The 72,089-nt window shown below is 48.1% G+C and overlaps 2 protein-coding genes across 2 annotated transcripts; one reads left to right on the top strand and one right to left on the bottom strand.

The window, feature by feature from the left end:
- The first annotated feature begins 44,693 nt into the window (after positions 1-44,693).
- On the top strand, positions 44,694-50,375 carry LOC125944974 (uncharacterized). The gene is made up of 2 exons (XM_049666462.1): positions 44,694-45,026; positions 48,987-50,375. The coding sequence occupies exons 1-2, from the start codon at positions 44,694-44,696 to the stop codon at positions 50,373-50,375; spliced, it is 1,722 nt and encodes a 573-aa protein (XP_049522419.1).
- A 1,265-nt stretch (positions 50,376-51,640) lies between these two features.
- LOC119448167 (uncharacterized) lies at positions 51,641-69,635 on the bottom strand. The gene is made up of 7 exons (XM_049666461.1): positions 69,603-69,635; positions 68,568-68,661; positions 66,926-67,157; positions 65,129-66,107; positions 63,264-63,547; positions 59,287-59,436; positions 51,641-51,659 (listed from the first exon to the last, which is right to left on the bottom strand). The coding sequence occupies exons 1-7, from the start codon at positions 69,633-69,635 to the stop codon at positions 51,641-51,643; spliced, it is 1,791 nt and encodes a 596-aa protein (XP_049522418.1).
- Positions 69,636-72,089: the final 2,454 nt, after the last annotated feature.

The raw sequence follows: 72,089 nt of genomic DNA, 5'->3' as shown, positions 1-72,089 counted from the left end.
GTTTTTCTTATCTAATTGGCTGACAAAAGGCGAGGAGCACGCTCTAGTGGAGAGGGCTTCGATGGGGCCGAGCCAGCACAGTGAAAATAGATAACCGTATGAAGAGGGTGGTGCCGGCTTCTCCGATTGGTCCGCTTCGCCTTACTTAGCCTGCGGTGGCTGGTCGAAAATCGCGGCGGCGTGCAACGGAAGGATAAGAATGCCGCTAAAACGGATCCTCATGCAGCAAGGAAGAGTTGGCAGAGCGATGTCGTATGCATGCCGAAAGAGCTCGATAACGTTTTACTGCTAAGCACCAAATAATAGACGGTGATCACAGCTCAGAACTTGATACCCGGCCCATTCTTGGCCTTGATCTAACCAAAGCCTTCGACAATGTTCATCACGAAGCCATCCTAACCCAGCTAAACAAACTAGAACTTGGCTCCAGAGCATACAATTATATAAAAGACTTTCTTACAGACAGGACAGCCACAATCACCGTCGGTGGGGTAACCTCGGAGAGCATTTCGCTCGGGAATCGAGGGACACCCCAGGGCTCGGTCTGATTCTGATGAGACCGCTGATGAGACCGCTGATTCTGATGAGACCGCTGATTCCCGAGCATTTCGCTCGGGAATCGAGGGACACCCCAGGGCTCGGTCCTGTCTCGCTACCTTTTCAATATGGCCATGCTAGGATTGCCAAGCAAGTTAGATAAAATCCCTAAACTACAGCATAGCTTATATGCAGACGACGTGACACTCTGGGTAACCGGAGGGAGTGACGGAGAAATCCAAGAAACCTTGCAAAGAAACCTTGCAAAGTTGTGACGGAATACGTAACACGTAAAGGACTCTCCTGCTCCCCGCAAAAGTCAGAGTTACTTCTGTATAGACCCACGTGTAGAGGCAGAAAACTGTCACCACACCCCCTCAAATCATGTTTAAAGCTAACGACCAGGACATCCCAATAGTACCGAGCATCAGGATCCTTGGACTCAGAATACAGGCCAATGGACACAACAACGAAGTGATAAAGGCACTGGACTCGCACGTACACCAAACAAGACTGATTTCGCGCATCGCCAACAGACACCACGGCATGAAAGAAATTCATTTACTCAGATTGGTACAGGCTTTTGTCATAAGCAGAATAGTGTACGTTACCCCATTCCTGCAACTAAAGAATGATGAACGCTCCAAAATAAACCTCATGATCAAGAGAGCATACAAGCAGGCTCTACACCTACCAATTACGACCGCAAACGAAAAGTTTGAGGCTCTAGGAGTACATAATACTCTTGACGAGCTCAAGGAAGCCCAAAGAACTGCCCAACTGGAGAGACTCTCGCGTTCTCCGACGGGGCAAGACATTCTCCAATCACTCGGAATTACATGCAACACCCAATTCGGACCAAAGCGGGACATTCCCACAGAGTGAAGAAAACACATACACGTCCCACCATTACCTAATAACACTCACCCTCTGCACAACCAAGAGCGCAGGCAGGAAAGAGCCAAATCCTTACAAAAACGCTTTGCAAACTCTCAGGACGTGGCCTATGTAGACGCTGCCGAGTATCGTGACCGAGACGCTATGACAGCGGCTGTACTATATCAGCAATATCAAATCATCGCTGCAAGCTCAGTTATTACAACCTCGCCGGAGGTCGGGGAGGAAGTCGCAATCGCCTTGGCGTGCGTTTCCTCCGCAGCCAAATTCATAGTCAACGACTCTAAGACAGCTATACGAAATTTCGCGAAAGGGCATTTCGCCTGAAGCCCTCAAAATTCTGGCCAGGGTACTCGAGATCCGGCGCAGATGGACGCAACTCGTTTGGGCACCGGTGCACTCCGGTCTTCCGGGAAACGAAGCTGCTCACAGTGCGGCGCGAGAACTAGCCATCCGCGGCCGCACGACAACCTCTTGTGATGAGCAGTTCGAATCCTTCCGCCTTTCAGGCAGGGACCGGATGGTATCCTACACGGAAATTCTACAATTACCCTGCCGCTCACAAAAATTTAGATAAAAAGCAATCAGTTACCTGGCGCCTTTTACAGACGCACACTTTCCCAAACCCGGTGACGTACAGTAACCTATATCCTGGGCAATATACAGCAGATTGCAAATTATGCGCAGGTAGAGCCGATCTTCATCACATCATGTGGGCATGTCCCCTGATAAGGACGAGAAAACCCACTAGCTTATTGCCTCCCCTTCCCATCACTACCCTAGCGCAGTGGGAGACTGCACTGCTCAGCTCAGACCTGGATCTCCAACTCCGGGTCGTCCAGATGGCCGAAGACGCCGCCAAAGGGCAAGGCATGGCCGCCGCCTGAGGGAGAAGAGGACGGACTCTCCCACTCCCCTCCTGCCTAAACTCCATCTTGGACAAATTAAAGTTTATACTACTACTGCCACGCAAAAAGGTTTATCATGCGCAAATAAACACATGCTCAACGGTATACGTGCGAGTATGCGAGGGCCTGAGCGATCGGCGGGCAGCCATCTTCTATTCCTTTCAGAACGGGGTAGTCTGTGGCTACTCAGAAAAATTTTTAGTTTTGTTCGGCGTATTAATGCATTTTTTTTTCGCGTACACGTCACTTTGACGTGGTGAGTTTTCGCAGTTTTGTGAGGTCGCGTGACAGACAGGCGAAGTGGGCGTAGCCAGAAAACATTGGACCAATAGCAGAGGGCTAATGGTGAAAAGGCGTCGAATCAGGAATGATTATTTTTCTTTTGTGCGGTTTAATCATGCATAATCAGTTATATTATGCACACGTTATATCAGATGGGGAGCTATCGCGGTTTTCGTGATGTCGCGTGACGGCGAAGTTGGAAGTGGCCCGAAAATGTTTTGACCAATCGTGGAGGCTGATTGGAGAAATTGGAATCAAAACAGTTTGGAATCATTTTACGTTACAGCGCCCCAAATGTGACTGTCTCAAAGCGGTAAAAACACAAGCTAGCAAGTTCTGCTGGCGGAATATAGTGCAGTCTGCTCAATCAAGTGGAACTTGACCACGTTGTGAAGCTCCGTTACTGTGCTCTTATTACTCTTTCCTGGTCCAATTTTGTGAACACGTGAACAAAATGTATGTCAGGCATATAAACAAGATATACGTCACGTACTCGTTTCTAATAGGACGAAGAAATGCGCGGAGAACTTGACTCGCAACAAGTGGTCACAAAAAGCAGCTATACGTATCAGGATCCTCCGTGACGCTTCATGGAACACGCATCACACACCATTTTATTGGATTGCTCCTTTTCGAAACCGTTTCATTGTTGAGCGGTGGTTACCTAGAGCACGTGCCTTCGTTCTATTCCGCGGTCACTCACGATTCCGCTTCGCTTCACTGAACTTGCCTGCCGCATACGTGCAGACGCCTCGGCACCGCTTTCTAGATAGCCATCGCCTTTGTGCATGTTCTGACAGGAAGATTGTAATTGTTCTGTACGGCAGATTTCATGGTTGTAGCATTTTTAGGACAGTTAAAATCATCCTCCGCAGACTGCAGTTATCAATAAGACTGAAAAGGAATTAAAAAAAAAAGAGAAACAAAAGAAGAAATAAACAAGAAAGCGATGATGGCTATGATGGCGTGGTAGCTTTTCACATATGGTCTTATATACTGTGTACACCGCCGAGCTCTTTAACGATGGTACGCTGTATGGCTGCACTGGATACATCGAATAAATAGAAGAAAGTTCTACATGGCCCGAAAAAATAAAATGAGCTGGGTTTCACGCGTGTATAAGCGTGTGGTTTCTAGTAACATCTGCTTAGTAACGTCTGTGTGGTTTCTAGGTCAACCACGGTCCACCGATCTCCGATGATATGGTTAAAAGCTTGCGACAAAAAGTGCGACCTATAAAAGTATCACTGCGATGTCAATAAGTTACGGCTCAAACGCTCTGTACTATTAAGATAACACTTTAACGAGAATCCCGGAAGAAGTTGCCTATAACAACCAGGCAAGTGAATCCCGGAAGAAGTTGCCTATACAGTCACCCAAGTGACCACGGCATATAAGGAGAGAAAAAAAAAGAGCACGAATCTGATAACTTTGACCTGCTTTACTGTCTCAGGGTTTTGAAACACGGCAGAAAATATGCAGCTAGCTATAAAATATCGATGATATGTAATCCTGCAAGTTGAAGAACCCGGTGAGCTAAGAGCGTTCCAAGTGTGCCGCGCACGTGAGCCAGAACTTGTCACTGAAATCATAAGCACGTACGCGTCGTAATGCCACCGGTCGGGATGTGCACGCACGCGATGCGACACCTTTACGCGCGTTAGCCGCCTTCCTTCCCAGCTTTCCATTGTCAGTCCGCCGAGCTTCTTCGCTCCCTCGTATCTTAACTATCAAAGCGTCGCTCACTGCGCGCAACAAAAAGACACTTCCGGGGAGACGTGTACGTTCCCCCGTAGACGCAACGTTACTAAATAAGCCTGCATACGTTGCGTTCTGCTAGTTTCCTCTTCCTACTCCTGGACCGCGAACCAAAGTAGAAGCAAAAAAAAAAAAAAAAAAAAACCAGAGAATGTCGGGACTCGGCCATAAACGCAACGCCCCCCTCGGAGTCAGCAAACGCATAATACCGGACTGGAAAGAATGCGCCGGGACATTTATAGCCTTAGCGACGAACGCGTACACGAATCTGTGCACTTATATACCGCTATGCTGCGGCAGAGGGGCGCGGACGCGCGCGGAAGGCAATTGCCTTTTAACTCACGGCGGCCGACGGCACGGTATACGTTCGCACGGCCGCAGATGCACGAGGGAGGAGATAGTGCCGTAGTCGCTGTTGCCGACTGCGAACGCTCGCGGGCGACCTATTCCGGGATGCACGCATGAACAAGTGCCGCAGAGCTATAGCACTCAGTGGTGGCCGGGGCTACTATTTCTAATATCCTCCGGGAAGATGCGAATCTTCGGTGCACTCGCCTCTCTGTCAGCACTTTGCGAAATCGGACGCTGCCGCGTCCGTCGGTTGGCTTTCTGGTGTTGTAAAAATCGTGGGTGCCTTTGCCCCAGCGATACACACACACACACACACACACACACGTTGAGTGGCTGGTTGCCGGCGTGTGTGTGTGTGTGTGTGTGTGTGTGTGTGTGTGTGTGTGTGTGTGTGTGTGTGTGCGTGTGCGTGTGTGTGTGTGTGTGTGTGTGTGTGTGTGTGTGTGTGTGTGTGTGTGTGTGTGTGTGTGTGTGTGTGTGTGTGTGTGTGTGTGTCTGCCCGTGTGTTAGCGTTTTATGATATACATAAACGAGGAACCGGGAACAAGGCTTCGCCCGCCCCGGGCACAGATCGATCAAACGTGCCCACTCTATTGACACAGCCGCTTTCGTTTCTTTCGACGCGGCGCTTCCTGGCTAGATAGCAAGCACATACGAGCAGACGGGGAGTAGACGAAGAGTGATCGCTCCTTCTGTATAATACCGCGCATCCCTTGTGCAGAGGTAAATTCGGGTCTCTGACCGTGGGTGCGAAGAGAGCAGGGAACGATAGGTTTGTCAACGCTGATCTATTTTGTTGCACTTATAGTCCGACAACAAACGAACCTCTTAACGACAACAAATATGACTTGAGAGAGACGATAATTCCTCCAGCGTCTTGCGTTGTGCCTTCCAGTTTCCCCGCTGTCAAAGTTGCGCTAATCTAGGAAGCCTTGTTTCAGTGCGAGTGCATAATTTAAGCCTCTCTAAGAGCAGGGGAACGTCGTGCAGATCATGAAGTGGTTATCGACCTAGTGCTCTGTACGCTGCTTCTGCCATGAGCCTGTTTGCAAGCCAGTGTACGGCTCAGAGAGACAGCTACGGTACGCTGGACTCTACCAGGAAATGTGTGCGCCAGAATAAAGATTGTAGATGCATTAATTACCCGAGATATGCAGACAGGTCGGCATACACGTGTCGCTAAGCGAACTCCAGCTCTGCGGAGCCGGGCACGATAGGTGATAAAGCAGGGCCTGTAGTGATAGTGGGTGGAGATAAAAGGGCGTAATAGCCACATTTGATGCCGTGCTCGAGGACGATATACAAAGTGGGTTACGCTTGCACCATAAGAAAGTAAGAAAAAAAAAAAGAAAGAAAACGAAACGTGATTAAGGACGTGTTCTAGTGCACCACGTTTTGCTGTTCAGGTTAACACGCCCCCACCTAACCCTGTAGCAAAAAGGAGATTGCACGACGCTGCCGTGACGGACGTAGGAATAAGGAAATAAATAGTACACATGCACACACACGGAAACAGATACTGAGGACCACTTAGGGAACTGTTCCCATTAGTTCTTATCAATGCAAAGTGCCACTGTCTCATTCGAGCTGGCAACAAATTACTAGAAGGCAAAATTGCTAGGAAACTGTCTTCTACGCACTACCCGGCTGTTTGGCTCGATTCAATCTGAAACACTTAGCAATCGCGTACGCACTTTACACGCACTTCCGATGGACCTTATGGCCAAGTGCTGTTCTGCTCTCACTCTTTCATGTCTGTACGTAGTGCATTTGCTCCGGGAAAGGTTGCTGTCTTTATCCCACATTTGCAGCCGCTTCAGTCGTATAATGCTGGACAGGTTCATCATAATAATAACGAGCACTTCCTTCCGTCACTAGAGAAAGAAAGGAGAGAGGCAGGGAGGTTAACCAGAATGGGAAATTCGATTTGCTAGTCTACACTGCAGGACGGAGTAAGGGGAAGTAGAAAGATGAGAGTTAGATGGAGAGCCCAGGAACACGATGACAGCCGGTCACGATCACCCACACTATCACAGCACATGATTATGTGCAGCACAATGAACACCAATTCAAGCTAAAGCAGTTTGTGCTGGTCTGTTGTCCTTAAAATCTGTGGCAGTGCCTTTGTCGATCGCCATACTCGTATGCTGAGATAGCTTATTAGGTCAATTGGCATTCCAAAAAAGTTCGGTCTGAAAATGGTCTGCGATCAAAGCGAGATATCGCAGTCGTGATCGATCGTCTCTGTAAGCTGTAGCGAGGGCAGTCACATAGAACGTGTTGAAGGGTATCCTCGCAACCACAGTATATAGTCACGCGTAGGAGCATTTGGAAAGAGACAGTTTGAGCGCGTGGCCGTGCCATGTGAAACGTGCGGCGAGTTCCGAATAAATATACCAGCACGGAATGTAGTATAGAAGCATATGATACACGTACATACATGCACACCATCTCAAGGCAAACCGAAGGTGGATCGTGGTGTAAGGCTCCCGATCTTTTTTTTTTTTTCTTTTTTTCTAACTACTTCTGCATACCACAAAGATCGGAGAGTGTCTTTTCATCAAATTGTGACATAACGGAACAAATAAGCCTGCACTTTTTCGAAGTAGGTATGCCACACCAAGCGACTGTTTGCTCAAGTTTGTCATCTTTGTTCTTCTTACTGCATTCCGTTTTGAAGATGATACCGACAAGCGTATACGCTTCCTTCGCGTGCGAGCGCTACGTGGTACGCCTGCCAAGTGACCACGGCCGACGGTCGAAGCAGGGCGCCGTGCTGTTTCGTGCAGTAAGATGAACACCGCGAACTCTAAATTAAGGATGGTTAATTGCGGGAGTATAGTTATTAGTCTGTCGCACGCTTGCTGGGATCGACCTTTTTCCGACTGGTATAAAATGCGCACAAGTCTGACGCACCAAGCGGTGTACCGTGCAAAGGTCGAAGTTACGGCACGGCTGATGACGTTGGTTACTGCAGTCGGATTTGGCAGGGTGAACTGAGCCGACAATCGTTCCATCTCAGCATTACTGACGCGGACGTACACGACCGACTGACCAAGTTACCAGCCAACTTGGCGTCTCAAAGGAGTGCGAGCATTAGGTGCACGGCTCTTCTGATCAGAACGCGACATGCGGAAGCTCGCATAGGGAAGGCCCTTAGGTCTAGTTCTAGCCAGCGCTGACTTTTCTGTGTCCTCGTGTCGGTGTTGTTGTGCAAGCAGCAAAAGAAATTATGCGAACAGGAGCAACTATGTCGAGATTAATGTTTAAGGGCTGAAACGAAGAGACACAGATACTCCTAAAAAAAAAAAAAAACGCACAGGACGGTGAGCTATACTCGGAAATTTGCACTATTTCCAAACAGCAACTGCTTGAAGAACGCTGACGTCGAAAACGAAAGAAAGAAGAAAAGAAAATTGGCAGACTTCAGTAAGAGGCGTACGTAAATTCCCTCTTGACATTTTGTTCCCAGAACGGAATGTGCCTGCACTTAACTACGCATTGAACTGAAATGCGCTGTTCTGATTACGCTTATCTGCCGCGAGCCGAACCTGCTGAAAAGCTAATGCGCATAGCGCGCGACCTCCTCTGAATGCATTCCTAAGTATATGATACGCAGAGCACGATCGTAATGCGTCAACTCCTCGGTAAGATTTTCGTTATTCCAACTTTGCCCGTTCCCTTCCTTGGAAGTCGGTGCGAGTGCCGAAAAGTCCTATCTCGCCCTCGACTGCACGCAACTGCTCCGCGGCAAATGCGGAGGTATAAGCGCACACTCCCCGGCGCCCCATCGAAGAGCGACACCTGGGAGTTCAAGGTCGCCGCGCTGCGGGCGCATTAATTGACCTCCCTCCCTCGAACCGCTTTTCGACGTCCCTTCCCCCATCCGTTGGCACATCCTGCGTCGCTCCTTTCCGCGCTTTTAGCCAGCGGTTAGATAAGGAGAAAGAAAATAGAAATAAAGTAGAGAGACACTGCCGGAAAAGCTCCTTGCTCTGCGGTCTCAACTATACCAACAGAAAACTGCGCATTCTGGGTCAATCGGGCGACCGCCGGATTTCTAGAAGCCCGGGCAAGGGCGACGGTGCATGGAGTGGCCTTTCTGTGCGTACAAACTTCTTTCGTCGGCACCAACCCCCCCCCCCCCCCCCCCCCCCCCCACCCCTCCCGTGATCCCTCACCTGGCATTAACTGTCGAGATAGCCCTTGCGTCGCGTTTGTCTCTCATCTGTACTGCACGGGCCAGAAGCATTCAAGCGCACTGACGATCCAACGACGGGAGCCGTCTTTCAGCGAAACGCCGCCCTGTGCCGGCCGTCGCTGTTAGTCTCGTCTTTGTGGCGAGCTCAGAACAAATGGGGAAAGAAAGAAAGAAAGAGAGAAAGAAAGAAAGAGAGAAAGAAAGAAAGAAAGAAAGAAAGAAAGAAAGAAAGAAAGAAAGAAAGAAAGAAAGAAAGAAAGAAAGAAAGAAGGAAGGTTAGAGGCAACGTTCTATCGTACTATGACACTTGACATATACGATAGAAGAACTATGACAAGAATTTCAACCGTGCATTCAGAGTTCATGCTAGCTATTACATCCGCAATCGCGTTATCTACTGCACTGTCTTGAACTTTAATGCACAACTTGTTGCAGAGGCGGTAAGATGAGCTGGGAACACACTTACGGTTCTTACGCACTGCACGACTTGTACTTATTAATACTTACTTCTTTTATATAATGCGAACCCTAGCGCAATTCCAAAAAGAATAATGGGAAGTGCTGCGGCCATTCCACTTTCAAGTGGATTGATTAAAAGCCAAGGTCATAATGGTCAACGCCGTGGAGAGAGAGACGGAGAGAGAATAATATACAAAATTTGACATCTATGCAATTTGCAGTGACTATGCAGCATAGTTGGTTGATTGTTGGTTGTTCCTTGTGGAAAAGGCGCAACCTATATATGTATACTAGGGGGGATCGCCCGGGAATCGTATGGTTGGAGGGGCTAAGAATATGACACATTATTTGAGGAAAACAAGTTGAAAGGAAAATAATACCTGGAAACCTTGAAGTTAAGATTTAGTTGATACAGACATGCTGTGTATAATAAATAAACGTTACAGTTAAGAAAAAGGAAAAAAAAAACACGAGAAAGGAGAAAATTTAGCGTGTAATTCTTGTCTCGCTCAGGAAATTGAAAATGGCTTTACAAACGTTCCCGTGTTCATACAAACCAAAGTGGTAGCACCGGAAGAAAGGAACACCGGAAGAAGTCAAGTTGGGGCCTAGCTTTCGAGAGAGATCACCGAAAAGTCTCTTGCTTTGAAACGCAGCATAGGCAGCGATCACCCGAAGAAGAAAAAAGACAATAATCGTGATGATAATGTTATTCGAAAATGGCACAAACCAACGGACCAAGAATCGGGTGGTTATCAAGATAAGACAATGATAAATTGCCATACAAATAATAAATGACATAAAGCAATGCGTGATACAGTAGTCAGCCTTGCACAAAGAACATCAACTAAAAAGAATTAAAGAAATACAACAGTAACATGCAGATCCAACTCAATTTTGCGATCTAAATGACGCGAACCTTGCTTGAGCTAGCGAGGTACCAGCAGTAGCGGATGACATGAGGAAAGCAAGCCCCATCGCCTATAGCTGTTAGCTGCCTTTGTAATGTTTTTAACGAGCACGAAGACGATATATGATGCTTGTCTAGGGGGGGAAATGGTAATGAAAGATGTACGCACAAATAAGTACGACATATATCTAGCTACGTTCAAAAATGCTCTATGTCTTGTGTTCAAGTGGCACATGCCCCGCCTGCGCGATTGGCCAACAATGGGTACACATGCACCCAGTGGCACACACCGAATAGCTAAAAAAATACATTGAATATAATATGCTATTCTATTAAGAGGCCGGTGCGCCTTAGGGATACCTATGAACCTCCGAGTTCCGTAAAGATGGCCCAATGTGTGATTGAGTAACTAGGACATAACAATACATCCTGGGGCACCCTCCAATTATTCTTTGGCTTCTTATGCCTCCGACATGATGACGATATAATTTCTTGCTCCTGGTGGAAAATTCAAATTGGTGCAGTTTTCGGCGTCAACAGCCATCCAGTGTAGCAAGCAAAAATATTTGCGGTGCGTTTCTTTCGTTTTCAGCCGCCAGAGCCCTTAAAGGTCAAGAGAAGGACAGCAAGGAGCTATCTTCCCCCATTTTTCTACCTTTCCCATCATATGCTGATATACACAATTGCCAGTTCCCCGACACAAATATAGGACGCCAAGCTCGCCCGCCGTGCGCCAACAAGTTGCAATCAAGGCACGATCGCTCATACTCGTCTCTCGTAAGTGTACGTTTCTGAACGGCGTTAAAAAGGGCCCGGAGATGTTCCCGCCAAAATGACCCCGGCGTATTCATCTGCGCAGACGCGCGTGCGCACATGAGCTGCAAGTCCGGAAGTCCGGCGTGGGAACAATAGCGAAGCACAGCTGTTTTTCCGACGACGAGCTTCTAAATGACACCGTGCTGCACGATACGAGAAAAACAAGAAAGAAGAATGTGGCCCTCACGCGTGCGTTCTCATACTCCGGCGTCCAACACTATACGCGCGCAAGCGGGGACACCGCAAAAGGAGTGTTGGCGAGATTGGGCTCTCTATGCGTATGGCGGAAGCGGACAAGTGTACACTCCGCGTCTCGTCGCGGTCATGTAGGCGCCCCACCAATTGACCTCAGCTCTCTTTAGAGACCGTCTCACTCGAGGTTCGCGGGGTCTGCCTTATTTAGTATGAAAACGTTCTAGTTATGTTCACACAGCTCCCCTGCTGCTGTATTATATTTCCTGGTAAAAAGAAAAAGAACGAAAGAAGATTAGTTCCTCATTTAGCGGCTATAACTGTTAACAATGAGCTGTTAGTTGGAGCATTTTCTCTGTTTTGAAAGCGGTAGTGCGAACTTTAATGGACATCCCAGTGACATGATATACTGTATATGCTTCTGCGACGATGCTTCTTGGTTGTCCTCCATTTCTCGTCTAGTTTTCTTCCGGATGTCTGACCATCTACTTAATGGTTGAAAGGCTAACCCCCAACGCCGTGTACTATACAGCACAGTTTCGAAAGCGTTGTTATCAGGTGGTCGGGACTGTGCATGAAACTTGACATGCAACGAGAGCGCCACTGGCTATTTGCGCAGTCGTTTTTCATTTCAGGTTCAGAGGCGCATCGTTGTCCGCCATTAACAGACGTAAATGTAATACGATTAAGGAATCAAGCAGTATTTTTTGATCGTTTTTTTTTTTGACAGACGGAGCTTTTAAAGCGCATCCCACATTTCACTGCGTCCGTCGTATATGTCCTATACGTCAGTCCCGCACGTCCTCGGCGTGTACACGGCAGTGATGTAAAATTTTATAAAACTTGTAACGGCGGAACAAAAAAAAAAGATACAGTTTTTTTTTTGTACGGAAGTGTTAGCAAGATTGAAAGAAGTATCGATCATTAGAAATTATCACAGTGAAATGAAAAGAAATAAGTATGAGGGGTCATGCGAGAGCTAGGATATACTGGTTTCAGCAAGATGTTGACATCGTATAATAACCATCCCACTTTTTATTGCTATAGCAATTATATGGACGCCCCAAGGGAGGGGGGGTGGGGGGGTGCGCAGGTGAGCGCGCGTATGCTTCTCTAGCCTAGCTGTGCGCCGCCGCGCCCTAACCTCCGGCGAGGGCAAAGATGCGATCCGAGATGGCATGTGCGCCGGTGGCTGAATGTACGCCAGCGTTGCGACAGCTTGTGTTCGCATTCATCGAGTGAGATCGCTGCTTGTTTGTCTGTGCGCGCGTGACCCGGCCCATGCTTGCTAATTTTAGCGAATGTTTACTGCAATCATATGGCACATAAACTATGAACCTTACTTCGTGCACTTGTGTAATACTTTGCTATCGATATATCAATGCTTCGCCTTTCGGGCGAAACTGCCACTTTTTGTTTGTTCAGATATTTTTTTTATAGATTTCGGAATTCTCATATGCGGGTGATGAAGGAAGCTCGTTTACTCTTAAGAGTGGGCAGGATGATGTGCACTGTACCATCCTAAACCACATGCGTGCTCGCAGCATGTTAAATGTTTGGAGCACTGATTGTGCGAACCAGGACTGCTCGCTGCCTCGTGGTCAACTTGATATTTAGGGGTCGGTATGGCGAGATTGATATCGGACGTCTCGGCTAAATGAGATGCCTCGAATGGTGACAAAATGAGACCCGTAAGTGCACTTACTTCTGTTAACCGCATGCAGTTGCACATTCTAAGATCCCGAAAGCATTCACCTCGGTCGATCCTCTTTGTTGGTATATGAGCCATGTTTCGAGACCGCAACAACAGCGTCTGCCTGATGTCAACGTCTAGTGGACCGAAGAACTTATCTGAAACCTAATCTTCAAGGGCTCGCTCTAAGGTTTCTTCAGTTCTCGATGTGCGTGCATTCAGAATGCAAGCCATCGGAAAACAACAGGATCAGGGCTTCCGCATGTATTGAGAGTCAAGGGAAGCAAGAGACTTTGGTGGAGCATTTCCTTGATAAAATGAGACCAAGAGAAAAATGCATCTTGAACACCCTTGCCAATGACAGACGACAGCAACTGGCAAGATGTTTTCGTTGTTACGCGCGCTTTTTTTTTTAACACGAAAGTGTTTTATTCCGGGGTCCACCAAGACTCCACTGACGTATTTCCGTCACGGAAATACGTCACACGAACATACACGAACATAATACAAAGAAAGAAACCAGAAGAAAAAGTTCCACAAACACGCAAAATTTGGAAATCGAACCCACGACCTCTCGGTCCGCGACGATAGATCGCCGAGCGTTTAACCCATTGCGCCACAAACGCATTTGCAGAGAGCTACACAGACGCGCCTTATATATCTAACACTCCTCCGTGTACCCGCGCTCTTGCTCGGGGCGGTGCCGCCGCCTACGAGCAGAAAAGAGAAGTACTGCATTATGACACTAACGCGCACCGACAGTGAACGCTTCGGTGGTCTCAGCACTACGACGCCTCGATGCCAGCATTCGAAGGGACGCTGGCATCAAGAAGCACTACCAACGCGTTCTCGCAGAAGCACTACTAGGTGGCGTTCACCGTACTCAGCACAGCGGAGCGTGGCCTCCGCAATTAGCTCTGAAAATGTTTCTGAAGTTGATCGCGGAGGCTGCAATTACGACGCGCTGTACGCGCTGATTTGACTCGGTGACGATTCAGTTACGTGCTTTGTCTTGCGCGTTGTATTAGTGTGTCAGTTACGTGCTTCGTCTTTCGCGTTGTGCTAGCGTGTGCAGCGTAGTGCAGCTTCCATATGCACGACGGTTGCTCATGGTCATCGACGTTGGTAGTCGTGATGGAGGAGACGTGCCACCAGGCGTCAGCGTGGGTGCATCAACGCCTAAGGGCGCTTTAGCCACAAAACACCAATAGACATTATATATCAATGTGCAATAAACATTACACTACTTCTGTGAAGACACGTTTCACTTTCGTGTTCTATACCGATTCCTATATAAGAGGGATCAACCACATTTTTTTGCCATCACGGTGTAAGCTAATGGGACAATGCATTAAGGCGCTATTGGTTTGCCGCCAAGGGACACGGAAGAACAGCGTAGCCAGAGAAAGAATGTAATAACACACTGTTTTCTCAGAATGGAAAATGTGCCATGTTGTTGTTGCTTCAGAGCATGGCTCGTACCCACTAGGGGCATTGTCCACACTCATGTTTTATTCTGCCCCGATCGTCTTCTCCTTGGCCGCACCTACTCTTCTTCGTCGTCACCCTTACAAAATACTTTGGGGATATTTGCCAATGTCTCAACTTATATGTATTTTCGCACTCCGCGAGAACAAGGGCTAATTCTGTTATGCGTACTGGTTCAAAGATCAATGAATAGATGAAACAAAGCGTCTGACTCGGCGTTGAAAGCCTGATTTTACTTAATATTGATCTCGCTGGAGGACAGGATGACCACAACTGCCCTTTCAATCATTTTCCCTCTGTAAAGCTTGCTGTGGGCTTGCCCAGCGCTAAACGGTCTACATGGGAACAAAGAGTCATGGGAAACCTCCCTCCATAGCCAGGAAGAACAAGCCCAAAAACAAGCCATCTGTCAAGCCCAGGCCGCCGCCAGAAGCCAACTGATTCCGGCCGACGTCTAGGGGGGAGGTAGACGGTGAAAGGGGGAACTGCGTCTCACGCCGATCACTCATACTCTCTGACGGGTGCAAATAAAGTGCTCTCTCTCTCTCTCTCTCTCTCTCTCTCTCTCTCTCTGTAAAGCTTATATCCGATGTTACACAACGAGCAATGCATGTCGAGCTTGCTGCTGAAACGCACTTTGGAAATATTTCACTTCACGTAGCATTACTTCTCGCAAAATGTATGAAATGATGCGTGACAAGAACGCTCATACTCACAAAGTGATGTCAACGCCAGTTTTACATGATTTACCTCAATGCACCTGGTTCTGTCGAATAATATTTTGCTGTTATATTTCTTCGCTTTTTACGCTGACAAACAACAACAACAACAACAACAACAACAACAACAACAACAACAACAACAACAACAACAACAACAACAACAACAACAACAACAACAACAACAACAACAACAACAACAACAACAACAACAACAACAACAACAACAACAACATTATCATCATCATCATCAACAACAACAACAACAACAACAATTTGCAGCTCTTTTTTGAACTCACATCTCTAATGCAAAGCAGATTTTCAAATCACTCGCACAAGCAGGCTAAAAGAGGTAGTGATTTGAAACTTTCCAGAAACCGAGAGAGAAAGGTAACAAGCAGAGCTTGTGTAGATACTGGTGAGTGCGTTAAAGTGTGCCTGGTAGAATTCTGCAGCCCGTAATTAATTATTGTGTGCAAGAAACTTATTCTGTGCAAGAACAATCAGGCACACTGAAGTGAACATGTAGAAGCCCCAGTGACATTGCGTTCCGCAATACACCGGAGCTTACTTCGCATATGTAATTACAAAGAATCCCCACAGAGTTATTGACGTATCAAAGCGTGACTTTTGAGATAGTAGGTATGCCAAATGCAGATACTAGTGAGGCCTTAAGGATTGTTTGATGAACTCCTAAAGATCGCAAATAATCAACGGTTGGAATACCTTGGATTGCATTTGCAAGTACTTATGGGTCTTTACGGGCTTGCTCTCGATTAACTCTTTTATCTACGCCCATTAACAGTTTGCTTGAATCTGCTAAAATATTGCTTACTTCGGCTTTTTTCTGTGGTGTTACAAGAACACGCTCAGAGGGGCCAACGAGCCCTACACGAGCGCCGAGCAGAAGCGCTAAATCAGCTGCCTTTGCTACAAAAGCGCGCAGACAGTTTCAAATTATACTTCCCCGTCGGTCGTCGCTCCCGACATTACCCTGAGCGGTGGATGGACGGAAAGAAAGTTCTTAAGAGCGTCCGAATGGCGGTGTTCTCGACTCTGTGGTTTTGTGCGCAACAGGTATCTCCCGTGAAATGTATGCGAGCGCAGTAAGGGCTCCACAACTATAATACGTACGAGGAAGAACCACTGACCTGACGTTTCATTGTGGTGCCGGAGCTCACAACAGGCACCAGAAGACGTTGACCATTGTCCATGCCACGCCGGAGTTTCATCGCATACAGTTGCGGACGGCATGCGAAGAAGCAGAGTGCAGTTTACTTCCAGAGAGCACACTGCACTCTCTGGAAGCATATGCATCAAGGTCACAACAGACGTCAGTGCGAGTTGCTCTAAAAGCACTAGTGTTTTTTTTTTTCTTTTTTTTTTAAGCATCGGAACTGTATGAAAGACTGTAGTCGTTGTCAGTTGCCTTCCTCGTGGTTGTGCGGATAGATTCTTTTCATGTCTTCTCTTATTTTCTCCCGCTCTTTTCTGCCCTTTTTCCGTCCCCGTGCAGAGTAGCCTATCGGACGGTTACTCTGGTTAGCTTTTCTGCCTTTCATCTCTCATTCTCTCTCGCTCTATCTCTCTATGCATTAATGCACTTTAAGCTCAGGTATAACAGGGCCGAATTAAGTCTTCAATTCTCAGTCACTACAAATCGAAATGTGCTCATCATGCTACACAAAACCTTCTTGTGCTTCGATGAAATGATGCAAATTCAAGCTAAAAAGGGTTCCTTACTTTTTTGCATAGGAGGATACAAACCAAATTGGAAGTAATATTATGCGCCTGCCTATTTCCGGATACGAGGGTAGGCGACAGTTTTTTTTTTCTATCCATTCCACATCTCTGTTCATTCCTTTCTTTCCAGATATTCTTACTTTTTTTTCTTTTTTAAGTAGCGAGGAGACTGGTTAACGTCTCTATACGAAAATACGGAAATCTCAATTTTCTTGTTTTTTATCTATCTCTCTGTTAAATATTTGAAGCGTGTCTCTGTCAAAACACACAGAAGCCATCGACGCAAACAGTCCAGGCAGGACGTCGGGATGACAGACGCCTCCGAAAAGGCAGCCGGGCGTGCTGCATGCTTTTCAGACTGCATCTGAAGACAGGAAGCCACTGTCACCTCGTTGCTACGCCACTGTGCAGTTGCGAGCTACATCGCAAAGCGCTGCTCGACTCTTTCGTAGTTTCACCTTAGAGAAATATATGGTTTCACTGGAGCACGCACACAAATCGGCTCGCGCTCGCCGCAGTGCACGGTGAAGTGATTCGCGAGTGAAGAGGCGCTGTGTGAGGGCCGGTGGCTTCACGTGACGACGAGACGTAAGGAGGCAGCAGGCGCGTGAGGAATCTCGCAATCCAGGTGACGACACGGCGTGTACACCGACTGCTTGCACGCGTAAGCGCGCTGCACGCTTCCGACGAGCAATCGCGCAAGGAGCGCTCGACATGTTCCGCACGAAGTAACGCGTGCCAACCAGCATTCGCCGGCGGCGCGGAAGCTCTGTCGCGACGCGCGGAGGGAAAAAAAAGAGCACGGAAGCCGGATAAGTGCAAAAACAAGTAAAAAGGTTATGGAAACCAAGAATAAGTAAGAAAAAGAAAAGAAGGAAAAAAAAAAAACTGCAAGCAGGGCAACACGAAACAAGCCTAGAGTTTTGAGGGAGTCGGTTTGACGCGATGCGGTTCGTCCCGGTGATGAGACGACGTGCAACAAGTGTGAGCCGCGCGTCGTTGCAACGAGCGCCGTAGAAGTGCGAGATAGAAAGAAAAAGAAAACGAAGAAGGTCCCTGCGTCTTGCCGAAAAGGATGCTACCGCTGTTGCGGCAGCTTCTGGCGGCACAAAGGAAGCGGGCGACTTCCTGACGCCGGAAGGGCAGCCGGTTCAAGGGGTGACCGCGTAAAGGCAGAGAGAGCCAGTCACCCGCTCGCCGAGCGGCACAGGTAGATGAGGTCGCACGATAGAACGTAAGCCTACGACGCTGGCTTCGTATGTGTGCGGCTGCCGTATACAACCGCTGCTGCTGCTGCTGCTGCTGCTAGATTCGGCCACAACGAGCTGTAATGCCGACGGAAGAAGCCCTCTTCGTTCATACCGGTCGCAGCGCGCCAACACACACGCGCGCGCTCAGCCCGAAGAGGGACACACACCACGTGCTCGGAGGGCAAGTGGCAGCAGCGCAACCGGCTCGATCGAAGTCGTGTATCAAAAAATCGACGCTCGAAGCCTGCGGAACTCGGCCAACTGCCTCACGATCCCTGCTTACAGGCCCTGTGCGGCAACGCGGCAGCCGGTGGCGTTGTCCGGATGTATAGGCCGGACGGGTTCCGCAGGCTTGCGCACACGCGCACACACACGTTCGTCTGGCCGTGAATGAAACGGACAAGCACTTTGGGATAGTAGAAGGAGGGGGAGGGAGGCGGGGGTGATTTGAGAAGGAAAACCGGCAAGAACAGACGCGTTGCCGCAGAGACGGTGATGCCTGTCTTCTGCATCTATAGCTTTCGCGGTCAGCGAGCCGGTCTGCCTATACCGTTTCGAGACGCCTGTTTTCGCTTCGAGAGAACGTCACGAGCCAGCCAGCCACGACGGGGCTTATACCAGACGGCGGCAGCAGTAGGCGCCTATAGTTAACGGCAATGCTGTACGCAGGCGGCATACCAAACTAAGAGGGGAACGTCGCTTGAAACTAAAACGTGATCACCGACTGGTAAAGCGAAATTTCAATAGCGAAGCGCTCGTGTGGTTTTCCCTTCCTCCATCTCGTCTTTCTATTTACGTGCCGCGCACTTGCTCTCAACGGTGAATTGATGGCGGCCTGCTTGCACGAAGAAGCGGGGCCACATGCATATGCTATAGGATTTCGCTCTCTCTGCATACGGGAACGCTGGACAACGGGCAGAACCGTGCATATGACAGGACAAACAGTACCATCCATACAAGCAGCACCAAGTTTAGGTACTCTGGGGCAGTGAAAGTCAATACAACTATTTATTTTTATTTGTTACACATACTGCGGACTCAAGGTACAAGCAGGGCAGGCACAAAAATACAACACAGAAACATAATTATTTACTGACCCGTTAGAAAACAGCAAAAGCGGCGTGTTATAATGCGCGATCTAAACAATTCGAATCATTAATGGTGCGTGGGAAAAAAGAATATTTAATGAGTCAGTTTTGGCAAAATACGGAGTTAGGTTATACTTCCTTCTTGCTTCAAGCGAGGGAATGTTATTGGAGTTCAATAGTTATGATGGCGAGTCAAATGTAGAGAATTTGTTATACAGAAGCCAGTCAGCTTGTCTTTGAATTCGTTCAAGAGTATAAATATTAAATTGAGTGTAATATGGTCCAGACCACGCAGGCATACTACAATTTTGGCCGAATAATTGTGAAACAGGTTATAGTAGTTTGACATTAGAAGGTGCGTTTTTGAGTTTATATATCTAAAAAAAAAAAACACAGCTTGCGAAAGGCGGAAGCGCATATGTTGCTAATATGAAGATTAAGGGATATATTTCTAGTAAGGGTAATGCCTAAGTACTTGTAATTAGCCATTTTTTTGAGCGGTGAAAAGTCTAATTTATGATGCGTCAAAATGGTGCTTTTTCAGAGATATAGGGAGAAATACAATTTTTCTACATTAATGATCATTCCCTAATGTTTGCACCAGTGAGAAATGTTAGTTATAATTGTGTTGAGGTCATACTAGTCGCTAGAACAAGTTGTCTGATGGCGCAAAACGCAATCGTCTGCGAGCGACCTTATTTGAACACATGGGCTGACAATGTGTTCATTTAAATATAATAAAAACAACAAATGACTTAAAACACTGCCCAGTGGAACTTCAGATGTGACCAGAAGACAGTCCGAGTGTTTCCATCCCCTGGCCACAAATTGTTCGTTATTATTCAGGTACGCTGCAATACGAGATATAAAAAGTTCAGGAATGCCGCATTTTCTAAGCTTAAATAGTAATTGATAGTGAGGGACCTCATCAAATGATTTGATAAAATTAAAAAATAAGTCAATTTGACCATTATTATTGAGAACCGAAGCAAATGAAGGTATAACTATAAAACAAGCGGAGTAACCATAGGAGTAACCATAGTAACCATGCTGTAAGTTTGTTAGAATGGAGTTCTGTTCAGGAAATTCATTATAGAAATTTGAAATAATGTGTTCCATCAGTTTACAACAAGTAGACTTTAAAGAAATTGGCCTGTAGTTTTCTAATAAGATTCGATCGCCCTTTTTGAACACTGTCACCACTCAGGCTGTCTTTCAGTCGTCAGGTAACTTTGTAGACATAAGAGAAGGGCGAAATATAGTTACTAGGAACTTTGCAAGAGATCGGCGTAACGCCGCAGAAAGACACTTGGTAAGTCGTCAGAACCACAAGAAGTTTTAGTTTTTAGATTAATAAACATGGATAGTTAATAAAGTTCACATCCCAAGCCCTGAAATCTACGGCATTGGTCGTGCATGAAGTGTTAGGTGAAAATATACTATTAAAAAAGTATTCAAATGCTGAACAATGTGTCTATTTTATTTGTGATTATAATACCATCAGCAGAAATATGCGAAACCGACCTCCCCTTTCCACTGAGATAGTCGAGACGCGTAGTCGAAACCGACTTCCCTTTTCACTGAGATAGTCGAGTCATAACCGCATGAATTCGGGGCCGTTTTGATGAATTTAGGTAGCGTTATTATGAGGTAATAATTCTTTGTCTGAGTGTAGTGCACGCGCAAGGCTTCTTTGTGCTTCAGCTCCAGTTAACGCACAGAATTAGTGATGAACTCTGGCTTTCTCCACGATGTAGTCAAGTTTCGCATGTGTGATAATTTGAGAGAGAAGCGTGTCACATTAAACACGATTTCTTCGTTCTGTTGTCTATTAATGCCGCACGGCCAAGAGCAGTCGCAGGCACCGCAGAGAGCATAAGATGTCATCTGCTGCATGGTGATGATCTGTACCAAGTCGTCCCATATCTTGTAAAGGTGCGGCCTGCATGTGCAAATGAGTATGGGAAATACTGAACTAACGCGGTACGACTAGGGCGCGATATGAGTACCTTGCAGGAGAGTGACCGGTATAGTTCTTAATTTTGATTGCTTAAATATTTCTTTTTCCCGTCTCTTGGAGCCCTTCTCTCCATATGACAAACGTCATTACTGCTTCTTCCCTGCTCCCGTGTAAGACTACAAATTATTCGTCATATGGCACCCCCATTTCGTTGTCCGAAGTTCATTCTGTGATACGCATCATGCGTTCCTCAAGCAGCAGTATCTCGTCTTATAGTCGCTGCATTGTCACCTGAATTGTTACCCTGAACTGTCGTCTCGTTGTCGCTGGTCTCCCGGCACGCGCCAAGCTGATTTTGACGTCTTTTAGCCAGGAGTCTAGCCAGAATATGTTCAGCTAAATAAATAGAATTGGATTGAATTATTGTCGCAGAACGATGCTCTAGCCCGCAAAAGACTTCTTTCGGAGGGAGAGATCCTGGCTTCGATCCCTGGCTCTGCCAGTGTTGTAGAATGATCTTCATTTTTTTTTTTTTTGCTTGATTACCCGGTGGCCCGTGTGCTTGCGTTGTAGCGCACGTTAAAGAACCCCAGGTGGTCAAAATTAATCTGGAGCCCTCCACTACGGCGTGCTACCTAATCAGGGGCGCTATAACGTAAAATTATTCCAAACTGTTTTGATTCCAAACTCATGACGTCAAATTTACGTAACCACTGACGCAAGCATCGGGCGGTGACCCGCAGCGTTGTCTGAACAACGCAATCAAACACTCTCCTCGTTTATAGGAGGTCACCTTTGTTCGCTTTCAAAACCAATAACTTTGCCTATACACTCAGCGGTCTCTCTTATCTAATTGGCTGACAAGAGACGAGGAGCACGCCCTAGGGGAGAGGGTTTCGATGGGGCCGAGCCAGCACAGTGAAAGTAGATAACCGCATGAAGGGGTGGTGCCGGCTTCTCCGATTGGTCCGCTTCGCCTTACTTAGCTTGCGGTGGGTGGTCGAAAATCGCGGCGGCGTGCAACGGAAGGATAAGAATGCCTCTAGAACGGATCCTCAGCAAGGAAGAGCGATGTCGTATACGGGACGAAATGGCTCGATAATGTTTTACTGCCACGCAAACAAAGGTTTATCATGCGCAAATAAGTATAGGTTCACCGGCAGGTGCGAGTAGCGAGGGCCTGAGCTATCGGCGGGCAGTCATCTTCTATTCCTTTTGGAACGGGGCAGTCTCTGGCAATTCAGGAAAATTTTCCGTTTTGTTCGGCACATTAATGCATTTTTTTTCGCGTACACGTCACTTTGACGTAGTGAGTTTTTGCGGGCTTATGAGGTCGCATGACAGACAGGCGAAGTGGGCGTAGCCAGAAAACATTGGACCAATAGCAGAATGATAATGGTGAAAAGGCGTCAAATTAGGAACAGACAGGCAATGAACTTTTATTGAGGTCCTGAGGGACTAGCCGGCGGAGACCCGTTGGGGCCCCCGGCTCGCCGCTGGCTGCTCCCATGTCGGAATCGGGAGGCCAAGCCTCTCCGCTCGTTCACGGGCCCTCTGGACGGCCATGGACTGATTATTTTTCTTTTGTGCTGTGTAATCATGCATAGTCAGTGTGTACATGCTATATCAGATGAGGAGCTATCGCGGTTTTCGTGACGTCGCGTGACAGACAGGCGAAGTTGGGAGTGGCCCGAAAATGTTTTGACCAATCGTGGAGGCTGATTGCAGAAATTGGAATCAAAACAGTTTGGAATCATTTTACGTTATAGCGCCCCAGAACTGGTTTTGGCGCGTAAAACCCCAGAAAGAAGAAATGATTACCCGGTGAACAGCGACAAACGATGTTTGGCAGCCCTTTATAATATTGTCACGTGGTAATGACGGTCGATAACACAGCAGCAAAACTGTGAATGGCGAAACTAACTTTTTATTGGGCGAACCTGTGCCCAGAAAGACAGGCTACACTCAAAGCACAACGATAGCGGCGAACACAGTCGGCGATCGTCGAAAATCTGATCTGCGGATCAAGCGCATCGGCTTTTATAAAACCCGAGTCATTGAAGGTTCCAGAGTATTCGCTGGTGCCCGTGTGTCTTCCAGAAAGTACTACACAATTCGCCGTCGGTGACAACTTCGGTGACACCTGACACCTGACAGCTTCGGTGACCACTGACAACGGATAGAACCATCGATAACATTCGAGAAATTTCCGATAAATGCAGACGCATCCTGCGCTGAGCTATAACGTTTAACATTTGTTAGCCGGTGAAAAGCGGTCACCCGAGAAAGATAAACAAGCACACGTGTCAACATTGAGCAAATCAGCAACCCTGCAAGAGCTTGCTTAAGACTATAGCTTCTTCGCACAGCCTACAAGTACTTTATGCTCTAAATACTGCCACGTTGTCGCGCCTGGGATTTTGTTTAACTCCCTCTGGGTTATAGTGCGATCGAGGAAACCGTCGTAGAAGGTGGTTAATTAGGCGCATAACAGAGCAAGTGGAGGAACATCGCGGCGTGAGCAAAGCACAGCTCAGCCCGTTCTGGTTTTGAAGCGTCGTCTGCCTGGTGTCCACTCAGTGCTAGCAGTATGTTGTCGTTGGCCCTGGAAGGTATTCATTGTCTTATTGGTAGCAAGGATGTTGCGTCAAATCCGAGAGCTTCAATCGATGTGCCAGACAGATAATCGGAAGAGTGATAAGTGAATCGTTTCCTGCTCGTACGTTGCAGCTTTCTTGTAACGGTCAAAACCGAAGAACACTCAATGATAAGCTGTATAAAATAACACGACTTCACAAGCGTTAATGTATGGATATCGGTATAAGGAAGCCATTAGTAACTTGGATGCTGCCTGATTTGCTAAGGAACAGTAATGCAAACCGCAGCAGGACTCGTTCAAAACATACGGGCGTAAACGTATAATTTGACTATACATGAAATAGATTCGTTGAAATCGCGCGGCTAACCTGAAGTTTCAGCAGGTCTCGGAGGGTAAGTAACTCCTGTTTCTGACACAAGGGTGGTTGTCAAGAGAATCCGATTGTTGTATGGAAAAGGTACGCCAATTAAGATGGTGGTCAAGTGAAAAAAAAAACTACATATTCCAAGAACTAAAGCCTTGAGACGAGCTTGCAGAATCATGGTGAACTGTTACGTTGCATATGCGCAATGAATTGCACGTTACTTTCATTAGATGTTAGTTTATACTACGAGAGCCTGGGAGATTATTACGTGGGGAGATGGGAGAGCGATAGTGACCGGTAAAAAACGGTGGCATAATTTCCTCTTGTGTATCCCAAATTATATACGTGGACATTAGGCAGCATGATGCGGCGGAAAGCACAACGCAGTTCAATGGGAAACAGAGCATCGTAAGATAAAATAAAGCAAGACAACGATGCAAGCGTACTGGTTTACCGGCATTCCTGTCAGACAACAGAATGACAGTGCAAGCAAGGGAATCACTGTGGACGATGGACAGCCGATGAACTTAATTTTCATGGTATAGGTTGTTCCACTCGGAGACACCACACTATTTGAAGCCTGGAACAACTGTAGTCAGTGATGTTTATAACGTTAGTCTATGCTATATGTGCGTTGCACGCTGAGTACACGAAATGGAAGCTCGGGCTGAGGCTGTCAAGCAAAACGGCCCGGACCGTGGACAGCGGCTGGGATGCCGGACGTGAACGGGCTTGCCTGCTTCAGTATGCTGCAGTACGTGCGTATGGGGTGAACGGGGTAATGGCAGACGGAAGCGCTCGAAATGACACGCAACTAGCGCCTCTGGGCACAAGAGCGACCTTCCTCGAGGACCGACCGTTCCCGCTTGTCCGGAAAGAAGCCCACGCTCGTTTCGTCCGCAGCTGCGCGGACATCTAACCGGAGACGCGTCGCATTCCGGCGTCCCAGGAGACGGCATGTCTCGGGGGCGAGGACCAGAGAAACGCCGATTGCGTGAAGACGTCGTCTAATGGTGGTCGTCTACAGCTGGAAGTGGGAAAGGTGGAGGTTTGTAGGGGGGAGGGGGGGGGGGGCGGCTGTCTGCTGGAGTATAGTTACTCGTAGTCTCCTCTCCCGCGTCGGGAAGCGAGCACGGCTGAAGGGAGCGGGAGAGGGGGCGGATGCCTCCACGGTGCGGCGGCGACGGCGGACCCCCAAACACGGTGACCCAAATGTGGACCCAATGAGAGGCACCACCGGCAGATCGCCCGCCGGAGGAAACACGCGCCGCACTGGGTCAGGCCCAGAAACCCTGCAGCTGCGGCGACGTCGGCCGGGCTTCTTGCAGCAGCCGTGTGTGTGTCACCCGCACGGCGGAGGAGAGCCTTTTTCACCGGCCGCGGCCGCCCCATACTCGGGACAAGAGAGACGGACGGCCGCGTGGTGCCTTCTTTGCTGGGAGCCTCACGCTCGAAGGTTGCACTCTGTAGGAGGGGGACTCTGCTGTGACTCTGCCGCGTCCTTTTCGACTGTGCTTCACGAACCTCGTCTGCTACGAAACGACCCTCACCGAGGACGAGTGTGCGTGATCACTTGACTCGACATCATGCATCAGGTGAGAATCGCCGCACCTGGTCGGTGAGTTCTGATGAGTGGACACCGCAGCAGGATCTTGAAGCTGGTGGTGTGCGCACATACACGGGATGTTTCGCGTTTCGCGAAGCAATTTTTGAAATCTTCTTTTCAATGAGTAGTTGTTTCTGCTTTCGATGAAGGTACAATACCTGGGTAAACATAAAGTAAGATCCAGTACGCGACAAAAGAAAGCGTAAGTTGACATTGTGGACTGGCAGCAGCATACGTGATGCTGAGTGTGCGCTTTTGTGGCGGGTATTAATTCGATAGAACAGATGCCTCTTCTAATTGCACCATGCGTTTAATGCTGCAGATGAGGCATTAGGGTCTGCTAGAATCCTACGTTATCAGACTGTAAAGGCATGTGCTTCACAAATCAGAATACTTAGCGTTGTGACCTTGTGTGTACATTCCTTTGTCCATGTTTTATTCACGTTGCCAAAAGACGAACTTTAGGAAAAACCGTGTCATCTAAGCGCGGACACTTGTTGATTGGGAAACACAGGCTGCAAAGGTTTACGAGACACACAACAGGAACACGAACCTGAACAAAAAATCTACCCTCACCGAGGAAAATTATGCGTTTCTCAATTGGTCATCAAGCAACGCCGCGCTGCAAGCTCAGAAACGTGTAGTTTTCAAATACAGGCGTATGTTTCTTAAAGCGTAGGATGTGTCCAGCTACAGCTTCCATGCCAACCAAATTATTATTTACGAAGATGTATTCATGTCTTTCTTTTTTTTGTTGTTATCGTGGTCTTAGCAACCAGAAAGACAAGTCATGACAATAATAGTAGAACAAGTCTAAGAGCAGGGTTTATTACGAAAAGCCTATAGCAGTACTTTTAGCATTTGGACGACTCGCTGCAAAAGGGACCCTCGTCGCCATCTGCATCGGTTCTCAGTCTGGACAACAAAGAAGAAAAAGAGTCGACCTAAAACGCTTTCAGCGTGTCAAGCGCGCCACTGCCGAAAACGCATGCCGCAGCCACTCTAACCGAACCTGACAGGCGCTCATTTTGAGCGCGAGCGCGCGCGCGCACTCAGACACACATAACATATATACAAGCGAGCCTCAGCGCCGCACAACTCTCGATTGCGGAGAAAACAAAGAAAAAGCAAGAAAGAACTAAAACGCGGCGTCTCGCCGGTCTAGCGGCCGGAGTAGCGGGATCGAACCGTGACCGGCGGCGGGCGAAGAAGCCATGACCCCCGAACGGCGGCGGCGGCGGCGATTGACGTCGTCCCTTCGTTTCGGTGGCAACAGCCTTGCCCTTGGCACTGGTGTTCCCGAGCGCTTGCTGCTGCTGGCGGCGTGAGAGCAAGCCGCCGCGCCGGATAGAGGTCACGACGCGTGAGAGCCGGATACCGGGGCCGATAGCACACGACGAACGCGTTCGGCTGGCCTGTAGCAGCCGATGCTGCCTTACGCCTGAGCGGTACACATCTATGTGTGTGTTTGTGTGTCGACGTTTCGCTCTTTAGTTCTTGTTTGTTTATTTTTTTTTCGCTGTTGCACTTTGTCTTTGTTGTTCTTTTTTTTTTATTGCTTGCTTCGTCTTCCCTCGGCTGCGTAACGTAGAGCGGCTCCTCTGCTTACCATAATGAACAGGCCCATGAAGGCGGCCGCCGAGACGGAATACAAAGAACCGCAGGAATTGGGATAGGCGCTCGGCACGCGTTACGTCATTAGCGTAAGGAGAAGAGAGGTCTGCGCGTATTAGGATATATAAAGCGAGAAAAACGCGAGGACGTGCTTTTTTGGGAGGGCAACGGGTTGACGTTATCTTCGTGTTCTTTTACTTTGTTTTATTTTACGCGCCCTTATCACTCGAGAGCAACGGCACGGCACCGAATTTACGACTGCGAGGACAGATAGATCGCTGTCGTGCTTGCTCGCTTCGCCTGCTGCTCAAGTCTTATTTGCATTGCACGAGATTGGGACGTGTGGCAAGGCCACTTTGTTGTACGCACGTAGTACGTATAGCGTCATTGATATTGCCGCAATGGAAGGAAAAGAAAAACAAATTTGTCGATGCCGTCTTTGGTTGTTTTCACTGAGCGAGCAAGCCACGATTCGAGTGGTGTTACTCTACAGGCGGAGTCTATGCGAGGCCAGTAACGGTAACTTTTAGATGACAGTGAACCAAGACAGCATGCACTTGCGAGGTGCTGTCTCCGGAAGACACCAAATGCGTCTGTTCCAGTTAAGTCTAACGGTGGCTGTTCACGTGCGCCTAAACGATTAAGGGTCGTCGAACGGCCCTGTTGCCAGCATTCTGGGTACTAAGTTGCCGATATCCGAGTTGACTGCCTTTTTGACTATGGTGACGCAGCTTAACAGCGGTATTTGGTATCAGATTTCCAAGTATATACTGATTCTACATTTGGATTCATACATCGCGATGCAAATAGATCCCACAGAAAGAATTACGTTTTGCACCTTACAGACGCCATTAGGTTGCCGGACGTGTTCGTGTACAGTCTCCGCAAAAAGTTTCGACGTGATTTCTGGCCGACGTGATACCCGGGTCGTGGCTTCAACACGTTTGATAGCGACCGCACCTTTGAATTGGCCGGGTGATAACAGATGTATTCCCGTCTTCGTGCGAGTTGCGGAATGGCACTTAATCCACGTGTATCACGTGGGACTCTATACACTGTCACGACTCCACCTAACTGGGTTTTTTGCTGTTAGACTGAAAGCAGCGGCTGTCATTGATATCCGCGCTATGAAGAAGTGACGGGCGTCGTGTGGGCTGTTCTGAATCGACGGCCCGCGTTACTCCCGCAGTCCCCGCTTCTGATTACAGTATACACTGATATAATTACTAGCATTTAGGGAAGGATAAAAGGCGCGCTATAAGTGGTTATGAGAGCTGTTATATGCGTTGTACTGGGCGCTAAAAGCCGAGCCTTTGAGACACACAGAGATATGTTTTATCTACAGCAAAAGGCAGATAGGTCTATCTGGGCTGGCGCGCTCTAGCCTGCCTCTTCCCCGGCGTATACGCCGGGGAAGAGGGAAGGGGGAGCGAAATCATAGTGACGAATCATAATGAAGCAGACACATCAAAAGCAGGACGCCACCACAGTGCAGACCTCCACAAAAAGGGTTGTCACTCAGGCGTTCTCACTCGTGAACTACTGGAGCACCGTATCTATGAATTGGGTAGCAGGTGCCAGGAAAACACAATGGGTGAGCACGCAAGCTCCCGGCAAACTCGGCATTCCGACCAGATGTCTCTGTCTTCCGTATTGCTTGATTCGATCAAGTACGGTAAGGATGTAAGATGGCTCGATCGCGATCCAGGTGGGGGCCAGTCGTTGGTTGAAAGCGAAGGTGGGTTCGTGTTTGGTTTCGTTCCTTTATTTTTTGTACGGCCCGTCTCAAAGCGCATGTATCGAATGGAGATTAAGCTTATGTCTGCACACTGAGAATCTGCGTATCGAGTAGGATTTAAGAGACATTTTTACAGCGAAGCTGTATACCTCTACCAGCCAAAGAAATTTTCGTGTCGTTGGCGTAAGCAAAAAAACGCCAGGCTAAAAATTGAATACAAGCATACAGCTCAGCACTCGTTTTAAAAGAAAAACCACAAAACAAGCATCGAAACCACATGATGGATGATAAGGCGCGTGTCAACAGTGGGAACACCCTCCGACGCGCTCAGGTAAAGATTAGGTTTGCAGCTGGTTCGAAAGGGGTTGACGTCGTTCAAAACCCTCGTGTGAAGTGCAAACCGTATAATGTATGCTAATGACGTTTGCGAAACATGCGAAGCACGTTCCTTCTCCCGCGTGTGTTTCCCGATAAAGATTACGGTTGCCTAAGCTACTCCGTGTGGAAAAGTACCCAACAGCACAGAAATCACGTAGTGACGTCACCACGGTCTAGCAACTCATTCAATTCATTCCAGGCTATCACGGGTAGACCACGGAAGGTAAGGATGCTAGAAAAACAGCGTGAATATAATGTCATTGTGGAGTAATAAAGGGTGTGGCTAAGTACATTTCACTTGTCTCTGGTTTCACTCTTTGTAGAGCCACGTGTGTGAATTCAAGTGACGTCACAATGGGTAATCGTTGTGGGTGTCGTTTACAGCTTCGCTGTCCAACCACCTTCACAGCGTGGATTGGAGCCTCAGTTTTTTCAAACAGTTCGTCAACTCCCGTACCGTGTCCCCGTGCATCGATTCCCATTGGGGATCACTCGTACGCGGTATATGACAGACAGTGAAAATCTAAAAACTATGAATCGGCATTTGAAGGGATCAACAGAGGACGAACAAAGGAAACATCACCATAGAGCCGATGTTTCATAGGGGGACGTATTTCGTTGGCTCCCGACGAAAAAAAAAACTTTCCTTGCCGAAATATTGGCCCCAGGCTGACACACCGTATTTTGCTGCTTCAAGCATGTATACTATACGATTGAGTGAAACAGGGCACATGCATATAAGGCGCACATTGGTTTATGGTATTGGAATATAAAAGCGTCTTCGCATTGAGGCCTTTGTGATCACTTACAAAGAGGGCAAGATTTTTTTCTTTGTTGTACCGCGGAACTAACCATTTCAAAAAAAAAAAAAAAAAACTCATTGAAGCAACACGTACGTTTAAATCATCATGTTCAGACATGGGCTGCCAGTGGGACTGAAGTGGAGATCGTTCATAGAGAGCTGTGTACAACAAATACTGAGGTAGTTGAGCGTGTTCATGTGCCATTATATGTCGCTGTTGACGTTGGTTGGACGGCTCTGCTTCAGCAGTCAGGCTACAGTGTCAGGCTATAATCAACAACTAACGTACACTGAGCAACAAGAACAACATTGGGGCGGTTGCATGTTCCTAATTAAAAAAATCTTCATTATAAATTCGTAAAGAAAAATAAAATATATAACTTTATCTTGATCGGAGTGAAAAGCTCTAAGGAAAGGCTGAGTGCACTAAATTTAGAAAAACGACCAGGTGCCCGACGTTTGAGATATCGGATGGGAAAATAGAATAGCTTCCTGCGACTATCTGACCGTACTTTGAGGTAGTTCCAGTAGCGAAGATATGTAGGACCTTTAAAGGAAAGGCAGGCTGCTATCGGCGACTATACGCACGATGACTGGGAAGCGGGACATTTGCAAAGGGTGCGTTGGAGGAAGGCCGGTTGCGGAGTTATCCGTCTTCTCTTCAACGGTAGACGAACGCAGTGCGTGCTTCCCTAGGTATGCAAGTAGAAGGCATCAGAAAGCCCACCAAGGGCCCCCGAAATTCTGTGCCCTATCAGCACAGCCTTGGTGTGCGCCCCCACGCAGTCGAGGAAAATGTAAATCCAGGTCAGGCGTTAATTGCGCGAGAATTCGCCCGTCGGCGTTCAGAGGAATCCACGAGCTGTCTGGAGAGTGAAGAAAAAAAGAACAAGATAAAGGCATTGAAAAAAAAAAAAAAAAGATGAGTGAAAATGAGGAGCCAGCTTACAGAAAAGAGAGCCGGATTCGTAGACTTGTTTCTGTTGTATACGCAAGTGCACGGGTCGGCGCGGATCTTTATTAAAAAAAAAAAAAAAAAAAAAAAAAAAAACATTTCTTTCGTCTGGGCGCTTCGACGAACACGTTGTGCGGTCTTTAGCGCGTGTCCGTAGGCGAAGCAGAACCAAAACGGGTAACGCGTCAGGCATATTATACACGCGTGTACTACAGCGCCCCCCCCCCCCCCCAAAAAAAAAAAAAAGTAAAAAAAAAAGCAGGAAACATATGACGCGGATTGCGCTCGTGTTTCACAAAAAATAAGTAAATCCAGTGCTGTTAGCTGTATGCGACCGGCGTGAGTCCGTCAGGGCCCTGATTCACAAAACATTTGTTACGTAAACGCACTGGGAGATGGCAAGCACTCGTGTGACGGCCGGAGTGTTACAGTGAACAAGTGAGCGAGGCGAGGCACTGCACTGGCAAATCATGAACCCTACCAACGTTGTCGTACATAGGAAATGTTTTCCAAACTCTGAACGCAGATGAAGAATTGCAGTCCTCTTCACGCGTATAAAAACGGTTGGTGCTTGGCCGCTAGGTATCGCATATGCTATGTCTTCTATGACCTTCGAATTGAAAAACAAGTCTTAACGCAGCTGTATATACGGTTCCTTTGGCTCCTGCAAGTGGAGGGTACCGTCCTTTTTTTTTTGTTTTTCTCGAGTGAAGTATGTTTATTATTGCAAAAGTCACGAGTGGTTATAGACAGGAGGTATTTGGAGATCGCTGGAAGAGGCCTTCATCCTTCGGTGGATGTAAATAGGCTGATGATGATAGTCATTATACAATGCAGTACGGCTCTTCGACACTGTTTCTGCGCTATGGGGTGATCACACTATGGTCGAACAAGCAATGTTGCCGGAGCCAACGCCTGGCGTGTACAAGAGGATTTGGCTTCGCCAGGGCTCTTTGTCAAGTTTCCTTGTCGGAATGTTGCCTAAAGAGACAATACATGTTCGACCACCGTTGATCTCTTCAAGGCTCTCGTCTTCCCGTGAATTTCGGTCTTGTTGCGAGATATGAGGTGTCGCTTCAGAAATGGTCTTCCAATGCAGTGCCTTCAATAGGAGAGCTGAACAGTACTGAAAGTTCCTGACTGTCATCACGGACTACGATTGAATCTCGTGTGACCCTCAAAAACGTTTCCGACATTGATTTTATAGGCGCCCATTTTATTTTGCGGAGAGGTTATCTAGACTCTATGCGCCGGAGAATGCCCGCTTCAAATGACCATCAATAAACTACGCTAAAAATATAGACGTGAATACATTGACGAAACCCATTGGAAATATAGCGTACCAAAATTTGAACAATATTTTGGACTCGTCAAGAGCAGTGCGGACGCGAACCTAGAAGACCGTGGAGTGGCGCGCAATGGTGGATTGTGGTTTGAAGCTCAGATGGGGTCTTCAACGGCGCCTTTATTCAGAACTGTCAAACACGTCAGTATTAAACTTGGCAGAAAGAAAGTTTTTATGACGAGAAATTATTATGGGGAAGGAGCTTCAATGTTGTAATTGTTTTGAGGGCTTTGTAGGAAATTATTATATTTGTGCTCATTGCCGTTCTTCTAGATGGTCGCTGGGGAATTCAAATGATTGCCGTTTGCCCACTACTAAACGTATCAAGATGAAACTTTGTAGAAATAAAATTTGCGTTGAGAGCCACACTCTAGACAGATATCAAAATTGCACCTGCACCGGGAGCGCCGTAGAAAACTTCAACATTGCCAAATGCGTAGAGGTTTTGACGTTATTTTCGTTCTTAAGTTTCTTTCTCTTATGGCTGGTAAAAAGAACGCCCGACATAAAGTCATGTAGTAGTACAGCTTTTCGAAGCTATCAGAAGCAGCCAACTGCGTTTCGCATAACGCTGACGATGAAGACACATCTAACTAGCAACGGTGCACAGTATTCCGAATTGGCCGAGCAAGCCACAATTGACTGTACAGAAATGTTGCCGTCGTATTTCTATCTCTATGAGCATTTCCGCCCATGCCTTGACGCGCGTTCCTCGCATATTTGTTCCTACTGTGTAACCTTTCTTCGCTTTTTCAGGCTGCCGTCTATCTCAATGCTTTGGTCACAAATGTTATTTCGCCTGGTTTTACACCAGGTTATAAGTATGTCCTTCCTTTTCTTGTAATGTTTCCGTCTGTTTTTCGCTTCCCTTCAAGACACAAACCGAACACTACGCCTCGCACAGCCTCAGTCTTCCTGTAAGCCTTAAGAATAGATGCACTTCCCAAAATATAGATACTGATACACTGAAAGCGTCCGCTAGCACCACTCCGCCCTGTTTTGTTATCAGACACACACGCACACACACAAAATAAGTTAGAAATGGGACGAATGAATGCGCACGGTTATCGTTGAAAACAATGCAAAAGGCGTTCGGGGAAGCAAAGGGGTTTCTCGTCAGATCTGATCAAACGTGGTAACCCACCACGAACGTACAATCTAATCCCAAAGAGATTTCCGCACTGGCGATCGACCCACGGAAACCACTCGGGCCCGTACACACACACACATATAGTGGGAAGCTTGTTAACGAAAGGAAAGCGCCCTTCCGAACGGAGGAAGACCAAAGCTTGCGGCTCGGAAGAGAACACTTTCGGCCCGGTCCTTCGGTTAAGCACGTGCGACGGCTTACACAGGGAAGGAAAACAGCTCGCTAGCGAGCACGCAGCCAAGCGCCGTGCAAGTCTGTGCGCACGGCATGCACGCACGAACGCGGACGTCAGAAAACGGCCGTTTCCTCGACTCTATGCACTGCATACGCGCCTTACGCAGACCCAGCTACGGTCTACATAGCGTGTATCGGATGTGGTCTCCGGTCGCGGAAGCGTCTTGTTTGTCTGGCAGGAGGCGGCCGGCTGCAGAGTGTATGCGGCAGTGCTGGGCGGGCGTGTTGCCGTCTTGGCACGCTCTTACCGTCGATGTGTTTTCGTCTACGTCGCCGGGAACCTTGATCGAGGTCGTCTTCTTCTTCCTCCGCTCTCGATATGCACGATAAAAGCGCGCACGCATGCACGCACGGGAGGGTGCGTGTGTGCGTATACTAATACAACACTGACTATCGCCGGGCGACGACGCCGTTTACGGCCGCGAGAGCACGTGCGCGTGTCTTTCCAGAGCAGTATATACGACTGTCACGAGACCGCAGGGGGCCGCCGGTCAACTCGCGTGGAGACAGATAGGCGGAGACGAGGCGTAGCGCTTCTATACGGTCGCGTGTCGTCGCCTGTGAGGCACTGCGCGACATTGGACAGGTCTCCTGTGCGGTTGAGGAAGCACACGCACAGCCCTATAGTGGCCCATCGCGATGACAGCTATGGCTGGCCGTCCGCCTGCGCTGATTGTTGTTGTTGGTCGCCTGTATATACCCGCGTGGCCCTCCAGAGCAGGCCAGCGCGCGGAATAGATGCCATCCGCGGGACCTTGACAAGGCGGGCGTCCGTAATTGGTTCGCGGCTCTGTTCGGGTGGAAAGTAAATCGTGAGCGCGATGTGTACAGCGCGACCTGCGAACGCGAAACGCTGCAACTGTGTCACTGTATAGTTGCGGTTCACTGAACTCGGAATCAGTGTTATATATACCTAGTAGACTAATTTGCGTGCCGAGACGAATTACAGATGAAGTGTTAGTATTGTAAGCCAGCAACATGGTATGCCCTTGGACTGCTGTTCGCTGATGGCCGCTGTTTCTTCCTATGCTTTCTTCTTTTCACTTTATGCTCTATATTTCAATCTCTCTCGTCTATCGATCAGGTAAGTGTACTACACATTCCATTTTATTTTTTTCATTCTACTTTCCAATTTTTTCTGCGAAGCATTAGCCGTTTAAGACAATGCATAATCTTTCGAACCTTCAAGGAAGCTTGGTGCTATATAGAACATGACTGTCATAGACTATCATGAATTGTTGAGTGGCTATCATACAAATATTACCCCGAGGGCAGCTATACACGAGAAGCTGACTGTTTCTCTACCAATTTCAGTGTACTTAGAACAAGCAGCTTTTCATAATCTGCAGCAACATTATCTGCTTCTTTTACCGACATGCTGTAAAAAAGGGCTCGGTTAAACAACTGTATTTGTTTACATACACAAATCTTGTACACATACGCAGATACTCAGAGTGAGCGAGTATTTGAGACTTAGAATACGAAGTAAATACCGTATAGTCTGCTATTCAATCTGTATTCGATTCGAGTATTCACTATTCTAAGTTGTCGAATATTTGTATATGTTCTAATATACGGGATAACAAACTTTATTGGAGTCTCGAGGGAGACAGGCTGATGTAGATGAGGGCTATTCTGAAGTGTTCTGTTGCAGGACAGCTGCAGAGGCATCAGTCCCTGAACGCATCAGGTACATAATTTCTGCACAATAATTTCTACTCAATAAAATAGCCATGGCTCACCTTTAGGATTTGTACGAATCGGTTGTCTAGATTGAGGCAAATCAAAATTTATTTGTCTAGTCTCACCATGTTTGCATGCATATAAAACTATTGTGGTGTCATAGGCTATACCACCACACTTTCATCATGCAACAGCACACCAATCTTCGTGCATCCCTCATTACTTTATTTTTCATAGTGCAGAATGCAACTTAAGACTTGTTTCTCGTTTAAAAGCTCCCCAGCTGAGCGTACGTTAAGTTTCTAACGGCATTGTAGACGCAGTTGCCAAATAATGCTAATAAGCCTCATTTTGATGAAACGGACTTCAAGCAAACTTTATGCTTGAAATTATTTAGCTCCTGGCGCGGCCTAGGCCCAGGCCTCAATCCGTTGGTCATGCTTTAAATTATTTAGGAATTTTAAAAAATCCATACTCGATACGATATTTGGAGGTCGTTCTTCCCGAGTATTCGTACTTAATTCCACTCGAAATTTTCACTTTAACGAACAACCCCAACAAATATCCGAGGAAGTTAACGGGAGGATGACAGCCGCTGTAGCTTAGTAATGGTAAAGCACTGCGTGCTCGTGCAATGCGGGCTATGTCGGTTTGGCTCCCATCTATACAGCAAGTTTTCTTTTCGCCTACTTTTATTTCTCTTTTATTATTTCTACGTTTCAACTAAAACCAGCCGTAAATTTGCCCAGTGATTTCTCTGGCTTCATTGCCTGTTAGCCTGATCTGGTTGTAACAAACAAAAACAGAATAGAAAAATAAAATAATGTTTAATCCTCATTACTCTTTTCGTTCATTCCGGAAATCCAGATAAGCGTCGTTTCCACATATCCGACGAGGAACGAATATTCGACAATTTCGAATAGTGAGTTCTCGAATCGAATACGAGTCAGATAGAAAAGAGTGTTCGATTCGTACTAGAAATATCGAATATTCGCGGATCCCTAAGTCGACTCAAGAGTAACTGGAGATTGCTCGGAGGCCCACGTCCCGCAGTGGTCTTAACTGGAATGATGATAATCGTGACGTACAGACGGGACAATACAGAAGGAATGGAAAAAGGGAAGACGTACGTGTAATGTATATGCTATATACGCGTGCACGAATAAGCCTATAAAAAACGATTTTAGCGGTCAACGATCTTTTCCAACTGTGATGTCCACGAGGATCCTAGGTATGGCGAGGATACAAAAAAAAAAAAAAAGGACTAGCAGGTGAACAAACGAACATTAAGAAAATAAGAGAACAGGGACGAAAACAACGCCACCGCGCGAATCGCGGCCTGGCGTCATTAGACCCGGCTCCAAGTGCAATGCCTCGGGCAGACGAAAAGCAGCGTTTCGCGCTTTGATGCAACCGAAAGCGACTCAGTTTCGAAAGAAAAAAAAAAGTGGCCAAAGGATAAACAACAACGACAACGACAGCGACAAAAACAACGAAGTGAAGCAGTGAGAGAAAACGAAAATGAAAAGAAAGGGGGCAAAATAGAAAAAAAAAAAAAAAGACACCGCTTTCACAGTTGATGTCTGCTCAAAACCAGCGGGTGCTGTGGAAAAGACCGAGGGGGGTTGAGGAGCCGGGGCGAAAGCATCGGCGACGGCGTTCCACTCGAGTTTAATGCGACGATCTCGTCTTTTTTTTTTTTTTCCTTTTCTTTTTTCGTTGTCTTTTTTTCCATTTCTTCGCGATCGCGATCGCACAACCACGGCGGCGACGAAGCAATTTTCGGACGCTTGACAGCGCGGCAAATCGGTGCCGCGTGGCCGAGCCAGCGGATGGGGGCAGCGACACCTCAGAGCAGTCGCGTGGCGGGAGGAACGGCGGCCTACTTTGCGTCGCTCTTATCTGAGCGAGCAGCGGTGGCCGGCACGCGCATCTTGCAGCTGTTTTTTGTATACCCGCTAGATGATCGTCTATGTTTGTTACAATGTTCGTGCACACGGGTGTCCTTGCTGCTCATATGGAGCGCAGGCAGGCGTGGAAGAAGCCCGCCACGCCCCCTCCTCGAAGCTTAACCTAGTGCAAGCGCCGCTTGAGACGCGGAGAAAGCGGCGTACATCAAAAGGCGTATGCAGTAACCGCGCCAAGTCGGCTTTGCGAAAATGATTGCCAGCCTAAGCAGAGTCGTCACGAAATGCGCGTACTGCGGTGGTTGATGTAGCGCTTCGCGTTGTCAGGTGTGTCCCCAAGCCGGTCCTGGAAAGATGGATACGTAAAAATCAACTGAAGGAAGAGAGAGAGGCGAAAAGAGAAAGTACGGTCACGACGGACCTCCGTTTTGAGTAGTGTTTAGGGAACTTCCTCATGGCGGAAGATGTACTTGGATGTCATTCTGAATGTCGTCAAGCTCCGCCATATTGTCGAATTCGGCATAGTGTCAGTTTCGATTGGACAACGTGGCCGCTACGGCCTCCCTGATTGGCTTAAAGCGCCAGCATGGCGGAGTTAGAATGGTACACCTTGCATTTTCGGATTGAGCTGTCCTGTTTGCTTGTTTCAACAGACTGGAAGTGAGAGTACGCAGCCTGAGCCATGAAAATCGCATTTTAAATATAATTGTGAAGACATATGCCGTTGAAAGCCATGTTAGCTCCAATTTACACGGAGACATGTATACATTGAACGATAGGATTGTTGAAGCTCGGATGCCAGGGCAGCGGCAACCGAATGGAATCGTGGTACTGCATGACGATGTGAATGCTGAGGTCAATGCTCATTGTTGATGCGTATAATATTTATGACGGCCGTGAATAGGAATTTTCAAAGACAGCAACTAGCCTCGACCATTTGGATACGTCGCCACGCCACGCCAGACAGCTCACAACAGTGAAGCTAGGTCGTCGCATTCATGGTATTCTTGATCTTGTGTCGAAATTTCAGCGCGGAAACAAGGCAAGGATGTTCGGACGAGGTCACATTACGAGCATTGACTATAAACGTATAGGGAACCGCACGCTACTTCACTTCCGGGTGAAAACACTTGCTTCCGAAATGAGTCAGCGATTATTCCTTACGCTTCTGCCTGTTCCCTCGCTGAATTTTTGACACGTATCTTTACCAACTTCGTATTTCACTGCTCCCAAAATCTTGCCCCCGATAGGACCCCACATAGGCGAGAAAATAGAAGTCTAATGGCACCACCGGCTACAGCGGGTGCCACTGGTGACTGCATGGTAAACAAACTGGTCGCAAGGTCCTTGGCACAAGACCTGTCTTGAATTCTTTAGAAACGCAAGCTAATGTGACAGCAATACCACGTGGAGTCTGAAAAAGCTTGTCTAGCAGGACTATGAATAGTTGCAGGCCCTTTCTCGGTTCACAGGCGAGTGACCAGGTGGAAACGACAGCGCGTTTCGAGCTCAGCGCTTTCTTCGCCCACGCCGGTCGGCGTGCAGCTAGGCGATGCGTGGCGAAAGCCTCGCACGAGTGGCGATGAAAGGAAATAGAAGTCCCGTTGTACTCTGCGGAGCCCTGCTTACCTGGGCACCTTGTTCCCACCCTAGTTTATGAGCCCGATTTCAGGAGGGCAAGGACGCCGTGTAATTCAACTCGCGCGGATCGGCAATTTTGAACGTGCACCGAAAGCACGCCTGCAGATCCGAGCTAGTTTCGTCTGTGCTTTTGTGTGTTTTTATAGGGGGAAAATGATCTTGATTTTTCGGCCGACATATTTCTTTGCTGTGGACAGACAAGCGTCTAGGTCAGTGGATCTCTTAGCTTCACGAGTAAATTTGTTTCGTTCTTCACAACGAAGTCGGTCCTGCCGTCGCTGCGAATGCTTCCAAGGTGGTTTCACTCTGATTAAGCAGCCAGTTCACGGCCAGATAAATAAGCATTGTCGCTGAGCTGTGCTATAGAGCCCTTAGCATCCGAAGTAGTTAGGGAATAACACCATACAATTCATGTCTTTCAGGGCATGGATGCTCGCTGAATTGTTCGTGTTATTGTCCCTCTATTGGACGACAACAGTTATGTCGTCCAATAGCAACCTAAAGACTGTTTAGAGACAGTCGTAGTGGAACTTTGAAGTATCTGTCAGTATACCACCGGTGATGAGGCTCGCTATCTAGCACTTACACGCTTTACACCACAAAAGTGCCATGCCCAGGACAACCGTTCGTCGAACAGTTTAAGCAACCAACGGCAGTCGGTCGACGGGACATTTGGGCCTGGAGCAATCTTCGGTTGCGGTGCAGCAGACACTTAACATTAGAAAGTTATTGGAGTCCTTAATGAATGCTATGGTGACTATAGCTATGGCGATCGTCAAGTGACTTTGACATTTCGATCCATGCTACTGTGCCAAAGTATAAAAGTCTCAAGAAATGCTGCTTCGAGTCATGTTAGTCCACTGTAAGGAACACCCTCAGCCGTTGTGTCTTGTCCGAGTAAACGTTGCTTTGGCCCACATGGCTGTTTCTCGTTCCAAGCTCCCCAAAAAGAAGAAACGTATTTAGCCTGCGTATGTGTGTTCTACGATGACGAGGACAATAAACAGGATGTTTCAGAATATGTGTTCGAAATTCCTTCAAACTGCTTCTGTGGAATTTGGGTTGTGATTCTGCAAGGTCGCACAAGCATGTCGGCGTTTTCACTATAATGCTTTGGGTAACTCGAGAGATCGTTGGTATTTCAGGTATAGTGTACTATCGACCAAAAAAGTTTACGGACCAAGGGATCTGACAAAAAGCTGAATATCTCTGCAGACTCAAAATGCAGCCTGGTATTCCCATTTCCAGCCTCTACTGGTATATGCGAACAACATTGTGATGCATACGGTTTTACTGGCTACTTTTAAAGGCTGCTCGGATATTTAGCGTTTTCTGAGATTCCGTGGTCCGTAAACTTTTTTTGGTCGATAGTACATATTTTTTTAACAGCGGTGCTGTTTAAGGTCGAGGTCGATCCCTGGTGTTCGCAGTTTCGAGCGAAGTGTAGGAAGTGTGGAATGAGAAGAGGAGGTGCAGAGAGAGAAAGAAAGAGATACAGACAGCGAGAGAAATAAAGAAAGAAAAACAATATAAACTTTCTTGGCGATGTGGGATTTGAACAGGGGGTACTCACGGTCCGAAGGCGAGCGTCATAATCACTACGCTATACACCCACGCTTGCAGAGCTCCGCTGTTTCATCAGATTTCACAAGCGTGCAACTGGCTTGATTTGATTTTTGTGGTTTCTAGTTTGATATTTTCCACGTATGGTCACTTCACTAAAAGCCTTCCTCACGAGCTTCTAGATATAGCACCATGCTGATATGCATTTGTGTTTACATGTTGGGAGCTGATATCTGGAAACTAGTTCAAGCCTCGGGACACTAAGTAAATCGACACATATCGAGAAAAAAAATTCGCTTCGACCTCGCAGTCGCCACGTCTGTAGTAAGGCAAATAATGAATAAGTTTATTACTGATATTGTGTTGATTATGGTGCTACTAATTTCGCCTTGTCACATAGTTGCTCATGTTCGGGATTCGTAACGTGTTTTTGTGTTTTCTCCATTTCAACTAAAACATCATGGCAGTCACCCATGACATGGTGCGGGTTGCCGTTCTCTGCATTGTAAAAAAGGACCTGTTGGGGTGCGGATGAAACATTGTTTGTAAACTTTCACTACCACCACCATCGCCCACACTAGTAGCTACTATATACTATTCCTACCCGTGCACTAACAATGCATAACTGCCGCTATCATCTGCTACTGCACCACCACGCGCACCTACTTATACGCTCTACCAATTGCTTGCACTAACAGCGAGCGAAGTCTCTACACAGCAATTTACTCCCTGTGCCACGCCCAACTTTATATGTAGGGACGTGCGTTGCAAGGTTCGGCTACTAATGTTTTCGCGATACAGGCGCAAAGCGTGCAGTGAAAACACTGGTCAAATGATGACGGAACGCGCCCACTCCCCTCCAGTACGTTCCCGCTGATCCGACCGCATCCCCTAGACAACCCAGAAGGCAGCGCCAATTAGGCGCAGCTCCCTGCTTTACACACTGTGTCCGTGCACACTGCTCGAAGCGGCCGCGGTTTCGGCCTAGGGGCTCGCTTCTCGGCTGGAATGCCGTCCAACCGGACTGCTGTGGGCCCCAAGAAACGGAGATAAAAAGAAAATCGCGCGAAACCAGCAGTGGAGCCGGGCTTCTTGCGAACGAAGCTGTGTGAGCGAGGAGGGGTGAGAATCACCGCCCGCCAGGAAGAATGTGTGTCAAGATCGGCCCGTCTGGAGAGGGAATGGCTCCGTTTTTTCCTGCTCGCGCCCAGCGCGCCGTTATAGTGTTCGTGTGTGTGCTCGTGTGCGGAGCGCAGTCGCAGCCAGGCAGCCGGGCTTACAGGCAAGGCAGGCATATAGGCGAGAGCAGCGCCCTTATACGGGTGGGGCTGGCTTTGCCTCCGCTGCCGTCTCGAAGGAATCTCGGTCACTGCTCGGGAGCCAATATTGGCATGCCTGAGCGGGCGATGGTCCCCAACCTCAGGCAGGCACGCCGCGTGCCTGTCTTCTGCAACGTGCTCAACCGCAAATGACGCTGCACGTGCAGGTTCGATCCCAGCGCGATGCCATCGTACTTGAAGAGCTATAGAACAAGTGACACTGGATGACATGTTACACAATACAGATAGCATAGTACTTTGTATACTACAGGCTTCGTGCGAAGTTGTGGTCGAGCGTTGCGCAGTGCTCGACCACCCCTGAGACCGAAGCCCGTTCCTGAAGGACCATCGAAGTTGGGTAGCCATTTGATTGACGCGAGCCGAGTGGTGTCATCGTCGGCAGTGGTATACGACAAACCCTTGCGCAAAAGGTTTACAGCAGAATGCACTGACACGGACAGAAATGGACGACGACACAGCGTGTGTCGTCGTCCCTTTCTGTCTGTGTCTGCGTTCTGCTGGAAACCTTTCGTGCTATGTGCAACCAACAAGCTCAGGCAAACAATATTCTGACAAACCGTTGACACGATAATTAAAAAAACAAAAGAATTTATTTATTTACTTACTTACTTACTTACTTACTCGTATTTATTTATTTATTTATTTATTTATTTATTTATTTATTTATTTATTTATTTATTTATTTATTTATTTATTTATTTATTTATTTATTTATTTATTTATACTACAGCCATATTTTAGGGCTAAAGCAGGAATGGGAACTGTAAATTAGCATAAAAAAAGCAAACACAAGTGAAAATTTTCGAAGCAGTAAGCACAGACAAACGAACACAAAAAAAAGAAACAAATAGCTACAGGTATACAGCAATCTACATATAGGCGTCGAAAAGTACTCTCATACGGTGACTAAAAAGTAATTAAATAGCAAGGAACGATCAGTGATTAATAATGAATTCCAGTGTTGTATTGCACATGAAAAAAAAAATATTGTACTTGAACGTGCTAGTGTGAGCAAAAAAAAAAAAAATGGTATCAGGTTCAAAGAATGGGAGCTACGGGCACAATTTTTTTTAGCAAGTGTAATATCACTGCAGCCGCAAAAGCCAGATATGTAGTTAATGATGACGTGCAGAAACTTCAGAGATTCAATGTGATAACGTCGCAAGAGTGATTGGATGCTCAGAGATTGCAATGTCGGTGAAAAACTGCGACCGTAATTATATGGCAGATGAAACAAACCGTTTTTCTTGGAGTAGATTCAAGCGAACCTTATTTCACACTGTTTGTATGGATACCAAACCTGGGAGGCGTATTAGAGAACGGGGTGAATTAATGTTTTATATAAGCTTAGTATCGCGTGGTGCCTTAATTAAAGTTTGCCGCAAGTAATCTAGCTTTAAGTGATTTTTTTGTTGTTTATATATTCAAGGTGGTTAGACAAAGAAAGTTTTCTGTGAAAATAACCCCTAAGTACTTATATTGGAACACTTGTGTTACTTTAATGTCATTTAAAGGATAATAACAACGAAGGAGTTACGTCAATTAGTAAATAGCATAACTGTTTTATTGCAATTAATATTCACTTGCCATGTTTTAAACCACGTGCAAAAGTGCACAATGGCTTCAACAAGACGATAGCGGTCATCAATAAATTTATATTTCCATATAGGGCACAATCATCAGCATAAAGCCGGATTTTAGATGAGGTGTTGCGTGGAAAATCACTGACATATATTAAAAATAGTATAAAGGTCCTAATACGGACCCCTGTGGTACGCCGGATGTAACGTTAACATGACATGAATCAACAGAACTAAGGGAAACAAACTGTGAACGACAACGAAGAAAACTGCCGCGATCCAAGAAACAAGACAAACAAACAAGCTCTCCAATCTTTATCTTTAGATTCTGATTTACCTATTATAAAATTTTGTCCTCTTATTTTGTACTTTTCTTTGACCTACCCGATTCTTGGCCAGTCCCCCAGATTGGGTACGTGCTAGTCCTTTCCTAAGGATCTACTTCTGCGTCTACTACACGACAAGGGTTATTTACTGCTGTGTGGGCATGTTGGTACTGTAACTTGGGTGACATTTTTTTTAACGCCAGTGAACGAGGACAGAAGGGAGACGTAGCGCATGCTGTTGTCAACGTCTCCCTTCTGCCCTTGTCCGCTGGCGCTAAAAGTGTTATCCAAGGGTTAGTATGGCGCTTAATTCGACGAAGTGTTCCTATCACTTCATCATTGCCTGTCATGGGTGCCAAGCTTGATCATACATTGCCGTACTCCAACTATACGTATTTAGTGTATAAATGATAACGGATTACTATGCTCATGGAGAAGCAGGGCTATAGATTATGTAAAGTGCAGTGGTACTGAAGGGCAGCGAACAGTAGCGACGCCGGTGGTTTTTGTAGATGTACGGAGGGTATTCTTAGCCTAGCTTCTACAAAGCGCCATTCGCGCTGCAGCAGTGACGAATGAACTATAATTAATGAATTGATTAATTACTGACTTAAACATGACCTGCCTGTTTACGCAGCCGTGGTCGACGGCGCTCTGGCTCCTGCCGCTGGTTCTGTCTGCTGCCAGCCAGTCCTCGGCAGGTGACAACAAGGAGCAGCCAAAGGCCACCGCGGCGGCGGGAACCCGCTCCAGGCGCAATGCCCTGGAAGAGCTGCAGTCCCAGATCCGCTGGGAGTACGGCGGCTGGCGGCCCATCATGCCCGGCAGCCCCTTCTTCTTCGTGAAGACGAGCCGCGCCGTGCCGCTGGACGGCAGCGCTTCGGCACTCACGCCCGTCAGGATGCGCGCGCCGCAGCTGCACAACAGTCTCCTCAAGGACGACTCCAAGGTACGTGCCCAAAGGCCTGTTTCTTAGAAGCAATGGCCGCTTGCCGAAGCTGCGCTGGGACGCGGCATGTGGGGCAAGATAGTACGGGACAACGCAACGAATGATCAGCGAGAATAGTTCTGTATATCACTCGACTATTCGAGGCGCCCGCCGCAGTATAGCTCAGGGCGTTGCGTTGCCGAGCAGGAGGTCGCGTGTTCGAACGCGACCGTGGCGGTCACATACCGATCGGGGCGGAATGCAAAAGCACTCGTGTACCAGGTATTGGGTGCAAGTTATAGAGTCCCAGGTGGTTAAAATTATACCGGAGTCCCCCACATACCACGTGCCCCTATAATCAGATCTTGGTTTTAGCACGTAAGACCCCAGAGCCTATTTAATACTAATAATCAGTTCAGGCAATATTGCTTTAAGTGTTCGCCGAGTAGCTATACACTATTGGAAGCGGAGGTCACGATTAAAACGTTCAAGCAGGCACGCTTCTTGTCGGCATGAGCCTATTTAATACTAATAATCAGTTCAGGCAATATTGCTTTAAGTGTGCGCCGAGTAGCTACACTATTCGAAGCGGAGGTCACGATTAAAACGTTCAAGCAGGCACGCTTCTTGTCGGCATCACTTCCTCTTTTTATTACAGCTCGAGTACGATGGGCAGCAATAACTTCATTATATACATCAGCGAGTGTCGTTTGCTCTAAGTGGACAAGCATTGCATTAAACTTCACGTCAGTCGAGAATAGAGTCAGTCCATCGGCTCAGTCGTTTGAACCACGCAGCCTCACGCAGCGTAAAATTCGGTAAACTCGCACGTGTGCTTACATAGTAGGGGTGCTTACATAGTAGTAGTAGTTACAAACAGTTCAACCCGGTATCCTGACTGTGAAAAATCAGCGCACGGCGTCACATAGATAGGCTAACACTGCAACCAACACTCCCCCCGCTTCACACTTCCTTATCAAACACCTACCATTCACCTTACACTTCCGGTCACGCTCCCTTCGCTGAGGAACCTATTCAAACGCTCTTGTCGGAACTTGGGCATAAAAGCAAGGCGTCGCTTTCTTTGTTGTTCCTTGTTTTCCCCACGTTTCAGGCATTGAAAAGGTGGCATAACGGTCCTACCATATTTGTGGAATACGCTCTTAACGCCGTTGCCGGCGCTCATCGACTGCTCCCGTCCACTGCCAGATGCTGTAGGCGACCACGTGCGACTGCCGTGCCATCTTATTACTCCGGCCTTAGTTCTAACGTAGCCAGGTCGAACTGTGAATTGCGGGAGCGCCCGCGGCGGTGATCTTTCATTGCGTCCAGGAGTGCATGCAGAGGCTGCTCGTCGGCGCAAGTTGACACTGGTCAGGGAATCTCTAGAAGACAAGACATAACGCGCCGGGCCCGCACGAATGCTTGTTGATCGTCTACGAAACGTTGCTTCCGCGTTCTGTGCGAAGAAAAAAAAATGTTCGTGAGGAAGACTCGGTGAAGCGAGCAGTGAGAGAAGCGTGAGCTGCAGTGTCACGCACTGCGCCTAGAGACCCAGAATCAAAAAGCGGCACGCACGCGTACAGCGCAGTGCATTCGAGCCGGCGGTCACGCGGTGACAAATTCGCACGTATATACTGTATACCTCGTTACGCAGCGCCGAGCGTCGGCACGCTTCCCGGCGTCCCGACACTGCGCGCTTGCACGACTTCAAAGCGCGCGCGGCGCCTGCGGCTCGCAGACACACCGCGAGACGCGTGCCCGTTTTGGTGCAAATTAAAGCTCGCGAGAATGGGCGGGAGTTCACTGTGCTCCCATTCCACATCGGTCGAAGCCCTTTGCGGACTGATGGTAGGGGCCAAAATTAATGGTCGAGCTTACATTTTTACAGTTTTAGGAGCTAAATTACAAACTGTTCTGTTTGAGTTCAGCCTCAAATCGTTGTAAACTGTACAACATTAGGCCTTATTCTACTTTTCAGAAAATCAAGTGACAGCTGTTCCGTAACAGTGACGCAGTGTCCTTTTCACGAAGTAAATAGAAATGAAATTGACGTCAATTAGTTCTAACCTGTCATGCTATCCGCACGAACTCTTCGAAAGAGTCAGAGAGAGAGAGCTCCTTATTGAAAAGCAGAGTGTTCAGCTGGCGTATATTCGCCTACTTGTTACTCTGCAGGGAATGAGACGAAAGGAAGCAAAGGCACATAGAAGGAGATGGTGGGCAAAGGAATAGAAAAGAAACAAAGAGAAAAACAGTGCAGGTCTTGTGATCTTACCGGCAGACTATAAGTGTCCCACACGATGAAGGCGAAGAGTCAGGCATGCCTCTCTTTTGGTTGTAGCCCTTAAGAAGACGCTAAGCAAAACAAACAACTAAATAAATAAATAAATAAATAAATAAATAAATAAATAAATAAATAAATAAATAAATAAATAAATAAATAAATAAATAAATAAATAAATAAATAAATAAATAAATAAATAAATAGTAATAATAATTTTAGGGCTGTTAGTTATTCTTTACAATACCAAAGAAAGCTACTCCTATTTTGCGAAATGAAGTCGGAAATGATGCAAAAGCGAGAGACAGGTGGCGACGCCGTCTTCAAATACTCGCACCAGCTTGCCGTGACGTCGTGGATTTCGATGGTGGCTGTTTGGGCCTGAGTGAATTGATTACCGCTAAAGATGGAGTGGTGTTGTATTATAAAAGAAAACCAGAGACTAAACTTAGCAACTTTCAAGAACTTTGTTTACTCAGTCACATCAGCTCAAATACGAAAAAAAGTACTTTGGGAGAATTAGGTTGCAACTTGCAGGCGCAAGTTGGAATCAGTTAGCGCAAGACAGGGGTAATTGGAGATCACAGGGAGAGGCCTTCGTCCTGCAGTGGACATAAATATATGCTGCTGCTGCTGCTGCTGCTGCTGCTGATGATGATGATGAAACTTAGCAACATTCAAGAACTTTTTTTACTCAGTCGCATCGGCTCAAATACGAAAAAGTACTATGGGACAATTCTGTTATCTCAAAAACAACTCACGAGGTTCTACTAGAGATTGTAAATTAACGGCTTACAAATCACTAATAAGGCCGCTGCTGGGGTACGCGTTGGTTGTCCGGTCACCACATCATTCCAAAGATGTAGATAACCTTTAGTCTATATTCAGAAAAAAAGGCATTATATTTATATGTAAATGTTATGACCTTTATTTTTTCCCCGTCGTCACATGCTAATGCGCTATTACTGAAACCTTTGGCCCACAGGCGTATTTGTGACCGCGTTAGTCTTTTACATAAGGTTGTTTACGGGAATACCTTCATCAAAGACCCTATTGTTTTCACTAACCCTTCTCGGCCTACCCGACGATGTCGTCATCCTAACATTATCCAATTAAATCTTCGCTTTATTGTTTTAAGTCTTCCTTCTTTGCACATACAATTGAGATTTGGAATGGCCTTGAGGGGTCTTTGCGCGAACTACCTAATGATGAATTTCGCCGGTCAATTGCCTGATTATGTTTGTTGATCAGCTATCCGATATTTGAAATTGCTTATTTTATGCTGCCTCTTTGATCCTACGGAGTGTTTCTATGGTTTGCTTGTTTCTCTTTTATTCATTATATTCTGTTATTCGATTATTTTCTTCTGGTGATTGGATGCAATGTATGTACCCACTCCTGCAAAATTGTGCTGCGCAATATGGCAGCATTTGTAAATAAAAGAAATCACTGACATAACCGATATGTGCCGGCGTTAGGGTATCGGCCCGAAATTCAGGATGTGGAGATTTGACCGTCATTTTTTCTAGTATTATATAACCAACCAATTACCGCGAAATTAACGAAAATGAAGTTTTAAAATAATAGTTCCTCAGTCTGAACTGATTTAGTGTTTCTATTTATTGTCCCTTAAGATATTGTTCTTTCGGAGTGAGCGGGCGTTTTCTTACTTTTTCTACGCTGAAACGCATTCGCAGGAAGACCTGAAGGCGGAAGCCTCCAGCGCATCGGAACGGGTAGCCGAGTCGCAGTCCATTGCTCGCCAGGTCCCGATAGGCAGCCCGCCTGTCGGCAGCGCTGCGGGATGCTGTGACTTTCAGCCGGTGCTATACGTCAAGCACCAATCGCACTCCGGTCAACAAGCAAAAGGTTCGAGCCCGGCGTGGTACGCCGCAAAACCAGAAACCAACTTGGCGGGAGACGACGACGATGACTACCAGAAGGACGCCGGAAAGCCCGAGGGCAGCGACGATCTCAAGTCGAGTGGCTCGCAAATCGTGCACGGAAGCCCCATAGGAGACGAGAGGCCCCAACTACCTCACCAACTTCTTCAGGACGGTTCGGACCCTCACGCGTCGGGTCCCTCACCGTTGGGCCTCGAGAGCGTATTGAGTAAACTGCCGGTCAACATCCACCCCGTGCTTCAAGGTCAGGGCGAGCAGATCATGTCGGCCCTGGCGGGCCTGGACGGAAGCATCCAGCCGTCCAACATCGAGCAGCTGCTACAACACGTGCACGCGTCGGGCGGAGTAGCGCCGGACGTGGAACGTCTCATAGCAGCCATGGTAAACTCAGCTCACGGCGGTCAAGGCCACGGACCTGGATTGGGTGGTCCCGAAGCCCACCAGGATGTGTCAGTACAGGGCCTACCACCTGGCGTCCCGCTCGCCCACCCGGGACCTGGTGGCCAGTACGGTGAGCATCCGACGGCTCCGCCGTACCACCCGCGCCCCGACAAGAACATCTTCCGCTGGTACCCTAAGCCGAGGGCTACCGCGCCGCCGCCACACAAGCCTACTTACACGGAGATGCCCAAAAAGCCCGGAGAGATGAACAGAAAGCAACAAAATTCACAGGGCAAGAACTACGGCGGGGGAGGCATGAACGAGCAGATGCTCGTGCAGAACGCGCTGCACGCCATGCAGAACGTGCAGCATCAAGTTATGGGGGCCACGCCCGTGCACTTGGCTGTCGTTCAGGGTCCCATCCTAACGGGCAACGGAGTTCAATTTCCACATCCGGGCCCGTTGCAGCAGCTGGAGGCTCCTCCATTGGCTCACCATTACAGCGGACTGGATGGCGATGTTGCTCACGCGGACAGTCAACAGCACTTCGTCACTGCCAGGCCTCACGATCCTCCCAACTTTGATCGGCAAGCACCGAGAAGGCCTCCACAGACGTTGCCGCCGCCCCCACCTCCTCCGCCTCCACCGCAGCACCTGCAGCAGCATCACCACCGCCGAAACGAGACCAGCATCACCCGCACCAACAGTTACAACAGCACCATCAAGAGTATCAGTCTCAACATCACCAACAGCACCAGCAGCATTCAGTCCCCTATCCAGGATACCAGGAGCACACCATAAGCGCCGAAATAGTCCGTGGACGACCGCAGGGAGACTATGATCCTAGACAGCCTCCCAGAATTCACGTAGAGGACGTTCCGGCCGACGTTCTGGCGACGGGCATCCATCCAAACGGCCACCCGATACGCGTTGATGGCATCAATCTTAACATTATAGCGCCGTCGCAGCACGAGCCGCCACAATTTCCACCCAGGCACCCTCAAGCTACGACATCTCAGCCTTCTCCCGCTCCTGTGTTCACGCACTACCACCGACCTGAGGATGTCGCGAGCGCGCCATTCTTCCAGCACCAGCACCACCAGGACGCTGCACACGACACTCACCAGCAGCCCACTTACAACGCCACTGCTGATGCCACCGGCAATAAGGAGCACTACTACGACCACTCGCCCTATCACCCCGACGACCGCAAACAAGAGAACCACAGCCACGGAGATCCAGTTTACCAGGAAAGCCAGAAGGAGGGACATCATCAAGAAAGGGCCCCGGAGGAAGACAGCAGGGAACCGTCCAAGGAAGACACGGGCCACACTTCGGACTCTGAGACAGAAGGAGGTCGATTATGACCAATACACAGATGAAATTACAGAGACCCCCGCTCCTGACTCGAAGGCAACCAGCGAGGCACCACAGCAGGAACAGAAAGAAAAAACTGCACAGAGGGGAGCAATTCACTTTCACCCGATACAGACGCCAACCGTGCAGAAAGAAGAGGAAAAGGCACAACTCTACCACGCGTATTACGCACCAGCCCAACACAAGCCGCCGCCAGGGTACGTACGAATGACAGTGGAAGAATTCAACAGGCTTTTCAAGGACGCCGAGATTCAGTTCATCGGGTCAGAAAGCGACCTGAATAAGAAACTGTCTGGAAAGTCTTCGCAAAGCAAGGTTCAGTACTCGCAAACAGAGGACAAGGACTCCCAGACGTCGACTGTCAAGATCGAAACTGTCGGACCCCAAGCAGAGGAGAAGAAAGTGGCAATAAAAACCTCTGTTTCCATGAGCACGAGCACAAGCACGGGCAACAAGGGTGCCTACCACTCCTTCATTCAGCCCAGGGAGAATGCTGGCCGTGCGGCCAGCGACTCTCCTTTGGCCAACCTGCAGGCCACAACGCGCAAGACGTTCAAGACGACCACGAGCAAGCCCTCCACACCAGAAAATAAAGACAATACCAATTCACCTCCTAATCTGTTTGGAGCCAGACTCAAGATGCCAAGGACGCAAAAGAGTCAGTCGTGATCCGGGTTACCGCATATGATCTAGTGGCGTTCTTCTTCACTGCGAGAACACAAATGGTCAGCCAAGAAGGCTGGTCTTTGCCGCCTTGTACAATACTGCCTACGAGAAGATCACAAGTACAACTCCACGAGGCGGCAGAGCTTTCGCCAGTAAATTGGGAGAAAAGAAAGTTGCCGTAGCAAGGGGAATGCTCTGCGGCATCCACGATTCGACGACATGCGTTGAGGGACTCTCTCCGAAATGAGAAGATTGAGCACCCGGAAGAAAACAAAGAAACAAAAGATACCAGAGCGCGAAGGAGGCGGCTATCGTTTTTCTACTCTGTCTAATAGGAGGACGAAAAGGAAAAGATAATGCATATCAAAGAGAATGAAAACGCGTGAAACGGCAAGGCATGTGAAACATGAAGATGAGCGAGCTGAAGAAACTGTTGTCGTGCAACGTTGGACGAATGATTGATCTACATGTGTGTTAGTGCGTGTTTGCGTGTGTTTCTTGTGATTACCTACCATCAGCATTAGCCTGCGTGAGTGTAATATAGCTCCACCCCAGTGTAAAAGCGCCAAGTGGGACCGAACGTTTCACGCCGCCGGATTTCAAGAGCCCATCTGTACTTCGTTCAGTCGTTTGTTCAACCGCCGTACAACGAACTTATTTATTGTTACCTCGGAACTAACCGGTAAAGATAGCGAGTGTGAGTGAAATTGAATGAAGCAGCACCGTTCGGTTTCCGATCTGTACGACGTCGGGCTCTGCCCGCATCGAGCGCCAGTTGGCGCAACTTGTACATAGTGTAATTCAGTCCAGTAAAGCTGTTTGTACGAAGTCTCGATCGTTTTTTTTTCTTTCTTTAGATGCGAAGCAGCTTATGGCGGGGGCTTTGTCCGTCCCTCCCGCGGCGTCCCACACCCCCACAGCGCATGCGCGTCCCCTCCCCCTCTCTCTCTCCTCTCCTACGCTCCCCCCTTTCTCTCCTCTAGGAATCTTCTGTACGGATCGGCGCCCGCGTGCCACACCCCCACAGCGCATGCGCGTCCCCCCTCTCTCTCTTCTCCTACGCCCCCCCCCCCGTTCTCTCCTCTAGGAATCCGGAGCGGCGCGCACGACAGGTGGTGCGACAGCTGCACACTCCGCTGGGGGCGCCACGGTAGTTCCGCGGTATGAAAATGACGGAGAGCGCGCCTCATTCTCTCTCCTGTGCATGAGCGCTCGGGCCGCTGCCGCGAAACCATCTCCCGCTGCTTCGCATCCACACATGGTTCCCTTTAGCGGGAGATGGAGTAATTTTTTTGTGTGTGCTCAAAACTGCGTCATCATTTGAACCCGTCATAAAGCCATATAATAGTGCTATAATTCGTTATAAATTTCGCCAGCTTGCAGCGGTATATAACAGAGTTTCGCGGAAGTCGGTGATCTTCATTTGGGAGCATGCTCTGCGTACCCCCGTTATGAAATCACAAATTGGTTGTGGTTGTGACTAAACTGAAATGGTGACCAATACGCTTACAAAGGCCTAGCGGAACAAATTACCGTATTCTCTTTATTTTGTTGTTCTTCTTTTTCAGTTCGTAATACTGGTCATTACATATTTGCGCACATTCCTTTATTGCATGTAATTCGTGGCAGTCACTCCAAACGAGCAGAAATTGCTTGGCAAAATGCAGACCTGAATTTTTCTGGAGATGTGTGACCATGCTGAAAGGTCTGTGTAAGCCGCTCAATCACCTAATTACCTCAGCCCTTCTACACTGCAGCGCTAGTTACAAGGAACATGCGCAATAGACTGATATATTTGTTCTGTGGGCAAGCAGCACCTGCGAAAGCCAGCAAAGAGCTTCCATGCAACTGAAGCATTGAAATGAGGTAAGCACAGGTTTTTCAATCAAATAATTTCATAAGAATTTGCCGTGAAATGCCTCATTATGCCGGGAACATACGACGTCTCGCAAAGCGTCCCTGGTCTGACCTCGAAATAGGTAACTCATGCTTTATGACGTCCTTTGATCTTTAAACAATATGCTTGCAGCAGACGTAAATGTCAAATGAAAAATTGTGTAGAGGGAAGCTAGTTGTTTCTTTGTTATGGAAGTAAACTTGCGCTGCAGTTTTAATAAAGCACATAGCGATGAAAGACGATCACCCACACGGGATAATGCACAAGCTAACAATCATTCTATTCTCATTCAAGAGGCAGTATTTGTAGGAAGCAGGCACCTTATACCGTAACTATTCCATTCTGATTTTATTCCCATCTGCAACGTCAAATTTTGCGCAACCGCCGACTCAAGCATCAGATGGCGACCGCAGCGTTGTTTGAACAGCCCAACCAAACGCTCTTCTCGTTTATAGAAAGTCATTTTGTTTGCTTTGAAAGCAAACAACAGTGCCTGCATTGACAGGCTTTTCTTATCTAATTGACTGGCAAGAGGCGAGGAGCACGCAGAAGGGGACAGGGTTTCGGTGGGTCTGAGCTAGCACACTGGAAGTAGATGACCGGATGAGGAGGGTGGTGGCGGCGTCTGCAATTGATCCGCTTGGCCTTGCTTATAGCTTTCGGTGGCTGGTCGAAAATCGCGGCGGCGTGCGACGGAAAGGTAAAGATACCGCCAGAATGAATATTCAGCGAAGAAAAGTTGGCAGAGCGATGCCGTATACGCGCCGAAAGGGTTCGACAATGTTTTATGCTATACAACATGGTATGGCACACGACAGTGGTATACGTGCCGAAAGGTTCGGCAATGGACACGGCGTATCGAACGTGGGGGCGCCACAGCCGAGCAAACGTGGAATTTCTGCAAGCATTGTACACTTGTACGCCTTATAACTTCTGATGAGTACAGGTTTGAGTTTGACAGAGTACATATACCTATAATTAATGGCTGAGTGAGCTCTCTCAAAAGTGATCACTCCCGCTCGGTCGACAAACGTACTGCCGAGCCATTCCTCTCTGAATGCCGTGTCCGAGGCAAATTTAGCTCCGATTGCATACTGCGTGGGGCGATAATGGCGCTATCTGTGCACGTCACGCATTCATGATCGAGTAATGGCTTTTTCTCTTCTATACAACCATCCCAAAGTAAGGTGCGTGGGTAGTACGGTTGCGAGGACATACGCGATAATGCTATAACATGTTTTCGTTACACCGGTTTTAGCAAGCGACCCCATCTGACCGTTGTCCGAGAGCAGCTGGTTCTTTAGCGTTACATCACCGGCGCAAACTAGCGTACACAAGCTTCGCTTGAAAATGGCGTGCAATAATTCTTCTCTCGCACAGACCCACATTCCAAGGCCATCTTAAGCCACTTCCTACGTGATACAGGGTTGGAAAGTGAATGATGAGCTCTGTGGGTCGTCGATGGCTCCGTGTCAACTTATTTTTGATACCTGGTGTTGCTATCTGGACTGCGAAGTGCTTCAGACGGTATAGCGTTTGATGGGTCTCGTTCAGGCGGAACAATTGCCGGCAGCTCTTGCAAGGCTAGATCCGCCTGTAGCAGGCAACACCCCTTCTTCTCCTCCTCTTTGAACCGAACACCGTACACTTCCGTTCGTTGTGGTCTCGATTCTTTTTCTTCTTCTTCTTCTTCTTCTTTCTGGGGTTTTACGTGCCAAAACCAGTTCTGATTATGAGGTATACGCCGTAGGGGAGGGCTCCGGGTTTTGACCACCTGGGGTTCTTTAACGTGCACTACAACGCAAGCACACGGGCGTTTTTGCATTTCGCCTCCATCGAAATGCGGCCGCCGCGGCAGGGATTTGATCCCGCGATCCGCACCAACCTTGTGCGATTAGAGACTACATAGAACTGATGTCATTCTCCTATATAGCATCCGTACATGGTTCGCAGAAACTCCAGCTTGGTGGTGCAAGACGGGTCATCGTCGTGCGTACATTGTCAAGCTCTTGGTGACATTGGACATCATGCATACTGAAGTGTCCTGAATTAGAACGAGAGCGTAAGATATTTAATAGATGAACTCGAGCGCAAGACGACACCACTATCAAATGCAAGTGACATTTTGTTTCGGCGAGAGCATTGGATATTTAGGAGAGTGGTGCCTCGGCTTCTAAGTTCCTACGTAATACAGGGTTGGAAAGTGAATGGTGAGCTCTGTGGGTCGTCGAGTCAACTTATTTTTGATACCTGGTGTAGCTATCTGGACTGCGAAGTGCTTCAGACGGTATAGCGTTTGATGGGTCTCGTTCAGGCGGAACAATTGCCGGCAGCTCTTGCAAGGCTAGGTCCGCGTGTAGCAGGCAACACCCCTTCTTCTCCTTCTCTTTGAACCGAACCCCCTACACTTCAATACGCTTACAGAAAGAGAGAATAAACATATTTATTACGTAAATGAAGGTTTGGAGAGGCGTCCTCATTCCAGAATTGCAATCAATGCAATTGCAATCAATGCCATTGCAATCAGTCGTTTCTGATCCTCGAGGTCGGAGCTGGCCAAGGCTCTCTTCCCAAAGCTCGTTGGTTTGATAAAGGTTTAATTCTTTCTCCTCAGGACCTCCATAAAGTTCGTACTCACTCACTCACTCGCAGGATGTAATAGTGCCTGTCTGCGACCCCCTACTATGCGCCTGAGGGATCCGCGGGTTCTGCGCAGAAGCGGCATTGCGGGATAATTGTATAGGGGCGATGAGGTGATTTGTGGTTTACTAAATTAAACTATTGGGTTTTACGTGCCAAAACCACGATCTCATTAAGAGGCAAGCCGTAGTGGGAGACTCCGGAATACATTTGGACCACCGGGGTTTCTTTAACGTGCAACTATATCTAAGTACATGGGTGTTTTCGCATTTCGCCCCCATCGAGATGCGGTCGCCGTGGCCGGGATTCGATACCGCGACCTTGCTTAGCAACCCAACACCATAGCCACTAAGCAACCCCGGTGGGTCTAAGATACTACGTGAATATGAGAAAAATGCACTGTATGAGGCGGTCCCACATTACTGTGCAACTACAAGAGATGGCACATTGCACATGGCCCCGCACCTTTTCGATCTGCTGCACAATTGCAACGCTTCTTTCAATTGTCCCATCTTACAAAATCATCGTTTGTTGCTCAAATTTGCTATTTCTCTTAAAAATACTCCTTTGTTGTTCGTTTAGAAAATGAACAGATTTGTATACTATATATTGCAACAGCCTATTTCATCTTCCCCGGACACCTTTTATCCTATATTATTGCGATAGCAATTATATGGACAATGCAAGCGGATTTCTGCCGTCGTCGTCGTCGTCGTCGTCGCCGTTGCCGTGAGGTTCCGTATATAAAGTCCAAGGGCGATAACATCGTCTCCGCGCGCCGTATGCGCGAGTAAAGCGCGCGGGGGACGCGCGCTATCACGGAGAGCGAACGCACGACGGAAAGCAAACGAGACTTCCGTCGCGCGAAAGGCCGTGGGGGTATGGGAGGGAGGGAGGCGGGGAGACGCTGTGCTGCGGCACCAAATGCGTATCTTGCAACCGGGCGCAAGGGGAACTGGCCACTCAATCTCCCACGCGAAAGGAGGAAAGCGGGAAGGCAGCGCGGGAGGGGGGGGGCAGCTTCTACTCTGCCAACTTTGCTTGTACTTTGCCCGGCGGCGGCGGTCGCCCGCACCGTCTCTTAAAATCAATCTCCACACGGATCTGACCTTTGTATGCGCTGAGCATTCGCCGCTCAGCTTCCGTTGAAGCGATAGACCACACGAACCTTCGCACGCTGCAGCGGCTGCGCTTGCTGCCAGCGTTTTGACAGTCGTTGACTGCGGTCATTGAGTGTGATCTATTCATGTTTGTGCGCGCTGACAGCACGCTTGTTAATTCAGTTAGTAAGCGAATGTGTCCAAGTTTATGCAGCCGATAAAACTACTATCCCTACTCTGAATAGCTCTCTACTAATTTGCGATCGCAATTGATGCTTCGCCTTTCGGGCGAAACTGCGACATATTTTTTTTATTAAGCCCCGTACACACATCACATGTGTGGCAACCGACGCCTTCGGTGTACAATGATAATGGAAGTGCGTCAAGTACGTTACGGATCTAGCAACGTATACTCTGACACAGGACAAACGTTCCACGCTGTTAATTTATTTGAAAGGAAGCGTTCACGACGCTACCAACCAACAATGAAAACAGTTCCACAGTGGTCTTTCTTGCGGGTAACCGGATTACCAGATTTTGTGCCTACATGACGCATTCACATTTTATGCAATCTAAAAAATCGCAGCAATTTTCTTGAATCACTTCGGTGCTGGGAAACACCGAAGCCTGCGGGCCCCGTGGCGCGATACATCGTTGTTATAGAGCCCACTCCAGATTATCATTATCGGCATTTACAGTTGCGAAAGCGTAAAAAAAAGAGAAAAAAGTATGCTGAAGCTGCGAACACAACGTCATCTGTATGAATGGCGGCAGAGTCGCCGCGCAGAGATTCGCGCGAATTAAAAGTTGATATCCGAGAGTTAGGTAATCATACGTCATATCATTAAATACACATATAAGGATTAAAAAAGAATCAGTGTGAAGGTGCGATGATTCTTGGTCAGGACTGCCACCGTCTACGTAGATGCGCTTGATTCGCTTCTTGATGAACGACGAAAGAACGTGACCATTGTGCGTCGCCTTCGTCCGCCTGTGGAAACGCCAATGCGAGAAAGACATGAATCGGCGACTGATTTTTTTAAATTTAAACACCCCCCCCCCCCCCCAAAAAAAATGATGAATTATCGAGAAGTAGGAGACGCAAAAGTGAGTTACACTGCAGTGCTCGCCCTGTATGCGTTCTGCTTACGAAAAGAAAGCATCGTGAAGAGATTACGTTGCCTCTTTCTCTACAGACACGGCGCAATCAGGTGGAGAGGCGTGGTGGTTGCTCCCATCACTGCACCAACGAGCTTAAACATTTCAGCTGACTGGATATAACCACTGGGTAGACCAATTATTGTCGCGCTTAAAGTGAGCCCCTAAAAAACTTAACAAGCGAAGTTTTCAAGGACACTTTTAAGTGACAACAACAACGAAAATGTTGAAGTTTTACGTGCCAAAACGCCGATTTGTTAATTAAGTATGCCGTAATGGGACTCCGGTTTAATTTTGACCACCTAGGGTTCTTAAGTGTACACGAGCGTACATGAGCGTTTTTGCATTTCGCCCCCATCGATATGCAGCCGTCAAAACCGATATCGAGCCCGCGAACGCGAGCCCAGCAGCGCAACGCCATATAGCGACTGGGCTGCCTCGGCAGGTGACACTTAACTGTGACACTAAACTGCGAAGGCCGAAATGAATGTATAATTTTCACATCGGACTTCCGAACTTACGTCTCTCTTATCTGCAATATTCAGAGTCCTTGAAATTAGCGATGTCTCTATACGATGTCTTCGTGGTAGTTTGCCTCACTCACCTCCCGATTGGCTACAGTGTGTAAGATCTGGTACTGTTCCCGATTGTGAGTTGGAAAAAGGCTTGAATTTCAAGCGCACGATAAAGAATATTTGCAGACGTCGCAGTGGTCTTGTCGGCCATGGTTACGCAAGCGGAGCGAGAGCTTAAAGAACACACGACCAACTAAGCGCTGCAGATGTTGACAGATGAATCGTGTATGCGAACACATCGGATTAGGTTTCTGCGGTCTGCGACCGGCGGAAGAGTATACGGGGTTAAAAATACCAACCGTCGGCTGAATCTCGCTTGGAGCAGAAGAGGCTGAAACTGAACTGGACGTAGAAGGCTACCAGGGCGACGACGCTGTAGAGTACGAACGTCCTGTTGATCTCCATGACCGGTATGAGACATCCGGCCACGAATGCGCCGAAGCAGGCCCCTGCATGGATAGCAACGAGGGTGGTCACGTTCGTCCAGCACTGTTCTCCATATACCCTCCTTGGTTTTTTTCCCCAGAGAATTAAGGCCGAGTAATTCTCAAACACAACGTAGCAGAAATACAGAGACCATTCCCTTCAATCAAACGTTGAACTGATCAACTCGTTAACCACTGAAGACAAAGTGCATGAAAGCTCACGGACAGAGGGAGTACACGACACATGCACTAACTTTAATCAAATGGCTTTATTTTAAACAGCGCGGGAGTACACAAGATATTCCAGCCAACTTTAGCCAAAGTTTAAAAGTATGCCGAATGCAAGGACGCAACCAAATGCATATTGTTGACTATTGTATGGAGCAAGTCGCACTACTTTTAGTATTCTGCTCAATTGTATAAACATAGAAGATTAATTAAAGCATTAACTTTAGGGCAACACTTCCAATGAGAAAGGTGTAGAGCATTCTAGGACACATCTAGTTCCGCAGTTGCTAACTTCCTATTTGTTATGTGATGATTTTTTATGCATCCTAAAGAAAGCCCGCTAAATATGAAAAAAGGCATGTGACATGCTCGTTGCACGCAGCGATTTGCAGTGCTCTCAAACGTGCCGCGTGTGAACGAACAGCACATGCTGCCGTTAATAAAGTGGCAGGACAGCGGCGCAGGCGCCGACTGCGCTATTGACGCCAGTGATGTTGTTCCTTCAGGGCGGTTCATGATAGCGATATGTCGATCAGGCAGCACACCATGCTAAAATACTTAGTTGGTTAATTAATACTTTGTATTTACGCAATCATGCAGATTGCAAAAAGTAGTGCGCATGACGCGCTCGATTCATACAATGGTCAATAATATGCATTTGGTCGCGTCCTTCAGAGACCTTCGGCATACTTCTAAACCTTGGCTAAAATTAGCTGGGTCACTCTGCATGTAAATACGAGTACATATACAAATTACGCCCGAGTAGCTTAGGTACCATGTGCACACTAATCAACATTCAAAAACAACTGTTTTTTTATGGATGTAAAAGGGATGCTAACACACTGCGGAACGATAATATAAATTTTTGCGGCTTCAACTATCAGTATAGTAAGAGTGTCTATTTTTTGTCAGTATGGCGCAACTCTTAAAGAGCGTTCGACAACCACACGTGTTGCAGTGCAACGCAAGACACCCTTCACGACAATTTTTTTACATTACTGCCATGCTCTCTGAGCCTGTCATTTAGACAGCGACTTGTCAGCCCTGCATAGTATTTACCACAGGGGAGAGGGATTTGATATACTACGCCCTCTCTACAGGCCACATGTATATATCTAGCTTTGTGCCATTTGATGCTCCTTAGCATATTGCCTCCAGTATGTCGCACCAACTATACGCCGAATTCCTATTCTTCATAAATATTCATAAATCGATATTTCATTATCTTAGGGCGATGTTAAATCATGGAGATGCAGTCACTCTACGCTCAAGATTGTTTACTTAGTAGCTATCTCGGAACTAGCACCATTTTCTAATTATCCACCCGCCAACTCAAAGCGAAAGGTATTGCCGTTCTATTTATATTTCCAGCAAGCCTCTCATACACACGTACACAAATGCATTCTGTGGCAGATTTTGGCGATGAATATATTGAAATATGGGACCCTACCTAGGAGGCCCTGCCTCGAGCACAGACAAACCTTAATTCCGGGATTGGAACATGTGCCTCGAACTAATCAATAAAAAAAGTATAATTTATGCGTAATATCTAAAGAATTCACAGGTTATCAGCTGCGGCAGCAGTAAGCGGAGTGAAGAGTTCGAACGCGCAAGGAAAACTCAGGGTCTCATCGCTGCGGTTTAACGCGTTGCGCGCCGCAATGCCCAATGTATCACGCTTTAACTCACTTGCATGCATGGTGCACGCTTATGGCGTCTCGTTTTTTTTTTTTTTTTTTTTTCAAGTGCTGAGCTTTCCGCACATCGCGTCTCTGTTGTCTCTCATATGCTGTTCTCTTTGCTGTCAAAGGCACCGGTCCTCTGGCGCCCTTAGTAACCATCGCGTCTACCATGTATGTATTGGTCGGGCACCGGCCTTCACTCTCATCGCTTTCAACAATGTCACATTACACGACGTACACGCTCTGCCACCAAGCCAACTCCTCAAGTCCTGTTTGCCGCTCATGCATGAAGAGCTGTCTTGAAGCAGGTTCGAACATATATGATCACCCTATACGATAATTGCTGGATTAAACTCTGGCTCCGCGATAGCTCAGCCACCCGCCGTGGTTGCTCAGTGGCTATGGTGTTGGGCTGCTGAGCACGAGGTCGCGGGATCGAATCCCGGCCACGGCGGCCGCATTTCGATGGGGGCGAAATGCGAAAACACCCGTGTACTTAGATTTAGGTGCACGTTAAAGAACCCCAGGTGGTCCAAATTTCCGGAGTCCCCCACTACAGCGTGCCTCATAATCAGAACTGGTTTTGGCACGTAAAACCCCATAATTAAATTAATTAATTAGCGATAGCTCAGCCACCATGGGAATGATGGGTAGTACACGGATTTGTCTAATCTTCGTGCTTGTGGCTTCAGACGTTCTTGTGGCGTTATTAATGCGACAGCATTATATGGCTCATGAGGCCGAAAATCCGGCGTTGGCCTGACCACGAGATGGTCCAAGTGAGCCAATCGAGGCAGTTGACGTAATTAAGGCAAAGTTAATTATGGCAGGTTTAATTCAAATAGATTTCATTACGGCACTCGAACCCTCGACCATTTGTGGGATTCGAACCCACGACCGTTGGCGTCAATGAAGGCGAAGTTAATTAGGCACTCGAACCCATGACCTTTGGTGTTGACTAAGGAGAAGTTAATGAAGGCACGCTTAATTAAGGCAGAGTTAATTAAGGCGCATGTTTATTTAAGATAGAGGTAATTAAGGCACTCGAACGCACGACCTTTGGTGGTGGCAATGGTTTCCCATTCATCCACGTAGGGATAACTAAGCGCCACGTGAATTTTTTATTACGCTTTATTTTTCTAAGTTTCTAAGCAATCATACTTTTCCAAACACAGCAAAGCGCATTCTTCAGCCCTCAGTGGTCATTCACGATCTTTGCGCATTGTTGGAAAAAACGCAATATTTTGTTAAACGAGATCATAAAGTCACAAAGTCACTTGAAGCCATAAGGACGAAGTTTAGCGAAATCTATCAACTACCTATTTATGATAATGATGAAATACCATACTTGAAGCTCTCATAGACACTAGCGCCAAAGATCCCTTGAGCAACTTCTTTAGGAAACTCTACGGGATCGAGTAGCCGACACTTGCACTATATACCGCGTCGGGTGAAGCTGTCGAGTGCTCAACTCCGCACACATTGCTGTTGCAGTCAATCACGTAACGTTGGTCACAATTTCGACCACTGCGCATTAGTCGCACGACTCTTTCTGTAGTCGACTGTGTAGACGGGTACAGTAGTCGACTCCATTCGAGTGGATGACAATTTTCCCTCTCTTGGATCATACTCCGCCTTGCGGACTTCAGCATAACTGTTTTACCGTGTTCAGGGCCCCTTTGCTTCGAGTTGTCAATTAATTCCGACCTTGCTCTGCGATCTGCTAGTCTCCTGATTAGCTCAACGGCTGCGCGACCCCCCCGGAGAGTCGTTAGTCCAGAACTCGATGCCGGACCAGAACAAATCTTTCTTTAATTGCGAAGTTTTCTTTCTGATAAATCCGTATAGATTTCGTTTGTATAGCTTCGTGCTACAGTCGGGTGGATGACATCTTTTTTTTTTCCCTTTCTCGACTCCCTCTCTCTATGAAGCATAGCTCACCGAGTCCGTGGTAGATGGTGGAAAGGACCTGCTGCAGGCTGCCGCTCCGTCTTGCCTTGCGGCGGGTCTCCGATGGCGAGGGCGAGAGTGGTCCTCGAGTAGAGGCCCACGCTAAGTCCCTGCGCCACCTCGACGGGCAGCAGGGCCCAGGGCAGCGGCACCAGGCCGTAGGCGAGCAGCCGAGCGAACAGGCTCAGGATGGAGGCGCTCGCCGCGTTCCGCAGGCCCATCAGCTGCACGATCCGCTCGGAGGCGAACGTGTGCACAAGCTCGCCGCCGAAAACCTGCTACCGCGGGAAAGCCGCATGGCACGCATATATTTGAGACGCAGAACGAGCGTACGAGCTGTTGGAATGTTTAGAGGGATTGCCGATGAAAGCGGATATCTGACTTTTCGGAACAAACAGCGCTCAAGTCGCGACAAAGAACGACGCGGCGCATGTCTCTTAGAGGCCAACGGCAACGAAATTTCACTCATTTTTTATAAAAAGTAGTAAATACCACGAAAGCAGTCTTGGCAAAGCCGCAGGGCTGGTAATTGCATAGTTTTGTTGTTATCAGCCTTTAAACAGCACCCAAGCAGACGACGCGTGTACCTGGTGGTTGTCGCTATGATGTAGGCTCCGGCACGCCGCCTCAGAGATTTTTCAGCTCGCCGCTGGCAGCAGCGGCTGCCGCCTTATCTCCGAGGTCATGCAACGCTTCCGCTCGTATTTCAAACGTCAAGTTTTGCAAGGGGGCTCCACTATATCTACGCTATCTTAAACTATAGACCTTTCACGCGCTCCAAAATGTCATTGCAGTTGGCCTTTAACTGAAATGTTTATTGCATTAAAAGTAGAATACAAGGTGCGCAATACAAGAACACCAAAAACAATAAATACAAAGACAGATGCAAAGTTCGAATCAACAATCTCTATATAGATGGCACATGGTGTAAATGCAAAACCACATTAATCGCAAACGCATGCAATTTCTCCGAGTCAGGCACACAAATTACCTTCCTATACTACACGAGTGTGCGAAAGAGAAATCGCATAATCATGGGGTTAGACACACTGTCGGCTTCCTCGAGGTTGTTTCCGATTTGTGCTATGCATCTCACGCTTCTTAACGCTTATACATTTTCCGAATATAAACCTTATTAAAAGAAGCGTGTCTTATAGTCGAGGCTTGGCATATCACTAGTATAGCGTAAGTGCATGCATATGTTAGACAACCTTCGATCATCTTACATAAAGGTGAGATGCCTTGCCTAAACCTTATCTTTCCCGTTGGCCCGTGCGCGTTCCTGTTTCACGGGTGGTGCTGCCATTCCTGAGCATGCGCAGGTAAGTTTTGTGTACCTTTTCCGCCTCTGCCAGTGCGACCTTTCAGTTATATAGTTGGCGTTTGTGTTGTCCGTTTCCCTGTACTGTATCTGCCCGCCTACCTTTTTAGAGCGCAGCTCTTAGACGCCCGTTCCTGCGGCGAGCGCCGGCGTCCCTCGTGACCAAGCGAACAAGCACAGTGAAGGATCAAAGAGCGAACGTGGAGCGCAGCAGGGCATGAAAGACAGCGAAAGTGAAGAGAGCGCGAGCAGGAACGCGGGGGAAGAGGGTACAGTGAAAGCATGAGGCATTTTTTCTAACATGAATTTTTTCTAACATGAATTCCCTGACGTATAGCTACGGGCACTCGTCCACGTCTTAATCTTTCCGCTGCCCATCTTGCCAACGCACTTAAATCAACTATCACGGGAAGGGTGCCCGTAAGAATTAGTTAACGTCGCTCCCGCTTTCGCTGGTTTACCTGGTCGACTATCAGTAAAATCAACCGACTGACAACGCGGGCCCAGACATGAGGGCGAACACAAACGTCCGCACCTGGACGGCTGTCGTGGCAGCCAGCAGTTGCGGCACGGCTCCCAAAAGGCGCAGCCTGAGCGGTCCGAACACCCAGATGGCACCGCTCAGCGAGCCCACGACGTAGGCGAGCGCCATGTAGAAGTAGGTGCGTCGCTTGCGGTACGCGCTCGGCTCGCTCTCGAACAGGCGCCGGTACGGAACCTCGCGCAGGGGCATACGCAGTAGCATGATGGCCACCACGTCGACCGCGTTCATACCGGCGCTCAGATAGACGGCCGGCGCGAAGTTGATGAACGCACCTCCCTCGGGGCCCTTCCAGTGGTTCAGTTGACCCGCGAGCAGCGAGGCGGCACCCCAGCCCGCCGAGCCCCACAGCCGGTTCGGGTCCGTCGACGCCGCGCGGAGTAAGAGACGCGGCGGCTCGTCCGCGTCCTGCACCAGGTGCGCGGCCGCGTCGGTGAGGGTGACGGCTACGCCGCTGAACACGATGGCGAGCAGCCGCAGAAGCAGGTAGCTCCAGACGACGGCCTTGCGGAGCGACCGGAGGACGTCCGACCAGTTGGTCAGTGCAGCGGTCCGCTCTCCGCGTCGCAGCCGCCGCTCGTGGCAGCGCATCCGGCAGGGCGGAGTCGACTCTTCGTCGCACAGAATGGCCAAGTGCGTCTCCTTGGAGACCGCCAGGCAGTAGCTTTCCCCGCAGTGGAGGAGTCTGTGGTCGCTCACGAGACACTTGTTCGCGGGGGGACTGAACTCTGCCGACGCGTAATCGGCGTCCTGGTCCCAGAAACATCCGCATTTGAACGTGCACTCCAGCGCTTGAGAGTCGGAATCGTGGATGTCCTCTTGGGATCTGCTGCCGGGATCGACCGTCGAGTCTTGCGGGCACAGATTCGGCTGGCGGTTGAGCGGGTTGTCCAAGCATACCGTGAGCGGAGTAGATGTGGAAGCGTTTTCGGCAGGGAAACACTGCATGCGCACGGTCAGGTCCACCGAGGCCCTGCGTTATGTAAAGAATATGCCAATAAAGTTTGTCTTGTACGAGCCTGAAGGGGCTAGCAGCCCCTCAGCAGCGCCCGCTGGGTATGTCATCCATTTGAAATGACGAGTGCAGAAATGTGCACATGATTAGAGCCTGGCCAACTTCACTAATCAGTCAGCGTACCTAATGTAAGCAAGGCAGCTGGCGCTGCAGTATTTGTCGCGTTCCGCCTTCCTCTACCGATGGCTTTTTGCATTTGGAGATTAGCTTATGCGAACAGAGTCTGCCAGCTCAATTCTCATGCTTCTTTCCTATGCCTGTGTCATCTTTGCGCCAGCTTCTCATCCCTTAATTGCACACACTGCTGACCAATTTTCATTTGTCAGCCACGCGCTAGACAACGTGCATCAGTCAACAGTTCATGCTCTTCTCTGTTACGATCTCTCTCTCTCGATCTCTCGTGAAGATTGAACCTAAACGTTCAATATATCTCGAGACGTCATTAACTAGCGCAAAAAAGACATCAGACGACAGCGAGAAGCACACAAGACAGAACGCTAGTTATCGTCCGATGTCCTTTTGCGCTAGTTAATGATGACTCAAGCATGTAATAAGCACCAACTAGCCCGTCTTTTCAATGTATCGTTGTTGCAACTCCGAGCTACGCGAAAGGTCCTGTTATGTAACGTTGCTAATTAACGATGAGCAAAAGAGGTCAATTAACACGTCTTTTTAATTCTCCATCCGCAACGTAGGGCCATGCATGGCTGCACTCTTTCTCCGAATCATCGCGGCACGTTGACGCACTGTTCATCTTCCATGTCGCATACACGTACCTCCGGTGTCCGCGCGTGACCCGCATCGCGAGCAGGTGGCAGGTGCCCTGCCCGAGCGTGACGAGGATCATGGCACGCTTGATGGTGGCGACGCGCGAGCGGAAGTAAGGCAACGAGACCGCGGCCAGAACCGTGCTGAATGGCACCGCCGCCATCATGGCGCCCACCAGCTGAGGAGAGATGCCCAGCTGCTCGGCCTCCACCGACGTGTTGGGCAGCACGGCGGCGAACGCTGCGCCACGCAGTCGACAAATTATCGTCAGATTAGCCTTGGCAGCAATAACCGTCTATACGCTCCTCAAAGGGACACTGAAGATAATCACTAAATCTGCTAAGGCTGGCAGAACGTTGTCAGCTACATCTCTCAGCAGAGAAATGTAAATGCCGAATTGTCTTCTGGAGCTTTACGATGCCGAGGGAGTCGCGATGCCGATGATTAGTCACAAATTTTCAAGGAATTTTGATATTTGGCACGTTTCTGGCGCAGGAAAGGCTGACTATAAGGTTTGCCTTTCATGCTTGCTTACTTTCGAAAGCAATGCCTTCTTAGATCACCAAGCTTCATTCATGATAAGAGTGACATCTTTATTGCTAAAGAAGCGTCATGCATGTGCTTTCGTCATCTTCGTGAAAGGGAACACGCTGTAGCGCGTGGCAAGCAGCCTAGTCGGCCACATATGTTGCGCGGCGCCGCGGCGAGATACGAAAACAACGGGAGAGAGTGGTGCCGTTCCCCCTTCGTCGTCTACTCCCGTCCAAAACATTTTGTCTTGTTTAATTTCAATCTTTTCTTCTGGCACACCCACGAACAATAATTGTTTCATTCAAATTTGATATGGACGTACTGTATCTATCGCGGCTTCATGCGGAAGCAATCGAATTAAGGAAACGGCAAGGATGAGAGGTAGCGTCAGATTATTCCGTACTCCGCTCGCGTGTATAGTATACACAGAAAGAAGAACACGTACAAGAAGGCAGTGCAAGGAATGGCACCACCATCTTCTTTTGTTTTCGCATCTCGCCGCGACGCCGCGCAACATGTGAAAGACGAGGCTACCTGCCACGCGTGTCCCCTTTCTTAAATATTTCGATAGTACTGATATCACTCGATTATTTTTTTATTTACCTTTAATACAGTTTATAAAGGCGTCACGAGGCAATGGCAGAACCTGGCACCTAGCAGCACTTGTTCGAGCTCGCATATTCGTTCACACAGTGTGTGCACATTGGCAACGACCGGTGGGCATGACACGATTGCCGTCTACATGGCCGCCAACGTTGTTCCCTACGCCTGACCCACCCCTTCCTGCGTGGAGAGTCTGATACTTCGCAAGGGGATTGCGGAACCCACTGCGTCAGATGCGTTAGAGGTACGCACTTCGGTGCTTATACAATATTTGCATGTTATGGTAAATGCGAATATTGTATAAGTGTCGAAAACAAGCGGGCGATCACGGAAGCAAACCGCATGCTTTACAATTGTCGTCCAGACATAAAGCGCGTGCCCACAGAAGGCGATCGCGAGCGCACATTTGTGCATATAGCATCACATTTGGACGTATCTGCACCGTGGTAATCGTATACCCTTATAAAGGCTAGCAAGGACGCGAGGAATAAGTGTGTGGTAGTTTGAAATACTTACATCCATACAGCATGAATATGTGACACTTTAGCGGGAGAACTTTGCTGTACTGCACTCGGGACGTAACTTCGGTTTCGCTTGAAGAAATGTCTTCCTGGAAAGAGCGCGAGAGGATACAAACCTAAATTTTCCATTACGGTGCTTAACGTCCCATACCAATTCACTGCAGGCTACGAGAGATGCCGTTGGGGGTGCGCTTCGGATTATTTTCGATGACCCGGTGTTCTTTACATGGAACCTAGAACTGGTTACAAAAGAGATTTTGGCATTCTGCTCCGATCAGAGTGCGCGGTCGCCGTTGCCAATGATCGAATAAGCGCACCCGTGACCTAACTCTCAGTAGCATGTCGCTATAGTCACGTATCCACCGTGGAGGGTAGAGAATACCCGTCGTGGTAGCTAAGGGGCTATATGGCGCTGCACTGCTGAGCTCGAGGTCGCGAGTTTGATGTCGGTCGCGGCGGCCGCATTGCGATGGGAGCCAAATGCAGAAACGCTCATGCACTTATAGTTAGGTGCACGTTCAAAAAAAAAAAAAAAAAACACAGGTTGTCAAACTTAATCCGGAGTCCCCCACTACGGCGTGCCTCATAGTCAGTTCATGGTCCTGACACGTAATACCGCAGAATTTTATTTAATTAATTTTCAGGGTAGAGGACACAAACTTGGTCAATTCGCCAGCGATTGAGCGCTGTTATACATTTTGTATGTACAGAGGTGAGCAGCCTTGTCTAGAACGCGGGAAACGACGGCTTCTGGGGCTCTCCAGCTTCTGGGGCTCTTCGGGGCTCACCGTCAGACGTCGCTGGCTGGCTCCCTACCGGAGAGACCCAGAAGCCACCGTTCCCAGCGTTCTATAGACAAGGCTGCTCACCTCTGTACTCTTAGGCATAGAAGAATGTTCTCTTGCTTATGGTTCCATGCGATTATTGCGTGAGAAATCGGTCGTGAGCGCGAGCGTGTAATTTCGATCCTTAGATTCCTAAAGTGCGAACCCAAGATAAGCGCGTGTAAGGTTGCTGAAGCTCATATCACCTGCTCCGAAGACTCCTCTTCCGCGGTGCTCATTGCGAACGCCTATCGGAGCCGCTGGATGGTGTCGTCTCCCTGAACGTTGCGAACTTAGACGCGAGGTGTTCACGGAGGACGTCTTCTGCGTTGCGCCTTGACAAGGTTCCAGTTTGGAACTGCCCAAGACCCCCAAGGTAGTCGGTGACGTGGCCGCTCTTGGCACGGTCGTCAGCGCGAGCCCAGTACGGAACAACGCGCTCGGGCACGCGACCTCATGCATCTAGGTGCGATGATGATCATACTCTGCGATGCGGAAGACGAAGCGTTCAGAACTGTAAAGAATGTGTTTTAGTTTTCCCCGCCGCACCTGTGAAACACATGCACAACGGGCGTTGGGAAATTGTGCGGTGAGATTCTCATTAACAAAGTTGTGCCCGTAGCTCGTTTTGTGTTGTGAAGCATTGAGTTTCGGTCAAAATATTAGTGCAGTGAGCACGTAGCTCGCGTCGGTGGGCGCCGCCCCTGTGACGGTTCAGAGATAATTAGTTATGGGAAGCACAGTCGGCCAGAAATGAAATGCGGTGGATACCACGTGCGGTAACTGAATAACTTGGAGTACGCTTAAGCTTCGCCTTTAAGAGTGGACCGCGATAGTGTTATTGGACGCCGTTGATGCCGACACCGACACCGTATTTTCTGCGACATGGGGCCCAATCAAAATTTAGAAAGGCTCGGTTCTCAGCATTCCCCCCAATGTTGCCTAGAACCAAGGTACAGCGAAACACCATCAGAATTGGAGGACGCTTAAGCTTCGCCTTTAAAAGTGGAACGCGATAGCATTGAAAGATCCCCGGCTGCTTATCAGGATTTTATTGCGATAGCAATTATATGGACACTCAAAAGCAGATTTCTGCCGTCGGCGTCGCCGTCGCCGTCGCCGTGAGGTTCCGTATGACGTCAATGGAGATGAAATCGTCGCCGCGCGCCGCCGAACGCTGTATGTGCGAGTGAAAGGGCGCGAGGGACGCGCGCTTTCACGGGGAGTGAACGCACGGCGGAGAACAAACGCGCGTTCTGCGCTGTGCTCCCTTAAGGGCTGCAGAAGTAGGCGTCTCTTTCCTCCTCTACAATCACCATATATGTAGAGTAAACGTACCTTCTTCCGACGCGCGAAAGGCTGTGGGGGAGGGGGGGGGAGGGGCAGGGAAGGGAGGCGACGTTTAGCTGCGGCACCAAGTGCCTATTTATATCAGAGGCTCCGGCAACAGTCACCAACGCCGCACGCATTTTGAGCGAACGCGGGCAAAACACCGGCGGCGTCAACAGTTCTGCGTTGCACGTTAAAGAACCCCAGGTGGTCCAAATTTCCGGAGTCCCCCACTACGGCGTGCCTCATAATCAGAACTGGTTTTGGCACGTAAAACCCAATAATATTATTATTAAACAGTTCTGCGTGTTGCCGGTGCTGCTGCATGTCCAAGTTTATACAGCTGATAAAGCTGCTATCATTACTCCCTATAGCTCTCTTCAAATTTGCTATCGCAATTGATGCTTCGCCTTTCAGGTGAAACTGCGCCTTTTTTTCTCGTATATTCAAATTACAATCCGACGCTATCACCTCTGTACGTTGTGGTTAGGTCGTACTTTACGATTTGTCTGATGGATTTTACTTTGAGAAATTCAATTTTGTTCACTAAAGCCTTGCGCCACGCGCAGGGCCCTCGCGCGGTCGGGGTGGTTCGGGATGATGTGGTTCGGCATGATTATTTCCGCCATACGCCGATGCTTAACGCCAACGCCGACGCCGGGTTTTCTGCGACACGCGGCCCTTAACGCTATCTCGTTAATAACTGCAGCGCGACAACGATACGTTAAGATCAGCGATTCATGTTGTGGCATAACTATTTTGTTAGTTTTTATTAATCAGATCATGAAGAGCCAACAATGACTCCAAGGGCAGCATAGGGTAAATTATTTGTAGTTGCTAATTTAGGGAAAAGAAAATGACAGATAAATGGAAAGTAAAGTGGATGATAAAACGACTGGCCACAGGTGGGATACGAACACAGACACACGCACGCACGCACGCACGCACGCACGCACACACACACACACACACACACACACACACACACACACACACACACACACACACACACACACACACACACACACACACACACACACACACACACACACACACACACACACACACACACACACACACACACACACACACACACACACACACAAATTAAAGCGAAACTTTCTTTGCTTACCGCCAGTGTAGTGCGAGAATATGCTAAGCGAAAAAATAAAAAAAAATGCATGAGATTAAAGTTGGGACTTGAGGTGCACAAACGTAAATATTACATGAGGTTACAAGTTATATAAATCTGGTATATATAAATATACTTGCATAAATATTTCTTCAACGGCGAAGCTCTTTGAGTAACCCGTATGGATTATCTTTGTTGCGTCATGCTCTACTCCTTATGTGGATGGTAATTT

This window comes from Dermacentor silvarum, chromosome 4 (assembly GCF_013339745.2).
Source record: "Dermacentor silvarum isolate Dsil-2018 chromosome 4, BIME_Dsil_1.4, whole genome shotgun sequence".
NCBI classification, from domain to species: Eukaryota; Metazoa; Arthropoda; class Arachnida; order Ixodida; family Ixodidae; genus Dermacentor; species Dermacentor silvarum.
This window is presented reverse-complemented; position numbering and strand designations above follow the sequence as displayed.

Coding starts and splice junctions, on each gene's coding strand:
- LOC119448167 (XM_049666461.1), bottom strand. CDS start 69,635: ATGAGCACCGCGGAAGAGGAGTCTTCGGAGCAG. Junction 68,662..69,602: donor AAGAGGAGTCTTCGGAGCAG/GTGATATGAGCT, acceptor CGCTCTTTCCAG/GAAGACATTTCTTCAAGCGA. Junction 66,108..66,925: donor GTCACGCGCGGACACCGGAG/GTACGTGTATGC, acceptor TACATAACGCAG/GGCCTCGGTGGACCTGACCG.
- LOC125944974 (XM_049666462.1), top strand. CDS start 44,694: ATGACCTGCCTGTTTACGCAGCCGTGGTCGACGGCGCTCTGGCTCCTG. Junction 45,027..48,986: donor TCCTCAAGGACGACTCCAAG/GTACGTGCCCAA, acceptor ACGCATTCGCAG/GAAGACCTGAAGGCGGAAGC.